This window comes from Myotis yumanensis, unplaced genomic scaffold (assembly GCF_028538775.1).
Source record: "Myotis yumanensis isolate MYYU_CA2020_CCGP unplaced genomic scaffold, mMyoYum1.0.hap1 SCAF_5, whole genome shotgun sequence".
Taxonomy (NCBI): domain Eukaryota; kingdom Metazoa; phylum Chordata; class Mammalia; order Chiroptera; family Vespertilionidae; genus Myotis; species Myotis yumanensis.
In genome coordinates this window covers 76995934-77065726 of record NW_027223756.1, presented here as the reverse complement: position 1 = coordinate 77065726, position 69793 = coordinate 76995934, and the positions used below count along the sequence as shown (strand labels likewise).

The 69793-nt window shown below is 52.5% G+C and overlaps 2 protein-coding genes and 1 non-coding gene across 13 annotated transcripts; all 3 read left to right on the top strand.

The window, feature by feature from the left end:
* Positions 1–17094: 17094 nt before the first annotated feature.
* TCF3 (transcription factor 3) lies at positions 17095–53898 on the top strand. 11 transcript variants are annotated; one of them, XM_070415694.1, is made up of 19 exons: positions 17095–17196; positions 19415–19546; positions 22916–22988; positions 34395–34468; positions 34720–34798; positions 37495–37562; positions 38721–38853; positions 40370–40419; positions 41670–41772; positions 41856–42025; positions 42115–42244; positions 42768–42826; positions 42953–43031; positions 43863–43936; positions 44328–44489; positions 44571–44694; positions 48277–48412; positions 48576–48811; positions 51387–53898. In XM_070415694.1, the coding sequence occupies exons 2-19, from the start codon at positions 19475–19477 to the stop codon at positions 51527–51529; spliced, it is 1965 nt and encodes a 654-aa protein (XP_070271795.1). In that variant the 5' UTR covers positions 17095–17196; positions 19415–19474; the 3' UTR covers positions 51530–53898. The 11 variants fall into 11 exon arrangements, with proteins under 11 accessions (XP_070271795.1, XP_070271804.1, XP_070271796.1 ...); XM_070415703.1 differs by having other exon boundaries at positions 17095–17365; positions 41856–41902; XM_070415695.1 differs by having other exon boundaries at positions 17095–17365; positions 44331–44489.
* Positions 53899–59697: 5799 nt separating this feature from the next.
* UQCR11 (ubiquinol-cytochrome c reductase, complex III subunit XI) lies at positions 59698–62765 on the top strand. Its single transcript, XM_070415692.1, has 3 exons — positions 59698–59839; positions 61845–61989; positions 62602–62765. Exons 1-2 carry the CDS (start codon positions 59790–59792, stop codon positions 61960–61962), a joined length of 168 nt encoding a protein of 55 aa, XP_070271793.1. The 5' UTR covers positions 59698–59789; the 3' UTR covers positions 61963–61989; positions 62602–62765.
* Positions 62766–68933: 6168 nt separating this feature from the next.
* On the top strand, positions 68934–69067 carry LOC139011900 (small nucleolar RNA SNORA8). The gene has a single exon (XR_011471712.1). It is a non-coding gene; the product is annotated as a small nucleolar RNA SNORA8 (small nucleolar RNA).
* The last annotated feature ends 726 nt before the right edge of the window (positions 69068–69793 follow it).

Here is a 69793-nt window from a genome sequence, read left to right as displayed (position 1 = left end):
ACCTCCCTGCCTGGACACGCCCCCCCCCCCCCCCCAAAATCCCTACCCTCCCAGGAACCTGAGGGCCAGGTTTTAAATGGCTCCTTCCTCATCCTTTCCTTACTCTAAAGCAGCGGTTCTCAACCTGTGGGTCGCGACCCCTTTGGGGGTCGAATGACCCTTTCACAGGGGTCGCTTAAGACCATCGGAAAACACATATATAATTACATATTGTTTTTGTGATTAATCACTATGCTTTAATTATGTTCAATTTGTAACAATGAAATCGGGGGTCACCACAACATGAGGAACTGTATTAAAGGGTCACGGCATCGGGAAGGTTGAGAACCACTGCTAAAGCCTCCTGTGGCTCCCGGTGAACTCCAGAAAAAGACCTGAGTCCTCACATGGATCATGAACCCCCTCCCCCCCTGCCCAATGAAGCCTGGCCAGCTTCAGAGCCTCCCGCCTTCCCCCCACATCCTGATTCCTGCCTCAGGGCCTTTGCAGGTTCTGTTCCCTCTGCCAGAAATGCCTTTTCCCCTCTGGGCCCAGGCGTTCCTGCTCACCTCTCGGCCTGCAGCTGAGAAACCAGTGGAGGGGACTTGTAGGGAGAATCTGGGTGAAACCTGGGGAGAATCTAGGGGGGATGCCTGGGGAACTTGGAGAGGAGAGGAGCTATGTGGGGAGGGGGACCAGGAGGGGCCAGAGGAGGGAACCCGGGGAGGACTTGGAGGGAACTACCAGGTGGGGGTGGTCCCGGCCCCAGCCCCTGACCTGAGGAGTCTCCACCACCCCTGGGAGCAGCAAGGGGGACACCCAGGCCTTGAAGCTTTTGCCCTCCTCTGACACCCCTACCCTGTGTCTCAGCTTCCCTAGGACCTGAGGGGAGACCCCTGAGGGCTCCAGCCCCAACGGGGGGTTTGGCAGAAGGCAGGTGAGACCTAAGAGATGAGCAGCTGGTTCATTTATGCTCTTCCTTTCCCCCACCCTGGTGTCCACCCACCACGACTCACGCATCCTGCATGCAAGTCAGGGCTGGGCCAGAGGGAAGGATAGGGCCCTGCATATCCCCTCTCAGGTGCCAAATGACTCAGCCCTTTGGGGGCCCCTGCCCCTACCCCAGCCTGACTGTTTACAGTGCGGTGACATTGTCCAGAGAGGGCAGGGGCCCAGCTGAGCGCACACAACTTGGCGGCTGCAGACCTTGCTCTGGGAGGAGCAGGGGTGTCCATGGAGCTTCTCGACTTTGTGGCCCTGGTGAGCCCCCCACACCCCCAGCCAGGAGGCTCTTCACAGCTGTCCAGCAGGGACACCTGGAGACACCACAGCTAATGGCTGCTGAGAGGGTTGGGGAGGGTTTGAGCAGAGCTGAGAAGTAGGGAGAGATGTGGCTAAGGACAGGGAGAGACAGAGGAGGGGGGAGGGGGAGACAGAGATGGAGAAAAACAGAGATATAGGGATGGAGAGAGAGAGAGACAAAGAGAGAGAGATATTCAGAGGGGACAGAGAGAGACTGAGGGACAGGGAGCGAGGGGAGAGGTTTGAGAGGGGCAGGCAGGCAGGGCCCTCTGGGGATGGATGGGCAGGAGAGGCTCTGACAAGACATGGGGAGGCCCTCCTACCCAGCCTGCCTCTGACCCTGCCCAAGGCCCAGGAGCTCTGGGCTTGGCCCCCACCATTGGGCCAGCTCCCAAGCAGTCCCTCCCCTTGTCATTGTTGAGCCCACACTCTGCCTCTGTTAAGCTCCTGCTATGATGGGTCCTTCTGTCTGGCTGGTCTAGGATCCCTGTGGGAGGCCAGGGACATGCTCCCTCCCTAGACCTCCCTCTACTGAGATCTCCCCCTAACCCTCCCTTCCTCCTCCCCCTCCCCCCTCCCCGCCCCCACTCCGCCCCCCCACCATGGGCAGGTCCCTTCACCATGGGCAGGCCCTGGTGAAGCGGACAAGGTCATACTATGTGGCTGTGGCCCAAACCTGGTTAATCTCCAGCTTTTGCCTGGAACCGCCTCCTGGAAGCTCGGGGAGACCCCCAGGCCCCTCTTTGGCTCTGTGCGTCCGTTTCTTACATTCAGAGCCTCAGAAATACATGCTCAAGGCCCTTTCCTCAAAGGCAAACCCAGGGTCAGACACAGACGCATCTGGGTTTAGAATCTCATCTTCTGGACTCTGAACAAGACCCTCATCCTCCCTGAACTTCGGTTTCCCCCCTTTGAAGACCAGGCCAGTTATGTTTCCCGCCTCACAGGGCTGTTGGGGTGAAGGGGGTACCTGGGACATACAGTTAGCACTCTATAAATGTTGGGGATGATTGAACGATAAAGGTTTGTGGCGACAATGGACTGGGAAGGTTATCAAGAGTAGAAGTCCAGTCTGAGTGGTTACAATTTAATTTACTACCACCACCATTATTGCTAAGTACTATTGTTTAGTCAATTGACAAACTCTAGCTGTGGGAGCATTTGGAATAGGGGCCTCTGAGGGCATATCTGGGGTGAGTGTGGGTGGCCACCTGCACCAGCTCCTAATGTGCCTCTGCTCACCACCTCCTCAGCCCACACTGGAGGCTAAATCTGCCTTCAGCCCTGCCCCCCAAGGCCAAGCACCTCCCAGAGGCCTTTGCGGTACAGAAGGGGGTAGGATGGTTGAAAGAGCTGGGCCCTCCAAAACCAGTCCCTTCCCCCCCTCCTCCCCACAAGTCCTCCCCAGGTTCCCCCTCAGGTCCCCCCTAGTTTTTCCACCAACTCCCCCAGGTCCTATCCAGGTTCCCCAGGCATCCGCCCTAGGTTCTCTCCTAAGTTCTCCCCCAGGTTTCACCCAGGTTCTCCCCACAAGTTCTCTGCACTGGTTTCTCAGCTGCAGGTTAAGGGATGAGCAGGAACGCCTGGGTCCAGAGGGGAAAAGGCATTTCTGGCAGAGGGAGCAGAAGCTGCAAAGGCCCTGAGGCAGGAATCAGGATGTGGGGGGAAGCGGGAGGTCTGAAGCTGGCCATGCTTCTTGGGGAGGGTGGGTGGGGGCTTCATGAGCCATATGAGGGCTCAGGTCTTTTTCTGGAGTTCACTGGGAGCCACAGGCTTTAGAGTAAGAAAGGGATGCGGAAGGAGCCATTTTAAACCACGCCCGCAGGCTCCTGGGAGGGTAGGGATTGGCGGCGGGGGGGGGGGGGGGGGGGTGTCCAGGCAGGGAGGTGAGGAATCTGGGATGAGGCTGAGCCGAGAGCACACACACACCAGGCGGGACTGAACTAGGTCTGAGATGGAGACACGGGAGAGACAGGCCAGATTTGCCTTCCTGCCCACCTCCTGAGACCCAGGGGGGAGCTGGGTGGCCAGGAAGGGGTCCAGGCTCAGGAAGGGGTTTAGGGCAGAGTGTTCTGGCTCAGCCCTCTGGCTGTGGGAGTTCAGGGCCTCAGTTCCCCCACCTGTATAATGGGATCACAGACCATGTGTTGCAGTGACCAGAAACAGACCCCTAAAGAACAACAGGGCCAATCATGAGCCACAATTATTATTTATAACAACAACAGCCCTAGCTGGTTTGGCTCAGTGGATAGAGCGTCGGCCTGCGGATTGAAGTGTCCCAGGTTTGATTCCGGTCAAGGACAGATGCCCGGGTTGCGGGCTCCATCCCCGGTGTGGGGTGTGCAGGGGGCAGCCGATCAATGATTCTCTCTCATCATCGATGTTTCTATCTCTCTCTTCCTCTCTGAAATCAGTAAAAATATTAAAAAATTTAAATAACAACAATAATAATAGTGACTATTGGATTAATGTGCCCCCATATACACCCCACATACGCCTGCCACACGAGGCACTCCACAAATGCAGCTGGATAAATGGGTCTTCCTGGCTATGGCACCCCTCTCGGAGCCTCCGTCTCTAAACCCACAGAATGGGGGCCCCAACGAGGCACCCTCCTCGTCCCGGGAGCACCAGAACAGGGGCACTCAGGGAGCCCCCAAACAAGAGGCCACCCCCTGCCCCATCCCCTCCCTCGGCCCTGTGCCCTAGGGAGCCGTTTACAAGAAGCCTTGTGCTTCTCCCACCGCCCCTGCCTGGCGGCCCTACCCAGCCGGGGTAATCTAATCGTGTTTCCAAGACTTCGATCAATAACCCCCAGGCGGCGCCAAAACGAGGCTCTTAAAGGGCCAGCAGCCCAGCCCTGGCCAGCAGGGAGAGGGAGCCCCATAGTCAGGCCTGGACCCCAGCTCAATGCTGTGGGAAGACAGGCTCCCTGCATCAGCACAGCCCATGGTAGCCCCCACCCCCAGGCTGTGTGGTTCTGAACCAGCCGCCTGGCCTCTCTGAGCTGCCTCCCCGTTAAAAGGGTCCCCAGGAGGCCCACATCTCCATGTGCGCCCATTGCCCGGATGGGGAAACGGAGACTCGGAAAGGGTTTATGCTGTGCATTCTGCTCTCCCTCAAACCGTCACCACCCCCTATCATGCCCACTCAGCACCCCGCCCCGAGGTCCCTCTGCATCCCCTCCCCGTGGGCCCAGGCCCAGGATCCATACAAACATACTTAGTGATCAATGTGTGTGCCGGACCCAGCTCATCGACCTGCAGGTAGGCCCCTGTGGCCCCACCCTTCCATGCTGCCTTCTGAGCCAACAAGGGAGAGAAAGCCTGTTCCTCCTGGGGTGTCTGGGAACCTCCCCCGGCCCCGGCCTCTAAAGGAAAACCCAGAAGGCCCCTGACTGCTTCCCTGGGACCTGGAAGGGTGAGATGCCCAGCGTTCGGATGGTGGGCTCTTCCAGAAGCAGTGGCAGCAGCCAGCTCGGGAGTTAGAATGTGACTTCGGTGTCTGTTGTGTTGTGGATGCCGCCCTGGTTTCCGAGTGCCTGCCCTGACCAGTGCCTGGCTGGGTGGCCTGGTCATGGGCTGTAAACTGTGACGGGATCTAGCCTTCCTCCTGGCGGGCTGAGGAACTGTGCCTCACACATAGTGAGCGCTCCAAAGACGGGCCTGGATTGGATTTGGAGTCTGGACGTGCTCTGGGAGAAACTGAGGCCCAAGAAGTGCATACCATCCCTGTGCGTCCAGGGCTCACTTGACCTCTGACCCTGCTGACACTACCCCCAGGGACCCACTCACCCTCTCTGAGTCTCACCACCTTTGCTCTGGCTGAGGGACCCACATCGAACACCCAGGCCTGACCCCACTTCCTTGTCACCTTCTGGGACCAGAGTCTGGGCTGCAGGGGTGAGAAAAGATTGATGGAGTGGCTGACCCTGTGGCCACCGTTGCCAAGGAGATGGCCCATGAGGGCTGGGCGGAGGAAGTGGCCAGGGCCAGGGGTGACAGGGGGACTGAAGAGGGAAGACAGAGAGGGAGGGGAGATGGACAGAGGGAAGGACAGAGAAACAGCAGAAAGGAGCTACAGCAAAGGGCCACAGTCTTCACATCAAAGCCTCCTCGGGAGCTTGTCAGCTCTATTAACAGCCATGGGTGGGGCCCGGGAACCAGCATTCACCCATCTCTGGAGTCTACCTTTGAGGAACCACTGATGACAGGCTCTTTTTTTTTTTTTAAATATATTTTATTGATTTTTTACAGAGAGGAAGGGAGAGAGATAGAGAGTCAGAAACATCGATGAGAGAGAAACATCGATCAGCCGCCTCCCGCACACCTCCTACTGGGGATGTGCCTGCGACCCAGGTACATGCCCCTGACCGGAATCGAACCTGGGACCTTTCGGTCCGCAGGCCGACTCTCCATCCACTGAGCCAAACCGGTTTCGGCTGATGACAGGCTCTTGTCTGCAGACGTGGCCTGGACCACCTGAGGTCACCCGGCAGAGCTGGGAGCCAGGGGAGCTGGCACCTGCCTGCTCTCTATGGTGGTGTTGCATCTATTCATGCCCAAGAGACTAGGAAAGGTGTCCTAGAAGAAGGGCCAATGGCGCAGGGCCCTGCAGGATGAATAGGAATTTGTGAGTAGAGAGGGACCAGTAAGAAGGAGGGAGGCAGCTCTGCATCCAGCCCTGGGAGTGGAGAGGAGAGGAGGGGGCGCGGATGGGATTACAGAGAGGGTGCCTGCTTTGCTAATGATCTGTAATGCTGGAACCTCTGTTTGGGGCTGGCTGGCGGGCTGTGTCTGTGTTGTTGGAGCTGGGCCTGGATCCCTATTTTCACGGAGAGTGTTGGGCTTCTTGTCCTTCAGCCAGGTGCGCCGCCACGCACATGTCTGAGCCAGACGCACGCATTCTCAGGGGCCCAAGCGCAGCTCTGACAGGCACGTGCGCCGGGCTCAGCGGGCGTCCCCGCATTTCTGGGCGCTGAGCGCCCTCTAATGGACAGTGTCCGCGGCGTGGGCCCCACTGCACGTTCATCCCTGAGAGCGCAATTGAGGGTCCAGCTTGGGGTGGTCCCTTCTCCAACCAGGTCAGGCCCGGAATCGATGTGGGAGTCGAATGGTTACATGAGGGTGAAAAGTCAGGCGGGAGGGTGCCCCGGAATTAGAACGGGGCCCCCATTTCCATCCTCACCATTCAGCCCCTCCTTCCAGCCCGTTGGAGCCCATGTGCCCTGGTCTGGGGGAATCTCTCTGACTTGGTATTCCCCCCACCTGGGGGCTTCTTTTGGGGTCCCGGAGTGCGGGCTGGGCTCCATGGGGCGAGGGCTCCGAGGAAGACCCGCGGCCTCTCCTCAGGGCGCCACCAGGGGACAGCAGTGCCCAGGTGCATGCCTCTGCTAAACATGGAGCGCCCCACCTCGCTGCCCGAGGCCTGTTTCCCAGCTCGCAATGGGGACGTGCGTGGTCCAAGGTGGCACGGAAGGCTTCTGGGAAGAGGTGACCTTGTAGGGAAAAGACCTGCACACAGGCAGGGGAACAGCATGTGCGCAGGCCTAAAGGTAGGCCATCTGAACAGGTGGGAGCTGAAGGGCATCCTGAGGCTGAGCGAGCCAGAGGACAAATGTGGAGGCAGGAGGTTTGGAGAGAGACCACAGCTGGGGCTGTGGAGGGGCCCCCGGTTCTGGTCTGAACTCAGGAGGTTGGGTTGACAGCATCATTCAGGTTCAATGACAGTATCCAAAGGTTTGAGATAGATTTTGATCCTAAATTCTCAACTTTCCCAATATGGGATGCTTAGAATGGAGCCACCTGTAGAAACTTCCAGAATCCTGGTCCCCCTGGCTGATGCCAAGATTGATGCCTGGGGAGAGGGGGGGAGTGGGGTCCCTGTGATCCACGGGACAGGGGTAACACTAAAGGGCAAGGATCTTGGACCCACAGGCAGGGTGAAGAAGGCCTCATCCTCACCCCCTGGGTAGTTCCAGAGTTTCTGTGCCTTTTGTTTGTTTTCAGAGAGGAAGGGAGAAAAAGAGAGAGATAGAAACATCAATGATGAGAGAGAGTCATCTATCGGCTGCCTCCTGCACGCCCCCCACCAAGGACTGAGCCGGCACCCCAGGCATGTGCCCTGACTGGGAATGGAACCATGACTTCCTAGTTCGTAGGTTGATGATCAAACACTCAGCCACTCTGGCTGAGCAGAGTTTCTGTGCCTTTAAGATAATGCAGCGAAATTAGCAACTCTGCCATCATTAATATGCAGAAATGCAAATCAGGGGGTGATTAAGCCACAGCCCCCAGAGGATATTTCTGCAGTGATGGATTCTATTGTCAGTGAGGTTTGGCATATTGATGTGCTAGAGAGGGAAAGGGGGCTGTAGATCTGGGGGCTGAGGGTCCTGGGGGGGTACCCACCCAGTGCCCTACTTGATGCTTGCAAACCCCTCTCACCCTCCTTCCCCAGGGCCTGACCTTGGGACCTGAAAGGGGGAACAGTGGGCAGGTTCTGCCAGGCCAGCTTGCCAGGTGACCTGGGGTTAGGGACTGGAACTTGGCTGAGGGTGGCCCCTGGGCCTCAGGGCCTTTGCACTGCCAGTGTTCCAACCAGGATCACTTCTGGCCTTCATATTCTCCCCCAGGGACCCCCAAGCCACCCAGCTCTGACCCTGCACCAGCTTCAGACGCCTACAGCAGCGCCGTCAGGATTGTTTCCCCCTTATATGCCTCCCTTGCTCCCCCACCCAGGGCACATATCACCAGCCTGTGGTCCCACCAGGTGCCTGTGCCCAGCACTTGTGGGCCCAGAGAGGGTTCCCACAAGCACTCTACAGAGAGACAGAGGAAGAGAGAGACAGACAGAGACAGACTATGATAGAGAGAGACAAAAGCAGACAGAAAGACAATAAAGAGAGAGAGAGAGAGAGAGAGAGAGAGAGAGACAGAAAGACAGAGAGACAGAGAGAGAAAAACAGAAAAAGGCAGAGAGACAGAGAGAGAGACCGAAAGAGAGATACGGAGACACAACCCTTCGACAACCCCTCCCAGCAGAGGCTCAGAGTTGGCCCAGGGCCAGCTGCCAGCTGCTGCCTCCCTTCCTCCCCCCTCTGCCCTCCCTCCTGCACTCCTGGTGGGGGCTGGGGCCCCAGAGGAGCCCCAGCTGCTGCTGCCACACACACAGGCTTGTTTGGTGGCCCTTCCAGCTGCCCTGGGACCCCACAGTCCCTGGGCTGGAGAAAGTGCCCCTAAGCAGGGGCTTCTAGGCACCACTAGCTGTAGGACAGGCCTCTGAGCCTCACCTGTGCCATGAAACCACCCTTCAATTCATCCTCTCCATCCTTTGGTGCCCACCGTGTACCAGGCTTAGGCGGGGTGCTGGGGATGCAGGGGTGGCCTGGCTAGGCCCAGGGGCTGTCCTTGTGAAACTGGAGATTTGGGGGTGGGCACTGAACAAGCCAATCAGATGGTTTGGGATATTGATAGGTACAAGGGGGAAAGGTGACAATGAGGCCTGATAGGCTGGAGAGTGAGGAGAGAGGGTGTTCTTGGGAGAGGGCCCAGCCGTGCAAAGGTCCTGAGGTCAGAATGAGACATCAAGTCCAAGGAGCAGCGAGGAGCAGCCAGTGTGGCTGAAGGAAGGCCAGGCCTGAGAGCACAGGGTATGTGCTTTATGCCCCCAGTTTCCTTCTCGCTCCGGTTTCTTCCTTTTCCTCTGGTCCTGCCCAGACCCCACTCCTGGCTGGGGGTGTCTGCCCAGTTCTAGGGCCCTGCTGGGCCCCTGTGTTGCTAACATAACCAAACCACAGGTGGGGAAGGAATTAGAAACTGGTGGGTGAATTTTCTTCTTCGTGCCCGCTCTGCAACCCTATAAGCAAGGCACAGAGAGGTTAGAGGCTGGTCTGGGATCGAGCTGGGATCCAGCATTCCACTGTGCTCTGCCCTGGGGCTAGCTTGGGGTGGAAGAAAACAGAGAAGCAGAGAGGAGCCAGACTCCCCCCTCCCCCACCAGACAGTGTGGTGATGGGGAGGCCAGGCCCAGGAAACCAGAGCCGAGGGACTCACAAGGATTGGAGGCAGGCCCTCAGGATAAATGGGGAGCTCGGCCAGTGTGGCTCAGTGGTTGAGCGTGGACCTAGGAACCAGGAGGTCACGGTTCGAGTTCCGGTCAGGGCACATGCCCAGGTTGTGGGCTCGATCCCCAGTGTGGGGCGTGCAGGAGGCAGCCGATCCATGATTCCCTCTCATCATGGACGTTTCTATCTCTCTCTCCCTCTCCCTTCCTCTCTGAAATCAATTTAAAAAAAAAAGATAAATGGGGAAACTGAGAGCAGCAACCTTCAGAGAGGAGGATCTATAACCCAGTTCCTCCCAGGCAGTGCTTGGGGCTGTCCCTGCCCTCCAGGAAGGAGCCCCCTCCTTGTTCTTGCAGCTCCAGGAGACCCAGCCTTGACCCTCATGGGTGTTGTCACTAATCGCTTTCAATTTATGAGAACTCCAGCCCTGCGTAGGGGTTAATCACGCTGGGCTCTCTTTGCAGTGCTCCTTGTACCCTGCTCATTCCCAGGATCGCCCTGGGGGGTGGGGGGTGCTTCTCGGGCACCAGCAGTTTCCCCCAGAAGACCCCAGGGCAGCTAGGAGCCTGTCCCTCCCAGGGAATACCCAGTGAGCATTGTCACTGAAGTGGTTGGGGGGCCCTCCCTGTGGAAACCCAACCCCCCTCCCCCGCTCCCTGTTCTGTATCTCTGCAGGGTTACACAGCTTCACATGGAGTTGAAAAACTAAACTTTCTTTTAATTAAAAAAAATAATAACAACTCCCCACGCACAGAGAAAATACAGCCCACCCTCCGTTAATCCCACCTCTTAAATATAAATATAAAGTAAGAACTGAAAGTCCCCCCCCCAACCAGAGTAACCACTGAAACCTTGGGCATTTCCTCCTGCACGTTTTTAATACATGCTTTCTTCCTTTACAAAAAAAAAACAACAAAAAACGCCACCCCCAAATGGTGCCGTGGCCGCTAACTTGTGTTGTATCTGTAGCGTCTGCCTCAGACATCTTCCTCGCTCAGAGCACATGTGCACGCCCCTCTGCTGGGAGGGAGACAGTGCTTGCTCTCAGCCATGTCTTCTTACACATCCCCTTTGCTGGGCATCGGGTTTTTTCCGAATATTTGCTGCCATAAACCACATTCTAATGAACATTCCTGCTGGTGCTACCACTTTTATTAGATTTGTGAGTGTTAGCACTGGACTTGGGAGGGGAATTCAAAGGGATGTAGAGTTTCTTAATCCCAATGAGCACCCCACAATAGTCCCTGCGTCTACCTCCACCATCGCAGGAAGCCACCAATCTTGTACCGTTCTACCAACTATAAGGACAGAAGGTGGTTTCTTGTTTCTGTATCTGCATTTATTTCGTCATGAGTGACTTTCTGCTTTGTTTTCTCTGTCTCTCCATTGGCCATTTGTATTTCTTGTTGTATGAACTAATTGTTCATTTCTTTGCCCAGTTTTTTGTTTGGTTGTGTTGTTTGTTTGTTTGTTTGTTTGGTGTTTTTATTGATTTGTAGGAAGGATACAAATCTTTCTTCTATTATGATGTTGCAAATATTTTCTTCCCAGCTGTCACACCTCTTCTAACCTCATCTGTGGGTCTATTACAATTCAGCAGGGTTTTGTTTTTATGTAGTCAAATTTGAAGATTTTCCTCCTTTTATAGCTCAGGGCTTTGTGTCTTTTTCACCCCCAAGAAGGCAGGGGGGCGAAGGCGAAAGGGGACAAGGCCAGCCTGTGCATATTCCCCTCAATACTAGGAGTATAGGGAGCTCAGTTGAGTCCAGGCCACCTCCTGCCCTCTGACCCTGCCTCATGTACACTCTCCACCGACCATTTGAAAACTGCCACCCACACAACAAGAAGCAGCAGACGCCTGGGGACCCAAATAGATCTGCCTCCTTTCTTGGGCTTCTTGATGACCTATTTGTGCAACTTATTTGTTTTCTCTGCAAACACACAGCCGGGCCATGTCAAGCCCCAGCCAGGAGGGAGCACATGGAGTTGGTTCAACTTCTTTAGGCCTCAGTTTCCTCCTGTGTGACTTGGGGCCAACCACAGGCTGGCAGGAAGATCACAGGAGATACTGGGCATAAAAACTGCATCACAGGGCCAGGCACAAAGCCACCACCTGGGTGACCCCATTGACCTGTTCCTTCTGTAAAACTGGCCTATCGCTTCTCGGCCTCTTGGCTGAGATCAAGTGTAAAACTGGCCTAAACACCCACCCAGGCTCCATGCCCTCTGGTGGTCCCGGGCACAGAACCCTGCCTAGACTTACCGCCCAGCTGTGTGGCTTTAAGTGGCTGCATCCCTTTGTGTGTCAGTTTCCCCATCTACAAGAGGAACAGTTACCACCTCACAGGGCCAGGGGGAGATTCAATGAGATGATACACCAAGATAAACCACACCATGGCCTCTCTTGGGCCCAGCCCCCTGATTTGCACAAGGGGAAACTGAGGCCCAAGAGGAGCAGCCCCTGCTTAGAGTCACACAGCCAAGACAAGGTAGAGCCAGGATTTAAACATGGATCTGTTGGTGAGCCGGGCCAGAGGCTGGGAGCAGGACTCATTCTCCATTTCCTCCCTGGACACCCACCTCTCAGGCCCCAAACCTTTCCATAAAAACCAGGAGGCTTCCTGGAGAAGGCAGCACCCAATCTAAGGGCCAAAATATGCGGAGGAGATAGTCAGGTACAGGAGGAAGGGTGGCCTGGGCGGAGGGCACAGCCAGGACAAAGGCCTGGAAACTCACGGGTGGTTGAAGGACGGTAAGGAGGGGAATCTGGAGGGCTGTTGAGGCTTTGAGGAGGGAGGTGGGCTGAATTGGAGCAAGAAGGGAGGCCAGGGTGGGGTTGGGGTCCAGACAGGGTGGCCAGAACTTGGGTCAGTACCACTAACTGCCGCGGGCTTTCCATGGCCCTCAGCATACCGAGGGGATGGCTGGCCATGCCATCTCCCCGCCTGTACCCAGCTGTGCCCTCTTTCCGATCACCCTCACCAGTCCAGGGACACCTCAGCATTTCAGGCTCAGTTCCCATGCCCCCAGTGAGACCACGTCACCCTGCTGGCTTTTTCCCAGGGCCCTTGAGTAAGACCCACCCACACTCCTTAGCCTTGCAGGTGCTGGCAGTCCGGAATGCCCTTCCCCCATTTCTGGAAGGCAGCAGGGAGCTGGTGAGGAGCTTGGAGGCCAGGTGAATCCAGTGTGGACGCCTGGCCAGCCCCAGGTGGAAGGCCTAAGCCTCAGTTTTCCTATCTGAACAGTAGGTGATTCCTGCTTCCTCTTTTGAGAAGGTCAGGGGATCTGGAGAAATCTCAGGAGAACGGGGGACAGGAGTATCTTCCATTTCACCATGAGCAGAGGTCATCGAGGCTACTCTGTGGGTGGGTGCGTGGGCCGCAGGAATCCGGCCGGGCTCCCTGCAGCCTACCCCTCCCACCACCCCCCTACCACCTCAGGGAACTGGGCCAGACAGTGCCCATGGGGAAGGTGGGGAAGCACCCCATGTTTTCACAGGCTGCCCCGGAATGCAGTGGGACAGGGCCTGGGGCCCCTGACTCAGGAGCTATGGGCCACCTGGGGCACCAGACCAGGAGCGGGGAGGGTCTGCCCTCAGCTGGTGGCTTGGGCCCTGAGGATGGATGTTCACAGGGTAGGTGAGGGGGTCCAGTGGAAAGAAGCAGTGCCATGGTCAGGCTCTGTCTGGGTTTGGGGTTTAGTTCAGATCACTGTTTGGTCATTCATTCATTCATCTACCCATCCATTCATTCACTCACTCACCACCCTCTGCCACACACCTCTCCTGACCACCCCTTTTCATTAACTATCACTGGCCCCAAGACGTCCTTGCTAGGAGAAGGGCATCACTATTAATTCATGCAGGTCCCAGCCCCACACTCCACACTGATTGGTGGCTGTCTCCTCCTCCCCACCCCAAGGGTGACCCTGCAGTTCCCCCTCAAATCTATCCCAAATTTACCTGATTCATCTTGACCAGGGCCAGCCCTTCTCTCCCCCAATGACCATCCCGCCTCCTCCCCACACAGCCACTGGGATCAGGTCCTTTTCAGGCTCAAATCTCCCCCGTGGCTCCCTAATGTCCTCACCATGAAGATCTGACCCCTCCCTGTGGTATCCGAGGCCTTGCCCTTTCACCTTGGTTCCTCTGCCTCCATTCTGGGGGCTCCCGCCTCATCGCTTCCTTAAATACACCCTGTGCAGTCCCACCTCCCTACCTTTGCCCCTGTTCTCCCCTGCCTAGAGTGCTCCTCTCTCTTTGTCCATCAACTTCACTCCTCCTTCTGGTCACACCCAGGGTCAGGGGATCCATCCCAGAGAGTCAGGGTCCTGTAGAAGACATTCAGAGAATCTTCTGGATCTTTATGACACCCGGCAATGGGAGGCATGAGGCTGTGGCTCTGGTCACCCTCACAGCCCCCTGCCCAGCTCTCATGGGCCACCTGCTCCCCAGTACAAGTCCAAGGTAAGGGGCAGGGGCCAAAGCATTGTTGGGTCCCCCTCCCTTCCTTATATTCACACGTGGGAGTGCCAGCGAAGTCAGGCCTGGGGAGCAGCTGGTGGAACTGCTGCTTCACCATCCACTGAACACCCACTACGGCCAGCATCCCCTCCCTCATCTGGAGAGGTTAATAAGCCTCCCATCCCATCTCCAGGGAGACCCCCAACCCCAGGCCCAACCAGCAGGCCCAGAAGGAACTCCCAAGGAGAATGAATAAATGAATGAATGAATGAGCCCTGATCCAGGCCTGGGTGGGGGGATCATGGTGAACATGGACTTGTCAGCACAAGCTGGGATGAGGAAGTGAGGTGTGTGTGAGGGGTCTAGCTTGAGTAATAAGTGTTTCTCCCTCCTGCCACATCCGAAATGCAGAGAGGAGCTGGGTGGGGTGGGAGAGTGAGGGTGTCTAGTCACACTCCAGGAGAAGGTACCCACTTTAGAGACAAATGAAAACAGATGTCAGGAGGGTGGCCCTGAAGTCCCAAGTCCAATTACATTCTCCCCATGAACAATCATGGCCCAAATCCATACCGGCACTGTCTTCTAGCAGGTTCTACCACCATGCCATATCCCCTGACATCCCCACACACGCTCGTGGGAATCTGTCCATAGCATTAATTTTTCCCCCCTAATCCAGAATATATTTTTTTCCATTGATTTTTTAGAAAGTGTGGAAGAAAGGAGGGGGAGAGAGAAAAAAAAACACATGGAAGTGAGAGACACATCAATTGGTTGTTTCTAGCACGAGCCCTGACCAGGGCCCAGGATCAAACCACAACCAAGGTACATGCCCTTGACTGGGAATCTAACCTGAGACCCTTCGGTAATGCGGGTCTGTGCTCTAACCGCTGAGCCACCGGCCAGGACATGGCACTAGTTTTCCAACCAGAAATGGGGTGACCTCTCTCACCACCGGGTCCCCTACTGGGGCAAGCACAGTAGGTGTAACTGGGGTGGAAGGAGGCAGCAGGTGGGGGAGGCAGCTCTCTGGCTCCAGCCCAAGGCATCCAGATAACAAAGGCCAAAGTCAGGTGGATCGGGGTGGGCTGTGGGCCTCCCTAGAGGACCCCTGGCACCAGCCGTTGGCTGCCTGTCCCTGTGCCAGGACCCTGTAGAGTGCACCCGAGGCTTGAGGCTGGGCAGAGGTAGCAGCCTATTGGGAGCCCCCACAGGCTGCTCCACCCAGTGACTCAGCCCCACACCAGGCCTCCCCAGGGAGGACAATGGTGGCTTGTGGGTTCCAGGAAGGCCTCTTGGCAGGTGTGAGCCCTAGGGTGGACTGGCCTGGCCCCCAGGGAGGAGCTCTCTGAGCCTCAGTTTCCTCATCTGGACAATGGGTTTAATCACCCAGGTATGTATGAGGACCTGAGAGTCAAATGTATAGATGGAAAGTGCCACATTTGGAACTAAAGGGGGAGCTCTGATGGCCCAGCTTGCCTTGGAGGACAGGGATTGGACAGATCAAAGGTATCACTGTGCCCTAATGCTAAACACTAAACCTGGCACATAGTCGGTGTTCAGTAATTGCATGGTCCATGAATGGACCATCACCCACTTCTGGGGGTATGTCCAAGGCCACCCCAGGAACACTGGCTAGACTCTCTAGTTTAAAATCATAGCCTTAGGAGTCTGGCCTACCCTCAGCCCCAGCTTGGTCCTCCAGAAACCACTCCCAGGCTGGGGAAGCAGAACAGGCCACAGACCTGTGGGGTCAGGGTTGGGCCACCAGAAAGGGCTGGGGGTTATGGGGCCTTCACTTACGAGTCCCAGGTCCATTAGTGTGAAGAGGCCTAGGGATGCAGGCAGGAGCTGTGGGGGTCTACCCTGTACCCATCACTGCACCCTTCTATTCTCCTCATGGAGAAACTGAGACCCAGGGTGTGGCAAGAATTTGCCCAAGGTCACAGTGAGGTGGGAAGGATGAGGGATTCAAACCCAGACCCCAAGACTCCCCTTCCCAGGCCTGGGGCATGTGGGGGACTCTCTGGGCCAGAAGGAAGACAGTGTCAGGGTGAGAGTCAGCCTCCTTCAGGTGTATTACGAGTGGCTTGTGACCTTTTTAGGAGCCCCTGCCTCTCCCTGGGTCTTCACCCCCTTACTCCCCCTTTTCTTCCTTCCTTTCAGCCCAGCTCCCTGGACTTCCTGAACTAAGGTTGATTCAGGGGCTTCAGGTGTTAGTGGAAGAGCATTGCAGCCAGGGGTTTACAAGGACAAAGGCCCAGAGGTGGGAATGAGCCTGTCAGGTTCCCGAACAGTGAGGAAGCCCTGTGTCCAGGGGCCAGGGGGATGGTGGCCTCTTCCCAGGCCTGGAAGCAGTGTAACTATTTCTCGGGAGGCACAGGGAGCCATGAAAGAGTGTGTTAGTTAATTTATAATAATTATTACTCCTATAGGGTCTGTGGTCTTCAAAAGCTGAGGAGCCCCTGGCTGTGGGGGGAACTCTGGACCTACAAAGAGACAGATCACTGAGAATCAGAAGGCTTGGTCTGGCCTTAGTCCTGTTCAAACTCAGGTCCAAATTCCATATGACAGATGGGGAAACTGAGACCCAGCGAGTCAGAGGCACAGCGCAAGTCCCACGTGGGGCTCTCTGACCCTGAAACAGAGCTGGCCTTAGTTTCTCAGCCCGTGAAATGGGTCTGATTCGTTCGCCCGCTCGCAACACCCAGCACCTGGGCTAGCCCTAGGAACGCAGACTCGACGACGCCCGAGAGGCCGCGCGGGCGCCCACGCAAACCTGAGAATGAAACTGCAAAGCCCACCCCCGCCGTTTCTCGTGGCCTCTCTCTTGGAGAGTCCCGCCTCTTTCTTCGCTGTCCGCAGAGAGAGGGCGTGGCCTCTTCACGAATGGCCGGTGGCACCGCCAATCAGGCTTTTGCGCCCTCCGATTGGCCATTACCGCTCTGTCTTATTTTTCCATCTCACGGTCCTTTCCCGCTGGCGTCATGGACGCTATGCACTCCAACCCACGTGCGCCTCCGCGCTAGAAGATAGTCCCTGTCCGCTCCCCGCACCGTTTGCCGACGGACCCCAGGGGAGCCCCCACTCCCAGACTCCGGGCTTCGCGACGCTGCAGCCGCCTCCTGCGAGCGCAAGGGAGGTAGAACCGGGGGAGGGGGCCCACTCGGTCGGTGGTGGCGGAGGGATTCACGGCGTCCGCGGAGGGATTCACGGTGTCCCCGGACGGGGCGGACCGTAGGCGGGCCCTGGAGTGGGCGTGGCTAGCGCGCGGGCGGGGGACGGAACATGTCTCCCGCCGCAGGAAGATGAGGCAGCGGTGGCGCCCGCGGACGTAGCGGGCCGGACAGAGCCGACCGGACGCGGCAACGGGCACCGCGTACTCTCCGTACGCCTCCTCCTCCAGTGCCCCGACCGCACACGGGCACGCGGGGAGGGTCCCAGGCCACGCGCCGCCAACGCGCGACCCTCGGGGTCGGCGGGCACCCCTTTGTCGGGGCGGGGGGGCCGTACGTGCGCCGCTTCCCGTGAGCTGCGGGCCGGTCGGCGCTGAGCAGGTAACCGCACCGGGACCCGGGGCCGCGCGGCGTCGGGAGCCCCGCATCTTTGTGCAAAGTTGTTTCGGGCCTCCCCACGGCACGGGAGCCGGGAAGTTGGGGCGGGAGGGACGCTCTGGGATGCGTCCCCCCCCCCCCCCCGCCCCCGCCCGGCCCCTGTGGGCCGGCTGCTGGGCGGCGGCCCGGAGTCATTGTTCTCTAACTTTGCGCGCCGGGAGGTTGGGGCGGACGACGTGGAGGGTCCGGCGCACGCGAGGCCCGCGCGCACCCCGTCCTCGGCCGGGCCGGCCACTTCTGGAAACTTTGCAGACCCGAGGGAGGGGGCGCGGGGGGCGCCCGAGAGGCCGCCCAACTTTGCGGCGAGGGCCCCGCCGCGACACGAGGGCTTGGGGGCGCCCCCTCCCCTGGGAGGGGCAAGCCGGGGCGCTGAAGTTTAGAGGGAGCGGCGGGAGGGAGGGAGAGTCCTTTTGTCTGCGCGGGGAAGGTGCGGCCGCGCGAACGGAGGCTCAGGTTGAGGGCTGGGGGCCCAGGGGGGGTGCGGAGGGAACATCTGCTCCGCGTTACTGCGGGGAGCGGCGGCGGCGGCGGCTCGGTGTTGCGAGCCGAGGGGCGGTGGCGCCCCAGCTTCAAAGGGCTCCTGGGCCGCGCCGCCGGCACCGGCTGTGGGGGGGTGGGCGACTGGCTTCCCGGGCCTCCCCCTCAAAGGAAGACGTTCCGATCCCCTTCTCTCCAAGTGGTTCCAGATACTTTCCGAGTCCCCAAAAGTCCTTGTGACGCCCCAAAGTCTTAGCTCCCTATAAAAGCCCGTTTCGGCCCCCCCCCCCCCCCCAGTCTGCCTTAAAATCAGTTTCACCGATCCTACAAAAAAATTGCGGTTTCGTACTCAAAAAGTCAGTTTCGCATGGCCTCCCCAAAAGAAAAAAGTTAGCGGGGGAGGGGGTGCCCGGGGGCAGCCGTTTCACACCTCGTCTCTAGTTGACAAACAAAGCGGGGAGTTCTCCGCCACTGAAGTTGGGTCTCCCTCGGGCTCAGAACCCCCTCTTCCCGCAGCTTCCGCGGTGTCTCCGCGGCCACCCCCGCCCACATCTGGGGACCCGGGGAGGAAGCCAGAGGGGTGTCTTGTCCGTCTACGGGACAACGGAGACCTGCTGCGCGCCCTTCTCGTGGGGTGGGGTGAGGTGGAGGGGGGGGATGGGTTCTGGCAGGTGGACCCCCCCACCCCCGGTTCTAGAAGGGAACCCCTGGGACCAGATCCTGGTCTAGGAACCCGCTTTCCCCAGGGGTGGGAGGCAGGAGATGTTTTCAAAGTTGCTTAAAAATAATTCCCGGATACATCAGGGTTGTTACAAGCTAGGGTTGTTTTTTGTGGGGGGAAGAGGTGGAGGGGAGCTTTGAGGATAGGTCCCCGTTCTGCTCCCCCACCCCCACCCCCCATTCAGTCATGAAGAGGGCAGAGGGCCTCGCCTTGAGGATTTCTTTTTCTTTGAATTTGGGGGTGACCGAGGCTTCAACGTGCTGTGACAGCTGCTTGGGAGGGGGTCAGCAAATTTCCTCGGGGCGGGGTCTGAGTCGCCCCTCCCCCTTCCCAGAGGCGGGGCCAGGGTTAACTTGGGGGTGGTTGGAATGGGAGATGTGGCGGGAGAGGGGCCCAGTAAGTGGAGAAGGGACTACTCCCGCTCTGCTGCCAGTTTAAAAATTTGCGGCTTGAGTCCCTGGTGGTCGCAGAGGGAATTAGGAAATCTACATTTGCTTACTCCCCCTCTCCCTCATTGTTCAAACTCAGAGGGCTCTGGGCAGGGGTCTCTCCAGGGGCTGGAGTTCTGGCTGCCCTGTGCCACCCCCCAGGCTCAGGAAGGGACTCAGTCAAGGAGGACCCAGACCCTCAGGGGCTTAGAGGGGCTTTTAAAACAGCTCCCCCATTCCCCATCTGTCTACTTAGGCCACAGTCTCAAAATTTTTTTCCTCCTGTCCATTTCTCCTTATGTGTCTGTCCCTGCCCCTCCCTGCTTTCACCACCACCACCATCCACCACCATGGGCTACCAAGCAGGGCCATCTCTAGGACTGAGGTACCCACCTTGGCCCCTGAGCCCACCATTGCAGCTGGAGAATGAACCAGCCGCAGAGGATGGCACCGGTGGGCACCGACAAAGAGCTCAGTGACCTCCTGGACTTCAGCATGGTAAGCCAGGCTCCGCCCATCTCTCCTACACCCTCCGCACCCGCAGGATTCCTGGGAAAGAAGCACCAACTGAAACAGCCCCAACAGCCAGACCTCACACTTGTTTGGGTGGAGGGGCACCTAGGTAGAGCTGGGGGAGTTGGGGTGTCCCTCTGGGGGCAGGCTGACACCCCATTGCAGTGTACATAATTGGGGCCCTTGTCAGCTTCCAAAGGCACCTGTCACCCAGGCATTTGTTGGGGCATAGAGTGGGTCCAGACTACCACTCTACAGGTGATAGAGTGGGTCCAGACTACCACTCTACAGGTGGGGAAACTGAGGCCCAGAGAGTGGGAGGGACTGCCCAGAGCCTCCATTGTCTCCAAGGGGAGGCTCAGCCTTGATCTGTAAAATGGGTGTGATCAGGGTTATTTGCTACATTATGGATTTTTTTTAAAAAGGCGGGCCGGGGCGGTGTCCATGGTGTTAGCAGTCAGGTGACAGGAGGAGACCTCATGAACAGTGTGGGAATTTGTGGGCAGCGCTCAGCCACCATTACTATCACTGCCATTGTTACTGTTGGGGAGCAGCAGGCCCCATGGGGGAAGGTGAGAATCCTTATACTTTGGGCGGTTTGATCCACCCTGAACTGCCCATTTCCCTACCAGGTAGGTGGAGGTTCAGAGAGGGTACTGGCTTCTGTAGGTCACACAGCTCAAACAGGCCCAGTGAGACCAGAAACCAGAGCAGAGCTCCCTTGGGTGCTGGGAGCTGGAGTGTACCTTGGACCAGGGTCCTTGGCTTGCTCATCTGTGCAGTGGGCCACCTGTGGCGGGTGTTGGGGTGATCCACACGAACCCAGGAACCCAGGGTGGACAGCTCCCTAAGTCTCCCCCCTCCCCCCACCCAAGCACCATTTTTGGTTTGAAATAGGTTGGGGGAGGACACTTTCGGTCTGAATTTAACCCTCCACTAGTATGAGGCTCAGGCCACTGAGGTCTGTCAAAAACAAGTCCCCAAACTGAAATATCAACCATCCTGCAGAAAAACAGCCCTTGAGACAGGGGGCCTCGGCTCAGGAAGGGCCAGGCTCATATTTTTAAGCCGTTTTATTTTTGCCTCCCTGGCTGAGTAACCACGGGTACAGCTCACTTTTTTTTTTGTTAAACTGACAAGTCACAGACTACTGGGCCAGAACAGACCCGCTTGGGGATGGGGGAGCACAGGTTTAGAGCTGACCCCTTTGCCTCCTCTGTCTGAGAACGCTGAACCACTTGTCAGCTCCCTTTTCTGTCTAAAGGGTCTGAATGTTTCCCCTTCCCCAGCTGAAAAGCAGCAACTCGTTTCACAGATGAAGAAACAGGCTGAGAGGGTGAGGTGCCTGGTGTCTCCTCGCAGAGAAACTCAGAGCTTGATTTTTCATTGTCCCTCCTTGTTATAAGAGAGTGGCCTGGCCAAGTGGGCACAGAGGCAGCCACCTATTTTAGCTCAGGTCCCTTCTTCTGTTCCTCCATAGCGCCCCCTCTCACCTGCCCCACAGAAACTGAGTTAATTTGTTTCTTTGAACCACTTTGTTTTTAGACTGAAACAAAGAAACCTAAAGGGAAGCAGCTCTTTTTGGGGGGGTTAGTTTCTCAAAAGTAGAAAAGGCAACAGTCAAAATTAAATACAAAGGAACAAAGGAAACCCAATTTAAATTGTTCCTGAGTTTCCTGAGTTAGAAAAGGAAGGTGTTGAGGTGATGATCCCTGAGTGGGCTAGAGATGGTCCTTCTGCCTGATGAGGGGCTGGGGAGACCAGGGGGTCTGGCAGCCCTTGCCCTGGACTGACTGGGTTCCCCTCTGAGCTTGGCATGTATACTGAGGCCCCCAAGTGCCCAAGACACCCATGTGCTTTGGGGTTTCACAACATCCCATGTGGTCAGAGCCCCAAGTCCATTTCACAGAAGAGAATACCAAGGTTCAGGGGTATGGGGCCTATCTGGGCTGATGACAAGGCCCACAGCGCCCAAAGGACACAGCCCACTGCCCCCTGTGGCAAGTGCCACGTCAGCCCCTGGTACTCTAGGGGACAAAACAAAGACAAGCCCCAGGGGTTAGCTGCTGATTTCCAGGCATCGGGCCCTGTTGGTTCTTGTCCTGGCTTAGGCCAGCCCTTCCCCCATTGTGGGCCTCAGTTTCACCAGTGGGAGAGGGTCCATCTTGGAGAATAGGGCCCTGGAGAGGCCGGCCCAGTTGAGGGAGCACAGCCACACAAACACATTTCCCAAGAGGGGTGCAGACCCCAGGAGGCTATGCTCTTAATTCCTGCCAGGGTCAGTTGAGGATGTGGGCTTAGTTTCTCCTCATAGGACGGGGCATGGGAGACAGGACCCCACTTCCTGGGCCCCTCCCAACTCTCACGGCACCCACATAAGAGTCATACCATCAGGTGAGAGATGCACCCTCATATTCTGGCTGGCCTAGAAAGGTTTGGGGGAGCCTTCAGCCACTCCCCAACGGGCCACTGGCCTCGATTCCAGCTACTTTAATCACTTGAGCCCCAAACGAAATCTGTAAAACCCAGATCTGTGGGACATGGCAAAGATTTGTTTTGGGTTTTTTTTGTGGTAACAGGTTTGTTGTTGTTGGGTTTTCCCATTAGTACTACTAAGTTGTTTAATCTATTGGGACTTAACACCCAGGGTTTGGGCATGGAGGATGGTACCTAGGGAATCACTCAGCCACGGCGGGTATAGCCCTTCCTAGTCCCTTCAGCTTCCCACCTCTGTGAGCCTCAGTTTCCTCTTCTGAAGGGCAGGCAGGCATCAGCAGTCAGGGTATGGTGAGGGCTGCCCAGGCAGCTGCTGAGCACAGAGCCCAGCACGTGGGAGACACTCCATCTAGGTCATGCTGTCTGCCCCAGCAGTGGGGCCTGACTGTCTTCCCTATATTGCTGCCACTCAAGTCAGGGATGTTCACATGGTGATCTGTGGGACTGGAGGGGCTAGGCAGGGTCTACCTACTAGGTGTAAATGGTTTCACTTTTTTTAAGCTGAAACTTAAAGAATACTGTGTATCACATCTAATAGAAGATAAGTTGTATCAATTACCTAAATAATTAGTCCATCCAAAAAAATGCAAACCTGGAAAAATATAAAACTTATGTAAACAACAGGTTTTTACTTCCACTGGACAGTTGTTGTCAGTGGTGGGCTGTGTTGTCAAGGGGCCTTGGTTAAGGGCTTCTCCAGGAGAGCCTTTCTCTGCTCAGGCAGTGTGTAGTGAGCCTGGCTGCCTTTCCCTGCCTGGGCCCTCTGATGGGATAGGACCCCTAGGTAGAGCTGCATCCCTGGATGTGCACCCCCCTAACCCCCTGCCACCTCATTTACCTCTCTTTGCCTCCCCACAGATGTTTCCGCTGCCAGTGGCCAATGGGAAAGGCCGGCCCACCTCCCTGGCTGGCACCCAGTTTGGAGGCTCAGGTAGGATCCCGCTGCCTCGGGACTGCGAGTTTGCATAAAAAGATGAGCTTGTGTAGAGGGTGGGCTGGAGCAGAGCAGGAACAGGGTACAGCACCGGACCTGGAATGTGGAGTGGGGCTGAGGCTGGCTGCAGCCTCGTGGACAGGGTGCCAGAGGAGGAGCTGTAGGGGAGGTGGGGGGTGGCCCTCAGGTCCAGCAACTGGAGTCGGGGCTGGAGAACAAGTTTCTGTCACGGTCTCACAACCTGTGTTGAATATAGCGAAGGGAGCCTGGAGGTCAGCATATCATCCTTTGTCCAGCACCTGGAACCTAGGCCCCTGTACTGGGGATGGGAAGCATTTGTGTCACTCACAAGGGGATCCTGTGTGAATCAGGGACTTGAGCCTCTGAGGTCCTCTTGGTCCCAGTGGGGTCCTGGGTCTCCATTCCATCCCCAAAGGGGAAACGGGTCTAGAAGGGGCATGATGTAAAACTTTAGCCCTTGACAAATCTTGCCCATCCTGCAAGCCCTGGGAGAGGCCCAGCTCCTGGCCCTTACTGTATACAGGAGGATTCAGAGGGTTACTGGGACTTAGAGCATTCAAATTGGGTATATCTAGCCAAACCTGTATGAATTGGTCACTCTACCTGGCACTGAGTGCCCCTGACATGCCTGTAGGAGGATGGGCAGTATGGCCTAAAGGAACCTACAACAGGTCAGGAAGCAGAGAAGCAGGGAGGGAGCTTCCACAAAACCAGGCCAGTTGTGGATGATCTCCAAGGAGAAGTTTGAGCAGAGACAGGGTGAAGGAGTTCAAGGCAGGGGGCATAGCACATGCAAAGGCCCTGGGGCAGGACCTTGCTTGGCATCTACTGTGCTGGAGAAACAGGGAGGAGGCTTGTGTGGCTGGAGCAGAGTGAACCGGGGAGAGGGAGGAGATGAGGGAATGGAGGGGCTGGGGGCAGGTCATGCAGGGACTTGTGTGCTATGGTGAGGATTTGGGCTTTCATCCCAAAGGAGATGGGAGCCTGGAGGACTGTGAGCAGAGAGTTGCCATGTGCATGTTGGGGAGTCTACTCTGGCTTTTGGGAGGATTTGGGGGAAGCCTTTGGGGAGGCTGGCTGTTTCAGTTTCCAGCACCTCCGGCACTCTGTGTGGACTTTGGCATCTTTCTGGGATCCCAGGATTGGCGCCATGTCATCCTGCATCTCTGAGATCTTGGAGTCATTTCTGAATCCCACTGGGATATCCAGTGAGGTCTGGCTGGAGGAGGGGGTGTGTTGAGGGGGTGGTTTATGTTCATGCACCACCCCAAAGGGAGAAATATTGTGTTGCCGCCCCATTGCCTTGCACTGGCCTTCCTCTCTGCCTGAGGAAGTGGCAGCAGGGACAGCCAGAGTCCTCCTTGAGGTATGGAAATCCCCACATCTCTCCCCCCTGAAATAGCCCCCAGGAGCTAGGGTGCTTCCACTTCCCTGCCTCAGGCAGAGGATCAGACCCTGGGGGGCTTCCTAGAGGAGGTGCCTTTATCTTCCTCTTGGTCTCTGCCCTGAGCTATCTTCCCTAATTTGGTGTCCACTCACAAGGCCAGCAGCCCTTAGTAGCCAAAGCCATGGCCCAGGATATAAGGGTCCCCTCTAGGAACTCCTATAAATATTTGAAGATTGATTTTCCATGGTTTCTGCAGCCCCTGCCCTCCCTCTGGACAGGGAGGGTCTTGTTCACACATACATACACACCCTTTTCATCAGTAAGTGGGTCACCCTTCTTCCAGACAGACTATGTCAGTTTAAGGGGGACACCACTATCAAGAGTTTTCACCCTAGCTGGTTTGGCTCAGTGGATAGAGCATTGGCCTGTGGACTGAAGGGTCCCAGGTTCGATTCCGGTCAAGGGCACATGCCCGGGTTGCCGGCTCGATCCCAGTAGGGGGCGTGCAGGAGGCAGCCAATCAATGATTCTCTCTTATCACTGATGTTTCTATCTCTCTTCCTCTTCCTTCCTCTCTGAAATCAATAAAGAAATATATATATATATGTATATATATATATATATATATATATATATATATATATATTTTTTTTTTTTTTTTAAGAGTTTTCAAATGTGCCCAATGGTGTGGTTCATTGGTTGAGCGTTGACCCATGAACCAGAAGGTCAGGGTACCATTCCTGGTCAAGGCACATGCCGGGGTTGCTGGCTCAGACTCCAGTAGGGGCTGTGCAGGAGGCAGCCAATCAATTATTCTCATCATTGATGTTTCTATCTCTCCCTACCTCTCTCTGAAATCAATTAAAAACACATTTTTTTTTTTTTAAAGTTTCCAAATGCTAATAGGTCCTCCAGCCACAATCTCCTCACACCTCCTTGTAAGTCCCGGTCTGGCATTTTCCTGGTGTTGACTTTAAGTTAACTTGCTTCTGTTAAGTTTATTTCAAAAGGTCATTTCCTATCAGAAAATCAGCAGCCTGGTCCTAAGTAGGAGGTGTCTCTGAAAGTAACTGAAATAGTAGCTGAGTGGCATGTTGAGAGTCTGTGGGCAGCCTTGCCCCATGGCTGCCTGGGCCATCTCTGCTTTGAAAAAAATGGTGTCAGAAAGGCACTGGCGACCAACCAATGCCAGGCCGAGGCTTTCTAGTTATTCTCTGGATTGGAAGACATTTAAAACAAGAATAATTTTTCCAGTCATTCCCTTTTGGGAAACCCTGAGGCACAGATCTCTACGTGACAGTGCATTCTCTGCCAAAGACTACAGGGTTCAAGGCCACATGAGACATCAGGGAGTGCTCATTGTCAGACTAAAGGAAGTGTCTCTATTTTTAATTTCTCCACAGTTTTCTTGGTTTGTGTAAAGCTAACATGCTTTGGTCAACATCTAACACTTAGGAGAGGTGGCTTTCACATTGGGTCTTTGTAAGGACCCTGCAACGTATGTGTGTGATTGTCCTCTGGGAAGTCACTAGGCTGACTGTGGCCGTGTATTCACTGTGAAATGTCCTCACCCCTAAACCAACACTGGGTCTTTTGAAATCATCATGGATTCACAGGACATTGCAAAGAAATGTACAGGAAGGCCCCGTGTTCTCCCCCGGCCCCCCAGACATATAGCATGTCTGTAACATAATATGGGATTGGGAAGATGACCTTGGTACAGTGCAATTTATTCAGGGCTCACCAGTGCATGTGTGAGCATGTATGTGTGTATGTATAGTTCTGTGCAATTTGTCCTACATTTAGCGCCATTAAGCCACCACCACAATCGAGACACAGAGCTGTTCCATCATCCCACTCTCCCTTTGCCCCTTCACAGTCACTTGCACCCACGACCACTAATTTAGTGTTCTCCATCTCTGCATTTTGTCCTGTTGAGAATGTTAGATACACAGACCCATACCACTTGTCACCTTCTAAAGTTGGCTTTGTCCACTCAGCATAATTTACTGGAGATCTATCCCAGTTGTTGGTTCCTTTTTTGCTGCTTTATAAACTTTTTAGCAAAAGGAATCGGAACACTTGTTAGCAGTGACTTATGTCACCATTTCTTGAGCACTGTATGCCAGGTACCCAAACTGGGTCATTGATTGTGAGTCTTCTGTCCTCATAGGTCAGTGAAATAGGTGTTACTATCATTCCCATTTTACTTATGGAAAAGCTAAAACTAGTTTAGTAATGATCCCAGTTAACCACTCAATGCTACCTCCCCATAGTGTCTCGTTGCCCCACCCTAGACTGATGTTTTTTATTTGCAAGAATTTTTATATAAGAAGGATGCTTATCTTTTATTTTTAAAATATTTTTATTGATTTCAGAGAGGAAGGGAGAAAGAGAAACATCATTGATGAGAGAGAATCATTGATTGGCTGCCTCCTACATGTCCCCAAATGGGGATCGAGGCCACACCGGGAATCAGACCATGACCTGGTTCATAGTTCAATACTCAACCACTGAGCCACCTGGCTGGGCAGGATGCTTACTCATCTTTTGTGATCTATATTGCAGCTGTTTTTTCCCAACTTACAAACTATTGTTAATAATGGAGGTTTTTCATTTGTCTCAGGGGATTATTTATTTATTTATTTTTATCCTCACCTGAGGATATGTTTTTATTTATTTTGGAGAGAGGAAGGGAAAGAGAGAAAAAAACATCAATCTATTCCTCCCATATGTCCTGACCCACATCTAGGTATGTGCCCTGACTGGGAATTTAACTGCAACCTTTTTGGTGTACAGAACAAAGCTTCAACCAACTAAGCCACCCAACCAGGGCTGGTTTAATTTTTATTATGTCAAGTCTTTTTCATTTATGATGTGTTTTAGACTTGGTGCCATTTCTGAGAAATCCTTAAGAACTGGGTGATAGTCCATTCGGCAGTTCAGATGTGTCAGCCATGAATGTGTCTGGTCCTTGTTACATCCAGTTGAGGAATATACGGGAAAGATGCTGGAGGGTAGGAAAGCTGCTGTCACCGTCCTTGTCAGAGCAGACATACTAGTAAAAATTTACTAGGGGACAGCAACCTTAACAGTGATTGCGGCTGAGCTACTAAACATCTCCGGCCAAGTGCACACACCGGCTCACTCATGGGACTGCTCAGAACACACATCCCTATGTCCTGGACTCAGTGTCCCCAATGACAAATTGTGTGGCCTCCAGCAGGGACAGCCCCCAAACCTGGAGGGCAGGAGAGGCATGTGGTCTGTGGGGTCTTCACTCCATCTCACAACTCACCGAGGATGGAAGACCTGGCGGCACCTTCCGGACTTTCTTGGGCTGCGTATCTGTTAGGAGTAAAAGGAGTGAGCCACCCCCATTCAGCCTGGCTCCTGCCCCACCCAGCCAGAGTCCTTCAAGGCCCAGGGACACGCCTATCACTGGGGGTATCAGGAGACAGCCTACCCCTGCACCTTGGAGAGGAGACCCTTGAGCTTCCCCTTGTTGTTTTGTTTGTTTGTTTGTTTTGTGTTGTTTTTGTTGATCCTCACAAGAGGATATTTTTCCATTGATTTTTAGAGGGAGTGGGAGGGAGGGGGAGAGACAGAGAAACACTGATGTGAGAGAGACACGTTGACTGGTTGCCCCCCTGCATGCACCCCAACATGGGCTAGGGATCAAACCTGCAACTGAGGTAGGTGCCCTTGACCGGAATTGAACTCGAGACCCTTCAGTCCACGGGCCAATGCTCTAACAACTGAGAAAAACTGTCTAGGCTTTTCCATCTTTTTACCTTTTTATCTGTTACTATGTTACTACCGCAGTACTACCCAGTATTAATACTGTAGTTTCAGGATGTTCTTATAGTCCTACCTCAGTTGTTCTTTTTTAGGTTTTTTTCTCCCATATTTTCAGAGATGCTGATTCTTTTCCATGGTCTTTTTTTTTTTTTTACAGTTTTTATTATTTTTAATTATTATTATGATTCTTTATTGCTGAAAGTATTACATATGTCTTTTCCATGATCTTCAGAATAATTATGTCATGTCTCCTTTCCCCACTCCTCCCACCCCAAAAAAACCTGTTGTGATTTTGAAATGTTAAATACATAGATAAGTTTGGGAAGAACCATTTGTCTTCCCATTGTAAGAAACTGGTATCTTCTCCATTTATTTAAGTTTTCTTTTTTGATCCTTAGTAATGTTAAGGTAAACTCTGAAGATTGAAGTATAAAGCACTTAGTCATTTTATATAATTTTTAAAGATCTGGTCATGTACTTTTCAAGTGAGGGTTATTGCTAGGTATTCTAATAATTTCTGTGCTGTGGTTTGGGATCTTTTTCATCATGTTTTCCACCTGCTCACCTCCTGCCACCCATTAATTATTTGCATTTGCCCCTTGGTTCGGTTTTCCAGGTCACCCATCCTAAGACACCTAGCCTCCCCGTCCCATGTCCCTTTTTGCATTGGCTGGTGTTTCTAGAACCATACAACACATGCTGTTTGCTTGTTATAAGCAGGACCAAACCTGACACTGGCTATTGATTAGATATTGATCTTTCTGTCTGTTTATCTTGTTAAGGGTGTTTCCTTCCTGTCCAGTATGACCACGCACAAAAAAATGTCTGAGAATGGCCCCCAGTTTTCCTCCTTTACTGGGTCGTGACGTCTGCTAATGAATGGTTGTAACCCCCAGACGCTCCTTGACTTTTGTGCATGGCCTATGTTCTTCGTTATCTAGGTCTATTTTACATTTTGCCTGTTTCTAAGTGGTGTTGGCCTGTATCTTTAGGCACTGCTGTGTATCAGCCAGTCTCCAACAAGTGGTACCTTGTTCCTCTGCACATGGGAAAATGGCCCTGCCCTGTTTAACCCCCATTGCTTATCAGCCTGTGGAGATTTTGTTCACTCCTCTTGTCCATTTTACCATTTTCTTAGGTAAAAGATAATTCATTTCAGGCACGTTTAAAAATGGTGAACGTTGCATTCTTTCATCACATATAAAGTCACCTGTCCTTGTATCAGGAGGTAGCAACTGTGTCTGTCCTAAATCTATGTGTTTTTCTGTTCTTTTGTCCTTGATTCCGCTTCCTTATCCTTTATCTGTTATTGATCTTTCTTCCAATCTGCTTCATTGCTGAATCAGTATTTATCAATTGACTTTTTTTCCTCTGCCCTCTTCTTCCTTGATGCCTCCTCTTTTTAAAGTATTTATTTTTATTTTATTTTTATTTTTAAGTCAGAGACCACATTTGTTTGCTTCTGTTCTCTCTGGTTTAGTAATCAGAGCCCAGGATTATACACTTCCCTCTGAGGACCACTTCAGTCGTATCCTGTTGATTTCAATAATGGGTATTTTACTTAGGTTTTAGAGATACTTGATCATTTAAATTTTTTTTCTCTTTGAGTCTTTATTTTGGAGATTTCTGATTTCCGGTTGGAAGTGGATTATCTGTCCCTGGATTGATGAATTTCAATTATAGGTCATCAATGCAGCCTGAGCTGCTGCAATTGTCCAAACAGTATAGAGTGTTCCTGTTCTTGCTGAAATGGATCCACTTTGTTATTCTTCACAAGTACTTGAGGGACATTTGGGTGTGGAGCCGTGAGGTCTTTGTTCCCACCTGACCACATTTAGGGTTTTAATTTGTTTGACATCGAGAGAGCAGTTCACCTCCCTTCTGTGTTTGTTGTTCTCTGAGTGTTCCCCGGGCTCCTGCTTATTTGTTTGTACACTGGGCTGTCAGCACATGAAACTTGGGTCAGTGGGGCTTTGTGAGTCAAGCCCATCCCCTACAAAAAGCCATCACCTCTATTCCAGTGAGCAGTTGCCTCTAAAAAGTCAGACTTTTAGCCTTGGCTGGCGTTTCTCAGTAGTTAGAGCACTGACCTGCACACCAAAGGGTTGTGGGTTTGATTCCTGATCAAGGGCACATACCTACATTGCTGGTTCCATCCCTGTCCCCTGTTGGGGCGCATTCAGGAGGCAACCAATCAATGTGTCTCTCTCACATTAGTGTTTTCCTCCCTCCCTCCCCTTCCTTTCCTTCCTTCCACTCTTTCTAAAAATCAATGGAAAAAAATGTTCTTGGGTGATGATTTAAAAAAAAACAGCCAGACTTTTAGATGAATATTACAACTCCACCTTTTGGTTTCATGCTTTGGTCCATCTTTGTGCAGCTGATTCTCTTTCGTCTTTGGATCTGCTTGTTCCAGAATGTCTTCTGTAGGTGCTGTGGCTTTAGTTTTCAAGAAATTAATTGTGAGGCTTACATTTTCAGCCCTTCCTCATACTTTCAGGTTTGGTTTTCCTGTCTTTCTACCTCCTTCTGTAATTGCATATATATGTCTGGCATGTGTTTTCTAGAATTGGTTTTGAAAGGTCTGTGCTGGTTTGCAGCTCACTGGTAGTCATTTTCATGGCTTTAAAGAACATGTTGAAACCTCCCATTTCTGGCTTTTCACCCATAGAAGTGAAGTCACATGTCCCTCCTGAAGGAAAGTGGAGGAATGAGCCTCTGCATCTTCTCCCCACACTGGTGTCCCGTATAGCAGCAGTTGCCAACCGGTGGTCTGCGGACCACTGGTGGTCCGTGAGGTCCAAAAAGTTGGCGACCACTGCTATATAATAAAAGCTTATATGCTAAGTGCCCAACCTACCGTTCGACCTGTTGCTATGATGCACACTGACCACCAGGGGACAGACGCTCCAACCAGTATGTTAGCTTGCTGCTGGGGTCCGGCTGATCAGGACTGGGCAAGATGGGCCAGACATGCCCTGGAGCCCTCCTGCGGTCCCTCCCTGGCCCCAGTTGTGCTGGTGGGGTCCCTTGCTCTGGCCTGCGCCCTTTCACAATCCAGGGCCCCTCAGGGGATGGATGTCAGAGAGCCGGTTTCAGCCCGATCCCAGCAGTCTAGGCCGAGGACTCCAATGGTGCACAAATCCATGCACCGGGTCTCTAGTTTAGTATAAATAAATCAACACATTTTTAAAAAATATATTTTATTGATTTTTTACAGAGAGGAAGGGAGAGGGATAGAGAGTTAGAAACATCCATGAGAGAGAAACATCGATTAGCTGCCTCCTGCACACTCCCTACTGGGGATGTGCCCGCAACCAAGGTACATGCCCTTGACCGGAATCGAACCTGGGATCCTTGAGTCCGAAGACTGACGCTCTATCCACTGAGCCAAACCGGTTAGGGCAAATCAACACTTTTTAAAAACATTGTTTTCTCTTCATTAATGAGTTATATATATTTGTATCCTGCTCAGAAACACATGTCCTTGTATCGACTCTGCTGCTTATTATGAGACCTTAAGCAAATGACTAATCTTCTTTGTGCCTCAGTTTCTAATCTGTCAAATTGGGATATTAGCAGCCACTGCAAGGATCCTGTGGGATAAACCATGAGAACTGTCCAGAGCAGTGTGGCACCTGAAGGCCCCTGGTCCAGTCTTGTTGTTGATTCGATGATGTCTTCACTTCAGGGCTAATGGGATGGGATTGCCTTCCCCAGCCCCACTCATCACATCCTCCTGATTCCCACGTTCGTGTTTGGCCTCTCCCAGTCTGGAGTGTGTCTTAAGGGATGATTTCCAGCAAAGGAACATGGTGATGTTTGCCTTGCACAGGACAGTTGGGAGTAGAATTCTTCAGCCACCTGCCTTCCCACCTCCACCTCCTCCTGTATCTTTGTCTGCCCGTGACATTCAGTGAATGCACATGTTCATCTTAACCTGTGCTTTTTCATTCATTTTGGGGGGTTGCCAGTGAGCCCTTGTGGTCTCCAGCTTAGAAATGCTTGGCCAACTATGTCTTTCACTCTAGTTTTGGGGTGATATGCATGTTATAGAAAGAATTTCCTGATTAGAGGAAGGGAGAAATCCAATGTCTCATGTGAACCAATCAGGTGCAAACCTCTCAGTAACACACTTGGAAGTAGTAGTATACTTCTGCAGGAATAATTCAGTTTGTGTTTTTAATATATATTTTTATTGATTTCAGAGAGGAAGGGAGAGGGAGAGGAAGATAGAAACATCAATGATGAGAGAGAATCATTGATCGGCTGCCTCCTGCACGCCCCCTACTGGGGGTCAAGCCCACAACCGAGGCATGTGCCCTGACCAGGAATCGAACGCTGACCTGGCTCATAGGTCAGTGCTCAACCACTGAGCTACACTGGCCGGGCTAGTATGTTTTAGTTAGAATACAAATAAGGGATGGGTTATTAAAATGCATAATCGGGGGTGGGGGGCTAATAACTATTAATGGAAGTAGTGAGGGTGGGAGGGTCTGTCCCTATTTTTGTCATTTATAGAAGGGGATATGGGGACTGGGACTTTTTCCAGAAAGGGCAGAGCAGCACCCTGTTGTCTCTGCCAGGCACTTGTGGGGCCCATGTCTTCACCACTGCCAGGCCTTCAGGAGTGGGAGCTGCTCCACAGGGTGAGGGGCCAACAGGCAAGTGTACATAGAGGGAAACTGAGGCTCCAGGGTTGCTGGCACTTTACCCAAGGTCACCCCTACCTCACTGGCTGCTCTGCTCTCCTTCCCGGAGGCCAAGTGGGAGTCTAGGACCTTTTGGTACAGATACCTCAAACCTGGCAGACCACAGAATGGATTCCTGGAGACCACAGGAGCCCCTTACTAGTCCCCCACCTGCTGAGGCAGCCCCTCAGCCCCCGGCCCCACCCGCACCGTAATCATGTTGGAAATTTTTTATTAGGAAACAAAATCTAAATGGGATGTATGAATATTCATTAGGATGGGAGATTGATATGCATAATCATGAAAATTAGACAACAATTAAACACCAGTTCTCTGGGGGAAGTGATTAACACAATGCCACCGAAATAGAAGGATACAATTTGAAGGAAGCAGGGGAGGGCAGGAGGTGGGATGCAGGATTTGGAATGGAGTGCATGGGAAACTCCAACATGTGGGATTGGAGGTAGATTGGGAGTGGGGTTGTGCTGGTACAGCTGACTCCCTCCTCCTGTGTCCCCCTCCCCCCTTCCCTAATTCTGCCAAGTGGACTTATTCATTATACCATTTACAGAGGAGGGGAACTGAGGCACAGAGAGGGAGGGGCCTGGGACTGCTCCCCTTCTACTTGTCCAGAACATATGTCCTGATCCCTGAGGGATGGGGAAGGATACAGGCCTAGGCTTCTCGCCCCGTGGGGAAGATTCTGGGTCCTGGGTGGGTGCCTAGTGCCTAGGAGAGTGTCCGGGAAGATAAGGGCCCCACCCTGCCCTGCCCCTTGAGGCCAAGGTCCTCTCCCCACTCTCGTTAACCCGGGCTATACCTTGGACCTCTGGCCTCCCAGCCTGGCAGGCAAGTGGCAGGAGCCTCGGTGGTTTGTCCCTAACGGGGATTGGGTTCTACTCCAGAAGGGCTGCCAGTCTGCTTAGTGGGTAGTCAGTGACAGCTGCTGCTATTTCAACAAAGGGATGGCCCACCTCCTGAATTAGCAGGGATGGGCAAGGGGAGATGCACACTTTCCCAAGATCCAAGCTGATTACTCATGATGCATTTGCTTATGCCTTTGTGAGCCTTTCTCACATGGTCAAGAGAGACTGAGCCTGACACAGAGGCCCCAGCCAGTGTGATCAGGGCTGGGGGAAGGACACTCAGTGTGAGTGAGGGCTCTGCCCAGGGTAGGCATGGTATATAGAGTTTTGATGAATGGGTAGGAGTTTACCAGCAGTGACAGCTGGTGGAATTGTTTATTGAGCTGCAGACCTGGGAATATGCCAAGTGCCAGGGTGTCTTGGGCACTTTACCACTGACAGTGGTTTCAGTACAGGCAGAACTAGAGTTGGGTGAGGTTGGATAGGCTACAGGGCTAGTCTGGATTGGGATGGGCCCAGAAGGCAGGCCAAATCAAATGAGGGCTCCTCTCCCCTGAGGTGATGAGGAAGAGAGCTAGAACTGACTTTAGAGTGGGCCAGGAGTAAGGGTGACCCTCTCTCTCTTCCTGTCCTGCAGGTCTGGAGGACCGGCCCAGCTCAGGCTCTTGGGGCACTGGCGACCAGAACAGCTCCTCCTTCGACCCCAGCCGGGTGAGGAGCTACTGCCGGGCCTGAGACCCTCAGTTTCCCTTTTCCAGGAGAGAGGGACATATGAGGAAACTGAGGCTTAGAGGGGGAAGTTGGACACCAACCTAGTCTGCAGGGACTTTGGGCTTAGATATGTGGGTTAAAGTCATGACTCAGCTACTTAAAAGCATGCCTGCCTCCCAGCTGTACGCCTGTTTCTCCAGCTGTAAAACGTTGTGCCCCAACACCCCTCATCCCCACCTGTCTCTCTGCAGACCTACGGCGAAAGCGCCCACTTCAGTGAGTCCCATGGCAGCCTCTCTTCATCTACATTCCTGGGAGCGGGACTTGGAGGTGAGTGTCTTTGGAGCACAGCCCTTCCCCCACACCCACGTGGGGTCCCTGGGGTGTGGTCAGTGCACTCAGTAGCAACACTTCTGGGACGTTCACCTGGAGCAGAGGGTGCAGGTGGACGTGGCCTAGACAGAGAGCTTTCCCCCTGGGCCAGTGGGCCTGACCAAGTGCCCACCAGGAAGTGGACTAGGGCATCCTGGTGACTCAGGAGATCGGAGCCTGCTCTTACTGACCATGAGAATCGGCTCAGCAGGCCTGTGCTCAAGTTCCACTCACTAGGCCTGGTTGAGGCTGTCTCCTCTTTAGACTCGGCTTCCCCACCCATAGGATCGGGATGTTCACAGAACCTTTCTCGTAGTGGATTATGAGGCTTTGCCCAACATTCCAGGTCCCATGGGCACACACACACACACCCGCCTCCTTATCTTGCAGATAAGCAAACAGGACTAGCAAGAAGGGACCTGTCCAGGGTCTGTGGCTGGTCATGGCTGGCAAGGATTCTGTCCACTGGGACTGTTGGCCTGGACTGTTGTCCTCTGTGCCATCCTTCCCACCAGGGGACCATCCAGGTGCCTTGCTGAGCCCTGGCACCCCCTTTCCTGTTCTGAGGAAGCCTTGGGATGACTATAAAGCTGGCTTCTCTGGGAGGGTTGGGTGCTGTTGCCCTGGGTCAGCTCCCCACTCAGCCTGGGCTATAAGTGGGGTTTTGGTTCACTGCCTAAGAGGTCCTAAGACAGCATCTTTCACACAAAAGTTGGGTGGGATCTGCTCATCTCGGCGCCACTGTTAGCAGTTTATAGTCTAAGGTGGCGCTGGGGGAGTAAATGTGTGGACTGTGGAAGCTTTGATGTGACTGACCATTTGGTGGGGAAACTGAACCCAGAGGCACTTGTACGAACCCTGAGAGGACAGCACTTGCCAGACCCCAAAGGTCCGTGTCCCTTACTGAGCCTGAGAGGGTGCACAGTAAGGTTGGACAGGCGAGTGTGGCCTGAGAAGAATCGTGGCAGGGGGCAGCATCCTTGCACCCTCTTTGCACAGCAAGAGTCTGCACCCATTTCCCAGACCAGGAAGTAAGGCCCAGCCCACGTGGCCCAGGGTAGCCTCTGCACCTGCAGCTGTTCCCCTCTGGTGTTCCTTCCGCCTCTTCCTGGCCCAGGCAGTTCCCACGCTGAGCCTGGTCAGCAGAACCCAGAGGCAGCTGTGTCCCAGGTCCACCACATGTCCTGTGTTCAGTGAATGCAGCATAAAGCTCAGGCCGAGCCCAGTGGGGAGGTGGGTGCAGCCTTGGCATCCCTGGGCCTGTTTCTCACCCCTGGACTAGGCTGGATGGGGATAGTGTGGCTCACAGGCCTGGTGACAGCCATTGTGGGTGGTGAGGGCCCTGCTCCTGCTCCCCAAGGGGTGGGTTTAGTCTGTTCTTACATGGCCTCCAGTCTGGCCCCTGATGAGACCGTGGTGGTTTTATTCTCTGCTGTTTGTCCTTTTCCTACCCTTATGCCCTGATATGCAGGTCCAGCACATAGATTAGGTGCCTGATGTATGCCCATGGGTCTTCTCCCAGAGCCTCAGCTTCTCTTTGCCTCTGTCACCCCACCTCTTTGGAAACCTACGTTTGGCACCTGCTCTGTGCAGAGCCTAAACAGTGGCAGCCCCAACTAGCAGGGAAAGTCAAAGGTCTGGGAGGTGAAGCTGCTTCCCCAGGCAGAGCCCAAAACCCTGACTGGGCCTGCCAGCTTTGCTCCCACACCCACCCTGAGAGGAAGGAAGCAATAATGTGCCCCCTCACCCCTGCATTGAGTGTGGGCCTCCTCTAATCTCCAGGTCTTGGTTTGCTTATCCCTAAGATGACCCAAGGTCACCTGCCCTGAGGGGTCACTGGATGTGTGGTGGAAGCATGACCTCCCCCCCCCCCCCCCCCCCCCCCCGCCAGAGCATCCTTTGCTCTAGTCAAAATTCTACTTTTAAAATAAAGAAAATGAGATTTTTTTTTTCCCTACTAGGGGAGAATAATTGAAATTAGCTAGCTGAGCATTCTAATTCCTCACTCATGCTGAGTTTGGCACCCAGATTAAGCCAAAAACAAATTTAATGTCTCAGCTATTGATTGATTCAGGTACCTGCTTCAGGCAAGGATGGATCCAAGCCTCTGTGCAGTGGCAAGAGTTTGTCCACACTGGTGGCTATCAGGCAGAGTGTCCCCACAGCCCAAGGCGTCACTTGCCTACAAAGGGAAGGGCTCCTTCTCACCAAATTACTTCAATCAACGTTCCCAGGACATCATGAACTAACCCCTGGCAGGGCCTGGGCACTAAACCTCACAGACTCAAAGCACTACTACCACCACCCCCAACCCAGCCTGCCCCTGGGACCCCAGCACCCTGGGGAGTTATTCTCAATACCTTGAACAAAGGAAATAAGATTCAGAGGTCAGGGGGTTCTGACCTCGGCACTGACCCACCTCAGAGACTTGGTGTGTGTGGTGGACTTGCATGAGCCCCTCTGGGTCATCAGGAAAGGAATGGTGTGTATCCAGATCCCTGCTTGTCTGCCAAGCCATGGGAAGACCAGAATCCCACCTGGTTCTCTCAGTGATGTGCACTTGTGGAACCACTGCTATGTGCAGGCATGTGCGGGTGCTTGGGACGTGACCTCCCTGGGGTTGGCTCTGAGTAACCCTTTTTCCTCCCCTCCAGGCAAGGGTGGCGAGCGGAGCACATATACTGCCTTCGGGAGAGATGCAAGTGTTGGGGGCTTGACTCAGGTGAGGTCGTGTCTGTAGGGTGGGGGCTGCTGGAGCCCATTGGCACTCAGCTGTCTGCAGAACCCAGAGAATTGGATGGGTGGGACCCCAATTTTCAGACTGAAGTGGTATTGTAGATGGGCAGGGACTGCCAGAGAGGGAGGGAAGCTAGTGGAGGCTACAGTCACCGCTTCACCCACCCCTTTCCCACCCATCTTTTAAAATTTTAAACAGATTGGTAGCAATTTCCTCCCCTGATCTGCAGAAGGGTCCCTGGCTGAACCAACTACTGGTCATTTTTTCAGCAGCTAAAATAGGAGTGGGCCCTGGGGCCGGCTGAGCTGGCCAGAGTGGATGAATGGAGGGGGAGGCAGAGGAGCCCACAGCCCTATGGCTCCCCAAAGGCACCAGGCCAGCCCAGCAGCCTTGGGGTATTGCCCTTTATTCCTCCCAGGGAGCCAACCCCACAAGCCCCCAGCCCTGGGCAAAACTCATGCCCACCCCAGCTGTGAGGCTGACAGCACTGGCTGGCCACAGTGGTCCCTTGTGGCTTTCTGTCCAGGTCACCCCACACACACCTGAGGGTTTCATTCCTGTCCCCTCCTGTGCCTTCTGAATCACAGGGTGCAGCCATGCCTTATCCCAGGTGGCAACTCTTGTGTGCACGCCAAGCCTGTTCCAAGGTGGCAGCAACCCTGGCTTTTGAGCACCAACTGGGTACCAGGCCCTGTGCCAAGGGCAGAGCTCATAAGCCCCCCATTGATCTCCACGACTCCCCCTGAGCCAATATGCCCATTTTACAGATGGGAAATACCAGACATAGAGCAGCCACTCAGATGGAGCCTCAAATCCCAGTCACTCATACTCCCAAGGGAAGAAAACTCATTTTAAACTAATCATGCAAAGTTAAACTGTCTACCTTTAAAAAAAAAAAAAAGACATGCATAAACTAAATCAGCCAGATTTCACTGATGCCCAGACGCACGTCTGCACATTCTGCATCCCAGAATGCAGTTTCTTTTCAGACTTGCTGGCAATTGTTTTTCTTAAAAGTAATGAATGCTGAGGTGTCAGGAGAGAAATGTCTCAAGCAGGGGTCATTGTCACCCCCTGGACAGCCAGGCTGGGTGCTGGATGCCAGCCTAACCCCTGGTGATGACCTCCACCCCCCCTTCCCAGGCTGGCTTCCTGCCCAGTGAGCTGGCCCTCAGCAGCCCCGGGCCACTGTCCCCCTCAGGCGTCAAGAGTGGATCCCAATATTACTCTTCCTACCCCAGCCATGCTCGGCGGAGAGCTGCGGACAGCAGCCTTGGTGAGTGGGGCTGCTGGTAGGGCTGGTAGAGCCAGGGGTGGGGGCAGGGAGGGGATCTGTCCCCACTGTGGGCCTCCCAGACTAGGAGATCAGACGGGTAGAAGGATGGATAGTGACCCAAGAAAGAAACAGTGGATTCTTGTTATTTACAGAGGTTCTGTCTTACCGAGTCACCGTGAACACTGATTCCCTGTTTCTGGGGAAATGCGAGGATATGTTCCTGTCAGTCTCTGGTCAACAGATCAACACATAGCCTTGTGCCACGTGTATTTTTAGCTAAAGGCACCTTATTTCACATAAATCATTGATTCATTAACACGAAACTGGCCAGTGGTGCTGTAACTCAAGCTTGAATGTAGCTGATCTAACACATATTTTTCTTTTAAACATTTTTATTGATTTCAGAGAGGAAGGGAGAGGGAGGGAGAGATAGAAACATTACTGACGAGAGAGAATCATTGCTAGGCTACCCCCTACACGCCCCACACTGGGGCTCGAGCCCACAACCCAGGTATATGCCCTGACCGGGAATCAAACCATGGCCTCCTGGTTCATAGGTCAGTGCTCAACCATTGGCTGGCTAACACATTTTTCATGTCCCAGTTCTTGCGCTCAGAGACACTAGCCAGCACCAGGACACCACACATGCATGGGGAGTGTTTTAAGCAGCAAAACCACCCACAAAAAGCATGTAAGTCAGGGCTCTCAATAGCCTAAGAGAGGGACCCTGGTTTGTAGTCTGAGGTAGAACTGGAAGACAGAACACCACCTAATTCCCCCTCATTGGGTACATGCCAGGTAGCTACCCATATTTCCCCACTCTGTGCATGGCTGTGAGTGACCCCTAACACACTGTGTGTATGATTTGAGGAAACCAACTTCAGCAGATTTGCATTTCTTGGATCTGTGAATAAAGAGGATCGACTATGGGAGTTGGAATGGGGGTGAAATGGGGGGCCTTGGAGCAAGGCCCTGGCTCAAGTACCCATTGACTCCCCACGTCTTAGACTCCCTGCTGCAGACCCCTCCCACCCATGATTCTTACATATTAGTCCCTTGCGTGTAGACCCAAGCCCTTATTTAAATTAAAAGGGAAGCTCAAGCCCTGGCTGGTTTGACTCAGTGGTTAGAGCATTGGCATGTGGACTGAAGGGTCTCAGATTTTATTCCAGTCAAGGGCATGTACCTCGGTTGCAGGCTCACTCCTCGGCCCATGTTGGGGTGCGTGTGGGAAACAACCAGTCAATGTGTCTCACGTCGATGTTTCTGTCTCTCTTTCCCTCTCTCTTCCACTTTCTCTAAAAGTCAATGGAAAAATATCCTCAGGTGAGGATTAACAACAAAAACAAAACAAAACATGGGAATCTCAAGGGTCTCCTCTCCAAGGTGCAGGGGTAGGCTGTCTACTGACACTCCCAATGATAGGCGCACGTGTCCCTGGGCCTTGAAGGACTCTGGCTGGGTGGGACAGGAGCCAGGCTGAATGGGGGTGGCTCACTCCTTTTATTCCTAACAGATACGCAGCCCAAGAAAGTCCGGAAGGTGCCGCCAGGTCTTCCATCCTCGGTGAGTTGTGAGATGGAGTGAAGACCCCACAGACCACATGCCTCCTGCCCTTCAGATTTGGGGGCTGTCCCTGCTGGAGGCCACACAATTTGTCATTGGGGGCACTGGGCTGTGCATGCTACTGCAGCCGGGAACATATAGACTCACATGGCCTCCTGAGTATAGGCATGTGGGTTCTGGGGCAAAACCTCCAGCTATACTGGTCAGTCAGCTAGGCTCTTGCCCCCAAGGACTCAGCTCTGACCAGAGACTACTTCCCAGGGGTTTGGGAAGTTCTTCCTGAGGTTTAGTCTTGATCCTCTTTAAGAAATCATGTCCTGTGATGTCTTAGAAAGGGTATGGATGGGGTCCTGGGAGGGGGAGCAGGTGGGGGCACCTGACAGCCAGTTAGGAGGTCTCCTCCTCCTCCCTGTCAACCCAGGTTTGAGCCACCCTGTATCCCCACCTCATTGCCTGGAGGTTGGCAGGGTGCCAGGCTCAACAGATGGTACTGGGCCATTCGAGATTTAATCATGGGAAGAAAAAGCAATTTGTCTGTTTCCTCAGTTTGGCTCTGCATCAGCCTTCAGGAGCCCCTAGGCCCAGGGGTCAGGCAGAACCCCCACAAGCTGACCTAGGCCATAGGCTTGGGTGTTAGTTGACATTCGACGGCCAGGAGGTACAGTCAGGCTCAGTCTTAAGACTTGATTCCTGGTATCATTTATAATGTCATTGACTCCCCATTTTCCTCACCTAAATCCCCACTCCAATTTCCTGGAGCTGAGAGCTCCCTGGGGCCCACCTCATCCTGCCAGTACTCTGTACCCCTTTTTCTAAACTCCATTGTTGGGGCAGACATTACCTGTTGATCCCAGCACTTTCTCCTGGGCCCTGCCTTAGTTTTAGGCAGTACCCAGTGACCAGAGTTGGCACTGATCCTAGAAGACCTTTGCTATCTCTCTGCTCTGGTTACCCTGGGTGGAATGTTAGTCCAGGACCCTGTCTCTGAGGCTTCTGGGTCTTGCATGTTTAGGGCTGAGGCCAAGGGAGGTTCCAGCACTGGGGGCATCACAGCTGGGCTTTGATCAAAGGCGTTTGCTGGATTAAGGAGGGGAAAGGAATTCTGTGCAGGAAGTCAGCTCAGGGAAATGGGGTGGTGGGGTAGACTGCTGTCAAGTGGAGGACAGGACTGGAGAAGGGGCCAGCCAAGGGGTGGAGGGTAAGTTAGTCCTACCCCTTCTATCTGACCATGTCCACCTACCTTCCCACAGGTGTACCCACCCAGCTCAGGTGATGACTACGGCAGGGATACCACCCCCTACCCATCTGCCAAGACCCCCAGCAGCACCTACCCGGCACCCTTCTACATGGCAGGTATATGGGGGCTCAACCAAGATGGCTGGGACAGGGCCCAGGCCCCTCTGTCTGCTCATTTTACTATCTCCCCCTTTTTGCAGATGGCAGCCTGCACCCCTCAGCCGAGCTCTGGAGCCCCCCAGGGCAGGCAGGTTTCGGGCCCATGCTGGGTGGGAGCTCATCTCCCCTGCCCCTCCCACCAGGTGGCAGCAGCTCTGTGGGCAGTGGTAGTGGCGGTGGGTTTGGCGGCCTGCACCAGCACGAGCGCATGGTAGGCTCCTGGATATGGGGTGGGGGTGTGCATTTGGGTAGAACCCTATCTGACCCCATCTCATCCCCTCTGACCTCATCCCACCACAGGGCTACCAACTGCACAGTGCGGAGGTGAATGGTGGGCTCCCAGCTGTGTCCACTTTCTCAGCCCCCACAGCCACCTATGGCAGCGTTGCCAGCCACACGCCCCCTGTCAGTGGGGCCGAAAGTCTCATGGGTATGACCCCCTCACTCCACCCTGATGTGGCCCTTGTTATTAACAACGCCCTCCCTCTCCTGGGATCAGCTCTGGCTCCTAGCCCCATGGTCCCATCTCTGATATTTGAAAATGGCTTGTTACCTTGAAACACTTCCCATTTAATTCCCCCTCCTGCCTTTTGTGCTATTGTTACTGTTTTTAATGATACTTATATTTTAAACTACACACACACACAAAGAAAATGGATGTTTGAGGAGTGCATTCCCCCACTTTACATTTGGGAAAACTGTAGCTCAGATTACATTTGGGAAAACTCCAGGGCCCACAGTCTTCCTGTCCCCAGAGCCTCCATGGAGGCAGGTGACGAGACATCAGGCAGAAACCAGATCAAAATCAGGGGCTGCCCAGTCCTGGGCTTGGGCATCCATGCCTAGCAGCTGAGTTTAGAAGGGAACTCCCTGTCAGTTGGGGGATCCAAGCTAAGCCCAGGTACTGGGGCACCAAGTCCCTGAGGTTGGGTCTCACCTCTGTGCACCCACAGGCTCCCGAGGGACCACAGCTGGCAGTTCTGGGGACGCCCTTGGGAAGGCGCTGGCCTCGGTGAGGCTCAGGGCAGGGGGTGGGGTGGGGTGGGTGGGGGTAGCAAGGGTGGCTGGGCCGTGACTGTGAGAGGCCAGCCCCTGACTGGCTGCCTGGTGGCCCTATCTCTCTTCATCCCCATTGCAGATCTACTCTCCGGATCACTCAAGCAATAACTTCTCGTCTAGCCCTTCAACCCCCGTGGGTTCCCCACAGGGCCTGGCAGGTCTGTACAGGGGGAGGGGAAGGAAGGAGGGGGCTGTGTCTGCTGCCTCCAATCTGGAGCAGGTGGGAAGGGGTCGTCAGGCTGCATACATGAGTTAGGGAGCTAGACACACCACCTGCCTTGGAGTGTATGCTCCTATAGGCATCCAGGGAGGCTTCCAGGAGGAAACGTCCAAGCCAGGATTCTTAGGTCACGGCACAGGCAAAGGCCAGGAGGCAATACCCAGCGATTTGTGTTGGTGAGCGTAAGGGGCACATGAGACACAGTTGGGCCAGGTCAGGGGTGCCCAGAATTAGAGCAGCCGACCTGAGACTCTCACCTGGGTGTTTGTCCACCCAACAGATATTAGTTGGGCACCAACTGTATGCCCCATGCTTCCTCTGCCAAAGGGGTCAGGTCTTCTTGTTCCCCATTCCCTGCAAGGATGTACCTAAGGAGCATCGGAGATGGAGGAGGGGGGCGAGGAGTGAGAGCAGATTTCTGAAAGACCTGTGTGGCATGGCAGGACTGGGAGGAGCTGGCCTCTCGGGCACCTACTGTGTGCCTCTGAGCCAGCATCCTTCCCTGTGCGGGAGGAGGGGTTGTTGATTCTGCATATGGGGAAACTGAGGCTGGGAGATGTGAATCTGGCTGGACTTATGGCCCAGAACAGCTCTGTAGAAGTGGGCGCCCCCGTGTGGCCAGCCTGAGTATCACAGATCTCTCAGTTTTCCCATCCCTGCCTCCCAAATTCCTTCTTCCCTCCCTCCCTCCCTCTCTGGGTCAGGCTACACCAACATCCTGCTTCAAGTCCCCCCCAACCCCCATTCATGTGTCTCCTAACCTTTCCAGGGACGTCGCAGTGGCCCCGAGCAGGAGCCCCCGGTGCCTTATCTCCCAACTATGATGGAGGTCTCCATAGCCTGGTGAGCTTCCTGCTTGTCTGGGGGGAGGATGTGCCTTTGTGGGAACACCCTGGGGAGGGGATGGAGGTGTTTGTGGACAAACACAGGATGCATGTGGAGAGCCTATTCCCGGAGCAGGGGAGGCAGCCCATGGGGGGCAGCTCAGCATGTCTGCTGTGGCCATGTTTCATGTGACTTTGAGTTCCCTAAGAGCCATTGGGTCTTATGTGACCAGCAGAACTTACATTAGGACCTAGATGTCCTTTTGACAGCAGTGAACTTTGTAGTTAGTATCTTGGGAATAAGGTCCAGCATTATCTCCATGGCCAGCCCAGGCTCATGTTTCAGGCCAGACCACACAGGGCTGGGTGGGGGTACTGGCAGCCAGGTCACTCACCCCCCACCCTCACAGCAGAACAAGATGGAAGACCACCTGGATGAGGCCATCCACGTGCTCCGTAGCCACGCCGTGGGTACCTCGGGTGACGTGCACGGGTTACTGCCCAGCCATGGAACACTGGCCTCAGGCTTTGCCGGCCCTATCATGCCACTGGGTGGGCGGCACAGCAGCTTGGTAAGTGCTGGACAGGGAGGGGCGAGGTGGGCAGTTGGTGGGAGCCTGGCCAGCCCTGACTCACCCACTCCTGGTCTACAGGTCGGAGGCAGCCATTCCGAGGATGGCCTCTCGGGCAGTGGCAGCCTCATGCACAACCATGTGGCCCTCCCCAACCAGCCCAGCGCCCTCCCCGACCTCTCTCGGCCACCTGACTCCTACAGTGGTAAGTCCCAGCATCGTGCCTGGGCAGGGCAGCCAGCACCTCAGAGTCATCTGTGCTCTGGCTCCTTCTGTGATGCTCAGTCACTGGGCATCACTTCCTCTGGAAAACGGGGGTGGCAGAGAGGGTTGTGACAGACTGCAACAGCCAGGCTGGGCTGAGTGTTTATTCTCTGCTGGGCTTGGGACTATCCCACCTCCATTTCCAGTTGAGGAAACTGAGGCACAGTGGGAACTGGGAAAGTTTTATGAGTGGAGGCCAGGCAGGTGTGGTTACTGTCAGGCACCTGGAGTCCTAGAAAGGGGGGCAAAGTCACCGCCCATCTTCCAGAAGCAAAGTGGAGCCCAGTAGTCTTGGCATTGGCACGGGCGATGCTGTAGCCACCAGGGCCCCTGCCTTTTTATTGACTCACAGTGTAGTGAACTGAGCTCACCCAACAGGCACATATTCAGTGCCAAGTGTCTGGTGTTTCTCTAGGCTCTGGGGAATAAAACAGCAAATCCAACAGAGAAAGCCACCCCCCACACACACAACCCTGGGGGGAGGACACAGATGAGTATGAGAAAATGGGGAGGGTATGCAGGTGGGTTGTAGGTTTTTTAATTTTGTTTTAATATTTTTTATTGATTTTTAGAGAGGGAGAGAGAGACACATTGACATGAGAGCCAATCATTGATCGGCTGCCCCCTGCATGCCCACTACCAGGGATTGAGCCCGAAACCTGGGCATGTGCTCTTGACGTGGAATTGAACCAGCTATCTTTTGGTGCGTGGGACGATGCCAAACCAACTGAGCCACACCAGTCAGGGCTGGATTGTAGTTTTAAAGATAATGGGGGTAGCAGGGTTGTGACATGTGAGCAGAATCAGGGAGGAGCAAAAGCAGGGGAGGCCTAGAGCAGAGAGGGGACAGGGGAAGGTCATGTGGGACCTTAGGCCACACAGAAGTGTTGGGCTTTTATTCTGAGGGAGATTGGATCCCTGGAGGGCTCTGAGCAGAGGAGGGACAGGACCAGACTGGGATACCCTTTGGTGGCTTCTGGGAGGACAGGCTGGGGAAAGGCTAAGGCAGGATCTCATTCAGGTGCTCACTGGTGCCCTTTGGTGGCTGCTGCTGGGAGGACAGACTACAGACAGGAACAACATTGGGAGCCAGGGACCAGGGAGGAGAGTTGTGATGGTCCAGGAGGAATAGTGGGGGCAGGAGCTGGGCCTGGCCAGGGCGAACTGGATGGATTTTGGGTATTCTGAAGGCAGAGTCCACAGGACTTGCTGATGTGGAGGTGATGATGGGAGTTGGGTCTGGAGTTTAGAGTGAGGCCTGGGTGTCATCGCATATGATGGAGTTCAAAGGCAAGAGCCTAGATGGGGCGATAGGCAATGTGTAGACAGAGCAGAGCCCGGCCTGAGCGTCAGGCCAGATGGAGAAGTGAAGGAGGGTAGACTGTGTCAGACACCAGAGTGAGGACTCAGGCTACACTAACTAGGGGTCAGTGACCTGGGCAGGGGCAGCACCAGTGGAATGCTGGGGCGTCACTGTCCAGGGACAGGAGTGGGAGGGGGCGAGGTCTAGAGGGTTTCTTTCAAGACTGAATAGGTAATGTGTTTAAAGGTACTGGGGCCAGTAAGGGGAGGCCCTTGGTAAGCAGGACAGGTGTCCATTTGGTAGGAGGTCTTCACAGAAGAGGAGGGAGGAATGTGACAGGACTCAGAAGCACCCACCAGAGGTCAGGGGCCTGGGTCTCATTATGGCCAGTTCCAGGATCAGTCGATGCTGGTGCTGCTGTAGCGGGAGAGATCGAGGCCCAGTGAAGGTCCAGGGATCCCCCACCAGGCAGTGGCCAATCCCTGATTTCCACCTACCCCACCCTTATATCAACCTAATGAAAAATATACATCATGTGACACTAGTGTGATGTTGGTATGTGACAAGACTGCCTAACATACCAAGCACCCTGGGAACCACCATGCAACCCAAATTATAAAAAGCAGGGTCTCTCATGCCTGCCTGGGGACCCTCCCCATCCTGTCCCACCCCAAAGCCAGCCTGGCTTTTAGAGAAAAAGTCAATGCTTTCATGTTTAACTTTGTCACTCCATACCCAGAGTTTCACCCAGGAGGCACCTGGCAGTGTTGGAACATCTGTGGTTCTCACGACTGGGGGTGCTCCCTTGCATTGAGTGGATGGGGGCCAAGGATACTGCTCACCACCCCACAATGCCCAGGACTGCCCCACAGAGAATGACCCAGCCTCAGTGTCCACAGTGCTGAGGGGAACCCTAAGCTTTTATGCGCAGATTCTTTCCCCTTCCCCTTGGCTCATCCATTGAAGAACTCTGAGCTATTTCCTATGGTCGGCATTTTGCCATTTGCACCTCAGTGTAGTTAAGTTTAGTGTAACTGTTTCCCCAGAAACCATATATTTTGTTTACATGGTTTTCGAACTTTCAAAAATCAGCATCCTGCAAATGTTCCTTTGCATCTGCTTGCTTGCTCATGCTGTCTGTGAGGTCTGCCACCCTGCAAGTGGCTAAGGATGGGCCCAGGCCGACCTAGGACGATAGGTCACTTCCCACTCTGCTTCCATCAGGTGCTTTCTGGAACATGTCTCCTGGTGCACATGTGCAAGAACTTCTCAGGTGTGGTTCCAAGTGTGGAATTTCTGGGTATGCACATGTCTGTCCACCTATTCCAGACAATGCCCAATTGTTTTCCAAAGTGGCTGTACCAATATGCTGTCAGAAGCAGTACTTAGAATTGTCAGGTCTGTGATATGTAGCTCATAGTCCTCAAAATTTTTTTTTATTATTGATGTTCTGGGGGTGGGGTGAGGAGATGGAAAAATATTGATTTGTTGTTCCACTTATAAATTCATTAATTGGTTGGTTTTTGTATGTTCCCTGACTGGGGATTGAACCCAAAAGCCTTGGCATATCAGGACAACATTCTAACCAACTGAACTACCCAACCAGGGCCTCATTCGAAATTTCTTAACTTCTTGATGTGATAATGCAGGTTCTATATAGCCACATCCATTTCTGTGTCTATGAAACACCTGCTCCATGCTTTGCCTGTTTCCCTGTTGAGGAATCTGTTTTTCCTATTGATTTGTAGGAGTCCGTTATATATTGTGGAGATCTAGCCTTTGCTGATTTATACGTGACAAGTATTTTTATCAAGATATCATAAAATATCTCATTTTCTTATATATCCTAGTGATCTGAAATTCTCAATTATAGTACAACAGTCAAATTTATTGATTTCTTTTGGAAACAGTTCTCCAGTGCAGCGGTCGCCAACCTTTCGGACCTCATGGACCACCAGTGGTCCGTGGACCACCACTTGGCGACCGCTGCTTTAGTGTTTACAAATTCTTTCTCTGCCCCTAGACCACATTAAAACTCCCATGCACTTCCTTCTCAAGGTTTCCTTTCATTTTGTCTGTAATTAGGTGCCTGTAGTGGTGTAAGGTAGATGGTTTGTCCCCCACTTTGCAATTGAAGGCCAGGAGAGCTCTCACCCCTCATAAGAGGACTTGCCAAGTGGCCCTGGAGGTAGCAGTACCCTAACCCTCAGCCTCTTGCAGGACTTGGTCACAGGGGCACCGCCTCAGGTACCAGTGAGATCAAGCGGGAGGAGAAGGAAGATGAGGAGAATGTGTCGGTGGCTGACAACTCAGAGGAGGAGAAGAAGGAGCTGAAGGCCCCCAGGATCCGGACCAGGTGCCAGCCCCTCCTCGGTCCCTACCCCACCTATCAGGACTCAAGCATACGCACACAGTGCTCACACCAGTGGCGTTCACACCGCGAGGCATCCGGCGGGCCCTGCGCCTGTTCCCCGTCTCACTGTCTCCCTCTGGCCCCCCGGCCTCCCCCACCCCCGTAGCCCGGAGGAGGACGAGGACGACCTTCTCCCCCCAGAGCAGAAGGCTGAGCGGGAGAAGGAGCGCCGGGTGGCCAATAACGCACGAGAGCGGCTGCGGGTCCGAGACATCAATGAGGCCTTTAAGGAGCTGGGGCGCATGTGCCAGCTGCACCTCAACAGTGAGAAGCCCCAGACCAAACTGCTCATCCTGCACCAGGCCGTGTCGGTCATCCTGAATCTGGAGCAGCAGGTGCGAGGTCAGTGGGGGCACCGCTCCCCTCCCGTCGCCTCTGCCCGCGCTCTCTCCTTCCCCCTCCTAGAGCCCGCCTCTCCTGCAGTGACTGCCCCCTGCAGTGATCATCCTCTTCCAAGTCACTGTCTCACACCCCCCCACGCCCCAGTGACCGTCCTCCTACCCTGAACCAGCTGCCTTCTGCCTGGCCTGGCCCCAGTGTCCCCTCTGGAATGGGAGGATGAGACTCTGGACCCCTAATCCTACGGACCTTGGCACTTTGGCTCTAGGGACCCCTGCCCTTCCACCTCAGGAAAGCCCCAGAGCCTGGCCAGCAATGGCCTGTGGTCCCCTTGGGCCCAGAGGCTGTCACTGTCACTCTGAGCAGACACCTCGTAGGATCCCATCAAACCCCATCTGCAGGTGGGGTTTAATCCCCTTTCCCAGGGCTGGGTGAGGATCTGGAAATCGCCCTGTCCCATCCCCCCTCCCACCCCACCCCAGGTGAATCCCTACTCCCACCAGCTGCTTCCTTAACTCCTCCCCGTCCTGCGCACCCATTAACCCTTTTTCTCCTGCAGCACTGTCGCTTGTACTGGAGCTGGGGCTCTGGCCCACCCTGCACTGTCCCCTCAGCTCTCAGGTTTCCGCATCTGCACTTGGTGTGGGCATCATGCCGTGTGTGTCCCCTGCATCCTCTTCTCTGCTCTGACTTCTGCGCTCTTCCCCCACCCAGCCTGTCCGTCTCTGCTTCCACCGGCAGCCCCTCCTTACCTCGCACTTGCTGCCCAAGCACCGGATGGCTAGTACCAACCTCAGGCCCTTTCTTCCCTCAAAGCCACCTGTGGAGACTTGAGGGATGAAAGGGGACCGAGGAGCACCAGCCTCTGGGCCTGGCTGTCAGTTTGGTCTGCGCGCTTGTCCTGGGCTCCGGGGCCAGCAGGCAGGGTGAGGGCAACAGCCCCCCCAGCACAGGATCAGGACAGGGCACTGGGGGTCCAGGTTCCTGCACCTCGGGTACACACCATGTGCCGGGCCTTCATTTGTTTTCAGCTGAGTGTGGCAGGTGTCCTGATTTCAGTCCTACCCAGAAAGAAACAGGCACAGAGTGAGGCCACTTAGCCAAAGCCACATGGCCACCAGCTCCTCGGGCCTGGGCTGAGTGTAGACCACTGGGTGGGCAGGTGTCTCTGCTCCCATTCTAGATTCTTATGTGGGCAATGGGCTCAACTCGGTGCCTGGCACACACAGTGCTCCATAAATTGGAGCCACCACTGAGGCCCTAAGAACGGAGGCCCCAGGCCCAGGGAGCTAACTCTCCCACCCAGAGTCGGACCTATGGGCAGGGTTCACGGTGGGCACTCCAGGGCCAGCTGTCAGGGCAGCCAGAGTCTAGTGTGGGGGTCTTGGGAGGGTGTGAACTGGTTGGCTCCTTGTGGGACTGAGTATCCTGAACCATTCCCCAGCCCTAGAGGTCTCCCCAGGCCTTTGCCTACTGTAGCAGTCTCCTGATTCCCTCCCACCCGGTTTGTCAAGCCAGGCAGAACCAGCCCTCCCTCACCCAGGAGGTGACTGCTCTGAACGGGGAAGGTCGTCATCCCAGGAGGGGCACCTGGCCTATCCTGGGGTATGTGGGATGGGCAAGCGATAGAAAGAAATCAAGGCCCACCTCCATTCCCATGGAGCCTCCTGGGGACAGTTGGGCTTTGGCCATGTCTCTTGAACATGACCACACACACATAGCCTTGCCTGGAACTGGTCACAGGCACACTGCTCATGGTTTCCAGTCCAGGAACACATTTTCATGGACATTAGCATGCACACACCAGGCACACCCACTTATCCTATGGTGTCCACCCACAACACAAGCCACAGACCTGCCCCTGCACTGCTGTGTACACCCCCCCACACACACACAAACACAGAGCCAATGGGTGCCCTCTCCACAACCTGGCCCTGCTCACCCACCCGCCCACTGTTCAGCCAACCCCTGCCCCCGCACATAACTAACAGAGGCCCTGGTGCTGTGACCCAGCAGTACGGAGGAGGTGCTGTCCCTGGAAGAGAAAGACCTGAGGGACCGGGAGAGGCGTATGGCCAATAACGCGCGGGAGCGGGTGCGTGTGCGGGACATTAACGAGGCCTTCCGGGAGCTGGGGCGCATGTGCCAGATGCACCTCAAGTCGGACAAGGCGCAGACCAAACTGCTCATCCTGCAGCAGGCCGTGCAGGTCATCCTGGGCCTGGAGCAGCAGGTGCGAGGTAGGCGCCCAGGCTAGGAGTCCCCACCCTACCCCCTTCCCACCTGCATGCCAATGGTGCTTCACTGGAGACAGGTGTGCACTAGCTCCTGGGCTCCGTCCACATCTCAGGCTCTGATGCCCCCCAGGACACCCAACCTGTTCTTTATCATTTACAACGCCCCAGCCCTGTACGGCCTTCTCAGGGAATGGGAGGACAAGTCAAGAAATGGAGGCAGCCACACATGTGAGGGCCTTTGCCTCTCCCTCTGGCGCTCTGCCATGCTCCCCACACCCCTGCCACCTCATGTTCTCCCTCTCTGGGGATCATCTCCCACAGTGCTCTCCCTCTACCACCAGAACGTAACCTCAACCCCAAAGCAGCGTGCTTGAAGCGACGAGAAGAGGAGAAGGTGTCAGGCGTGGTTGGAGACCCCCAGATGGTGCTTTCAGCAGCCCACCCGGGCCTGAGTGAGGCCCACAACCCTGCTGGGCACATGTGAAAGGTACGCCTCCGTGGGATAAGTGACCTGACCTCAGTCTAACCTGGAATGGTCACACAGCGTGTCGGGTCCATCCTCAACGTGGGCTGGCCAGTCCACACCTCACATACACCTGTGGTCAGCGTTGAGCCAACACCAGCCTAAGGAGGCTTCAAGTGATGGGGGCCCTAGAGGTGACAGTGGGGTCCAGGAGCCTCCTGGGGACCCTGCTGCCCCCACCCCCAGGCCTCAGCTACCCCCACATGCTGGGACTTGCCTGATGGATCCTGAAATTGCATCTCAGCCTTGCTACACAAGCCCTGGCTGGAAGGAGCTTTCTTTTTTTCTTTTTTGGTAAAAACTGGAACACAAACAAGAAATATACACTTCATCAGAAAAAAAAATGCCTTAAGTATAAAACATGGAAAAGTTAAAACATATCACTTGTTGGAGAGAGACGCTGTGAAAAACTGGCTTGTTCTTCAGAAGCCACCAGCAAATTGTGCCTATGCCTGATTTTTTTTTTTTTAAGGAAAATAAAAACGCTAGTTATGAAATTTTTTTTTAATGTAGAAGAAAATTAGCAAGGAGGATGCCTTTGTTTTTTTTTGCATATGTTTTGTAAGCAACAAATGTTTTGTATAAAAGTTTCGTGTCTCTTGTATTTCTGCTGCTGTTTCTAGAACTGAGCATTACATTTCACGATCAACCAGATTAAAAGTTATATTTAAAAGACCCCACTGTAAACCTAAGATCCCCCTCCCCTGTCCCGGGAGCCCAGCCAGGGGCCACAGGGAGAGCAGGTATAGGTGGGTCTCATTTCTTTAGATGTTTGGGTTTTGCTTTCTTGCTTTGGAATAAAGTGGGCCTTTCCCCGATGGGGGCCTCCACACCCCATCCTTTCTCCTTCCAGGAGAGAGACACTGGTCTCCCGGGAGGGGCAGAGGCACAACTGAGGCGCTACCCTCCCAAGTGAAAATGCCAAAGGTCCTCCTTCAAGTGTCACTCTGGACCCCAGGCACCTCCCCACATCTTCCCTGGAGCCCACAGTCCTCCAAAGTGGGGAGCTTTGTTACCCACATTCCAGGGCAGGAGGACTGCACTGTTGGAGCATAATGCTGTGGGTCTTCCCAGACTCCATGTCCTTCATTCCTTTGACCTGGGGACCCAAGCCCATCTCTGCACTCTGGCAGTGGGGCAGTAGCTCGAGGCCAGCCTAGAAAACTCACACCCCCTGCCCACCCCACCAAGTGGCTGTCCTAGTGTGGAGGGGCCAAAGATAGGCATGGACAGAGCAGGGAGCAGGTACAGGGTCCTTATGCCCAGAAAAACCCCAAGGCTATGCACCTGCCGAAATTACTGTCCAGCTGCAAAACCAGGGGGGCCCCTCAGGCTTGTGTGCCCGGTGTCCCAGGTCTCCCCAAGTGCCCTCTGGTCTTCCATGTCACGAGGAGGACTATGTCATCCCACGCTGCCCAGGACTGTCCCATGTTTACATTGACCATCTGCATCCCTGGACCCCCTGCAGTTACCAGGGAAACTGGAATGGTTGGTCACCCTACATGTCACCCAGGTATAGGCTCAGGCCTACTGGGGTCTTGGTTTCCTTACCTTTATCCCCCTCCTCCAAAAAAAGAAGCCTTAAGGACCCCCAGACTGGCTGCATTCACCCCACCAATATCAGTCTCTCCCCAAGACTCCACCCCTCACTCCCCAACTTCCAGGGCCACCTGACTCCCACCCCCACAACTATAACACCCCGAGGCTGGGAGCAAAGTGCCCTGCGGGAAGCTCCAGGGAGTCCCATGGCCAGCACCAGGCAGGACATCGGGCTTGAGGCTGGGGCCACCTCCTGACCCCTGACATCACCTAGGTCCTCCCCTGGGGTCTTCCTTCCAAAGCCCATCAGGACAGCAAAGAGCCATCAGCGTGCAGGGTGGAGGTGGACTCTGCCTGGTGACTCCCCTGGTCTATTGGTTCCTGTCTCTTGGGGAACCTGCCTCGGTTTCCCTCTTATTCTGCTTTTGGTCTTGCCCCTTGATCCAGTCAGGCAGGAGCTGAGGGCCCTAGTCCCCTGGAGGTCTGCAGACTTTTGAGCTGCGGCTCACATGTAGAATTTAAATTATGTAAAATGAGATGAACCCAGTAGGGGAAGAAGTAGCACTGGGGGAGGGGAAAACCACAGTTAGGGGGGATTGTGCTCTGAGTGCCTCAAAATAACTGTTTTGTTTTTGTTTAAATTTTTTTTTTTTTAAAGAAAAATAATTTTATACAAGTGTCCACACAGCTGGCTGGATTCTTTGGAAGTTTTAAATGACCCCCTTTAAAGTCAATATGGAGACCTGTCCTGTACATAACAGCACTGTAGCAATAAATGTGACATGACAATGCTCAGCTGTCTCCCAATTTCTCAGCAGCTGTGTGCTTAAGCAGTGAAGGTGGGGCTGGCAGGAAAGTGGGAACCTGCAACCAAGGTATGTGCTCTTGTCCAGGAATCTAACCCTCAACCCTTTGGTCTGCAGGCTGGCACTCTAACCACTGAGCAAAACCGGCCAGGGTACTCACTGCCTATCGATTTTTTAAATAAATAATGCAATACACCCAAACCCATGGAATTGTGTGCATTAAATGGGTGAATGGCACGGTATGTGAATTATATTTCAACAGAGGTGTTTAAAAATACATCTTAGCCCAGCTGGTGTGGCTCAATGATTGGGTGTCAACCCATGAACCAGGAGGTCGGTACCATTTCTGGTCAGGGCACACGCCTCGGTTGTGGGCTCCGTCCCCAGTAGGGGGCATGCAGGAGGCAGCTGATAGATGATTCTCATTGATGTTTCTATCTTCCTCTCCCTTCCTCTCTCTGAAATCAATAAAAACATTTTTTTTAAAAATACATCTTAAAGGTGCCTAAATCCTCACCAAGTGAGGCGTTCCTTCTCAGTCCCAGCAAAGGTTGGCTCCATGAAAATTTCTGGAAGGAGAGTCTGCTTAGCTCAGAGAAATCCTGTGGGCAGGGGATGGGGTACAGGGAAACAGAAGGATGGGTATGTCCATGTCTCGACAGTAGTGATGTCAGTGTGTGTTCACTAGATGCCTGTTGCACACCTTCATCTGGCAGCCCTTCCAGTTCTCAGGAGGCAGCCACGCAGGGCCAGGCCTCATGAGAACCCGCTGAGTCTGGCCGCCTGGAGCAGCCCTGTCACTCGGGCCAGGAGGAAAGGGACGTGCCAGACTAACCCTTTGAGTGCCAACCAGTATCCTAGGAACTGTGCTAAAATTGCCAAGACATTTTTGCTGATTTTACAGCAGTTTAGGGAAAAAATTATGAATCGCAAGTAAATGAAGTTACATATTCAAAAACTTAAGGAAACCTTTTGAGCTCGGCATGTCAGCATTTTGAAAAACCCTAACTTAACTCTGGTGCCGTGTCACATAGAAATTTTTTGATATTTGCAACCATAGTAAAACAAAGACATAGTTTTGATATTTATTTTATATATTTAAATGCCATTTAACAAAGAAAAATCAACCAAAAAAATGAGTTCGCGTGTCACCTCTGACAGGCGTGTCATAAGTTCGCCATCACTGCTTTACTACATTGACATATTTAGCAATATCATCATCACTAATAAAAGCAGACTTAGAACTGGACGTCACTTCGAAGCTTTGATAGCGCTCCCTGATAGCGCTCCCCGCACTTTTGGCGAAAGACAGGAGTGCGATCGCGCTCCCCGGCACTCTAGGGGCTAAGATAGGGAGACCCATCCCACTCGATGGTGGGTGTCCTCAGAGGTCATACTGTGCTGCAGCAGCTGATGGTAGCACATGAGCAGGGCCTTACAGGCAGACCTTGGAAATATGGTGGGTTCAGCTCCAGACCACCGCAAGGAAGCAAGCTATAACCATTTTGCTGGTGGAGGGTCTTGCCTTCAATTTGTAAAAAATGCCCAGTCTGGTGGCTGCATGCCCTTCTGAGATGCAGAAGCCTCTGAAGCCCCGCAGAGCCTGCCCAGAGATCAAGACATGAGATGATGTGAGCACCACTGAGAAAGGAAGAGTCCTGTGGACACCTAATGAACGTCCATCAGGAATGCACAGAACTCTGGGGTTTCAGATAGGAAATGCTGGTATGCTCTGAATGAATGATTCCTGGAAAATGGAGATGATTTCCCAGAGGAAATGAGGAAATTAAAACTTATAACCCAGGAGTAAATTCAACATAAAATAAATGCGAAGAAAAGAAGAAGATGCCCTGACCGGTGTGGCTCAGTGGATGGAGCGTCGGGCTGCAGACTGAAGGGTCCCAGGTTCGATTCCGGACAAGGGCATGTACCTCAGTTGCAGGCACATCCCCAGTAGGTGGTGTGCAGGAGGCAGCTGATCAATGCTTCTCTCTCATCGATGTTTCTGACTCTCTGTCCCTCTCCCTTCCTCTCTGTAAAAAATCAATAAAATATATTAAAAAATAAAAATAAATTTTAAAAAAAGAAAATAAGAAAAAAAGAATGATTAATAATTTGGGAAATTCCCTGGTCAAACAAAATACACAACATCTGTGAAGTGCAATCAAGTGAGGACTTAGTGCATTTGAAAACAGGCTTTGCATATGTAATCAAGGAAAGGATCTGAGATGAGGTCAGATCCTTTCTATTATCAGGGTGAGTCCCAAATCAATGACTATCCCTATAAGAGACAGAACAGGAGACACACAGACACAAGAGCGAGAGAGAGAAGCCACAGAACCAAGGAAACAGAGACTGCAGTGATGTGGCCACAAGCCAGAGACACTGTAATCCCCAGTAGCTGGGACAGGCAAAAAGAACCCTCCTCGGGGGGCCTCCAGAGGGAGCATGGCACAGCCCTGTGACACCTTGATCTCGGACTTCTGGCCCCAGAACTGGGAGAGGTTAAATCCTGTTGTTTCAAGCCAGCTGGTGAGTGGAGTGGTCAGTTGTTACGGCAGCCATGGGAAACGAATATAGTGTGTCCTTTTTAAAATGGTAAAACAGCCTGACTGGTGTGGTTTAGCTGGTTGAGCGTCGTCCCATGCACCAGGAGGTTACCCCTTCAATTCCTGGTCAGTGCACGTGCCCAGGTTTTGGGCTTGATCCCCAGTAGGGGGTGTGCAGGAGGCAGCTGGTTGGTGTTTCTCTCTCTCTGAAATGAATTAAAAATAATTTTTAAATAATTTTTTTAATAAAACGGTAAAACATGCAAATACCACAGGACTCTCATGTGATTGGTGGATGGCTATAGCTACTCTAGAAAACAGTGGTGGCACACCTGAAGCTAGTGTAATGTCATTTATCAATTATATAACAATTTTTTAGAGTTTGGCAGTTTCTTTAACAGTTACATATAAGCTTCCCTGTGAGCCAGTCCTTCCACTCCCAGGCATCCACCCAAAAGAAACCAAGACACATGTTCTACTTGGACACGATCGTCCATTGAAGCTTCATTTGCAATAGAAAAAAACCTGGAAACAACCAGCATGTCCTTCACCAGGTGAGTGAAAACACAGATCTACGCACAGCACAGAATACAACTCAGCAACAGAAGGAACAAACCACTGACAGATGCAACAACTGGGTGACTCTCAGAATACTTGTTCCGTGGAAGCGGCCAGACACCAAAGAGAACATACTATATGACTCCCTTTATAAAAAAGTCTAGAAAACGCAGACTAATTAATAGCAGAAAGCAGACGAATAGTGGCTGATGCTGGGAAAGGGGCAGGGAAGGTGTTCATCATATCAGCGGTGGTGATGGTTTCACAGATACATACATGTCCAAATACCAACCTGTATGTTTTAAATATGTGCATTTTTGTATGTCAAACATATGTCAATAAAGTTGTAGAAATTTAAAAAGAATCCACAGATGCATGGACAAACACAATGTGTCTATTCAGACACTAGAACATTACTCAGCCATGAAAAGGACTGAAGCACTTGTAATAGCTATGTATGGTGTCAGTTGATGAGGACTAGACTTATGGGGGGGGGGGGAATCACTTTGTAAATTATATGAAAGTCTAACCCTATACTGTCCACCTGAAATATAAAATTGTATTGAATGTCAACTATAATTGTAAAAAGGAGTGAAGCACTGACACTTGCTACAACGTGAAAACATGATGTTCAGTGAGAGAAGCCAGATAAACAAAGCCATACAGTGTGATTCCATTTATGTGAAATGTCCAGAACAGGCGAATCCACAGACAAAGTGGATTCATAGTTGTCAGGAGCTGGGGAGGGATGGGGAGTGACTGCTAATGGGGATGGGGCTTCTTTTAGGAAAGATGGAAATGTTTTGGAACTAGATAGGGGTGGTAGTTGCACAACCTTGTGAATGCCCTGAATGCCACTGCGCTGTACACTTTAATGGTTAATAGAAGGTTATGTGAATTTTGCATCAGTAAACACACGAAAGGAGTTCTGTTTACCCCCTTGAGGGGCAGATAGAACCCCACAGGGAATCCAGGAGGCCTGGGCAGAGGGTCAGCAGGGTGAGAGGGAGGTCAGCAATCCCTGCTACCCACCATCTCCTCTGGTCACAGAATCCTGGCTATTCTCTTGGGGATCCTCTTCTTCCCATTTCAGCCCATGTCCTCATATGAGAAAGGTTGGCTCTGCCCTGTTTCCATAGCAGGCTAACAAGAACCAGCTTTGGGACATTTTCTGCAACTTTTGGGAAAGAGGTCCCATCTTCTTGCAAGGGCTACTGAAATATGAACCCAGAGTTTGCAGGCGATGCTGCCCAGAAAGAGTTTGCCAGAGAATGAGGGTGACACAGAGAGGGGAAAAGAGAGATTCATAATGATATTGCTAGACTCCTGAATCCAGCCATGTCTGAAGCTACACAACATGCCATAAAACTTTTCTCTTACACTGGTTTTTTGCTTTTCTTATCACCTATTGTGAGCTGGAATACATTATGCAGGAGCAATAGAGGTGGATCAAGACCTGTAGCCCCAGACATCCATGCCTATCTATGTATGCTAATGCTAGTCTTTGCAGACAGCTTTATTCTGTCTTTCTCCTCCTCGCTCTCAACAATCATGACGGCCCCTATTTCCTACTTTTAAAAAAATATATTTTATTGATTTTTTACAGAGAGGAAGGGAGAGGGATAGAGAGTTAGAAACATCGATCAGCCGCCTCCTGCACACCTCCCACTGAGGATGTGCCCGCAACCAAGGTACATGCCCTTGACCGGAATCGAACCCAGGACCCTTCAGTCCGCAGGCCGGCGCTCTATCCACTGAGCCAAACCAATTAGGGCTATTTCCTACTTTTTAAGTTTCCAGCAAGGACAGAGACTTTTTCAGGTTCTCTCTCATACTAAACTCAAAACCCTCAGGCAACTGAAAAGAATGAGAAACCAGACCATAGTCACTACATACTATTGCCCGTTCCCAGTCTCAGGCCGGGAGTCAGGGTCAGGTCAGAACCTGCAGCCCTGCGGGTGGAGAATCGAGGCCACGGCAGGGTTTGGACACACACCCACGGCATCCGGGGTTTACCTCCAGAACTGCAGCCTCCACGCTGGGCAAGAGCGCCTGGCGGCTGTCAACCATGAAGGGGAGGCCCTGGCCCGGCGGCGGCGGTGCATCTATTGGGACTCGGGTATCCTGGGCGCCTGGATCTCGCTGCCCTCCGCCGCCGGGGGATTGGGGTAGGGGTGTGGGGGTGTGGGTGGGGGAGAGTTGTGGCGGGGAAGGGAGCACCGCACTCAAAAACGAAACGTGCAGGAAATTTCCAACAGACAATCGCGAAGAGCAAACAGATTTGGTGAAGCTCTGCCTTTTGGCCAAGGCCCCATTGACAGCGGGTCAGTAACAGCCCGGATTCTCTAGTAACAGCCCTGCCCCTTTGGGCAACTCTGGGCAAGTCCCCTCCTAGCTTGGCCTCAGTTCCGTTCATTGTAAATAAAGCCTGGCACGGAGTGAAAACACGAAGCTACCAGCCAAACGTCGCGGGGCGTCCTTGGTTGCCTCAGGCCGTGCAGCCGGGGGCCGCTGGGACAGCGGGCGGGAAGGAAGACCAGAGCTCCTGCGTCACGTGTTCATAAGCCCGCCCACTCTCGCCCGCGTCTAAACGTCATCCGCCCCACCCCGGAAGTAACTGTTTATGTGTTCCGGGTCTGCGCGCGCAGCGGCCAGGGGTTCCGGATGTCGCGTGGTCTGTTGACCCGGGGCGGGGCGTCTCTGTCGGCCTAGGTCGTGCGTCCCGGCCTGGAGCCACTGGGGTCACCCTGAGCTGCGGACCTCGACGCGATGCTGAGCAAGTTCCTGGGCCCGCGCTACCTCCAACTGGCCAAGAACTGGTGAGGTCTTCACCTCTACCCTTCGTACCCCGCGCCCGTCCTTCCCGGTCCGCCCCGCCGCTGTGCGGCCCCAATCAGTGCGCGCACCGCCGCCCCCAAACCCATAATTGTGCGGGGCCACAGATGGGAAAACTGAGGCACAGAGAGGCGGAGCGGTCTGGCCCAGCCACACACTAGTACGTGGTGGGCTCCGGGCGCGAGGCCAAACCGCTCTGATCCTGTTTTCCCACCTGAGGGCCACGACCTTTCCCACCCGGGAGGCGCGCCCCCTGTCCCGCCCAGCATCCTCGGCTCAGCTGTATGTTCCCGACTTTGCTTTTGACGTTTTAAATGACCTTGTACTGGGAGCATGAAGCCCACGGCTGCATCTGCCTCTGCACCCTTGTGGGAAGTAGATGGGATTGGGGTGGCTGCCTAAGGAGCTAAGAAAGAGGGGCCTACACTTGGCAGGCGAGCCCCCCAGCTCAGGCAGGAGTGGGAGCGGCCGCTGGACAGTGGCTCTGGCAGAGACACTGATGTCGATGATAGACAGCTGGGGTGACCCGGGCCCAGGACGGTTGAAGGGGTGAAGGCTGTCCCTGGTGCACCTGGTGAGAAGCACCAGCACCGCCGATGCAGTCCCTCCGCATGTTGGCTCTGACTTCCTGAACTCAGCTCAGTTGGTTCATTCTCATCTGGACTTGGTCAGAGCAGCGACAAACTCATCCAGGCTTTCAGTTAGTAAGCACTTTTTTTTTTCCAAGGGTGTTGTACTTTTTTTTTTTAAGTATATTTTACTGATTTTTTACAAAGAGGAAGGGAGAGGGATAGAGAGTTAGAAACATCGACCAGCTGCCTCCTGCACACCCCCTACTGGGGATGTGCCCGCAGCCAAGGTACATGCCCTTGACCGGAATCGAACCTGGGACCCTTGAGTCCGGCCGGCGCTCTATCCACTGAGCCAAACCGGTTAGGGCAGTAAGCACTTATTGAGCACCCACTATGTGCTAGCACATAGCACTGTTGGGTGCCAGAGACACAGCAATAAATGGAACCTTTGTGGCTGATGTTCTAGTCAGTGGACAAGAGAAAGTAAACGAGATCTATGATATAAGATTGTCCTCAAGGGAGTAACTCACCCACTCTGTGCCTGTTTTCGTCTGTAAAACAGAGACCCTGATATTCATGCCTCCTTCAGTTCTAGGCTGTTGCAGGAGATAGCCATTCACTGCAAACTGTATATATGGTGCTTGCATGCACATATTAGCTGTCGCAGTGGTGGTTACAACTTGTTTGTGTGTGTGTGTGTGTGTTTTTAAATTGATTTCAAAGGAAGGGAGATGGAGAGAGAGAGAAACATCAATGAGAGAGAATCATTGATCGGCTGCCTCCTGCACACACACGCGCACCCTTGGGGATGGAGCCCACAACCAGGACATGTGCCCTGACCAGAAATCGAACCTTGACCTCCTGGTTCATAAGTCAGTGCTCAACCACTGAGCCATGCTGGCTGGGCAGGTTTGGTTGTTTGTTTGTTTTTTGGTCTATTTTAAAATATATTTTATTGATTTTTTTACAGAGAGGAAGAGAGAGGGATAGAGAGAAACATCAATGAAAGAGAAACATCGATCAGCTGCCTCCTGCACACCCCTACTGGGGATGTGCCTGCAGCCAAGGCACATGCCCTTGACTGGACTCGAACCTGGGACCCTTCAGTCCGCAGGCTGATGCTCCATCCATTGAGCCAAACCAGTCAGGGCAGGTTTGGGTTTTTTTAGTAGCAAATTCCTCAAATAAAATCTTAGGCAGATCCCAATTTGAAAGCAGATAAGAGTGGAGTCACTTCAGAGTCCTCTGTTTGTGCCCACCCTGCAGGATCATCAGCAGGATGTGTTCACACACTGGACAGGAGTCAGTGCATGGTGGATACTTGATATTACAGTAGCTGGGGATGGGGGAGGGACCCACATGTGCTACCAGGAGGATGAGACCCCAGCAAGGCCTGACCCCCACTGTCCTCTCACAGGATCCCCACGGCGGGCATGTGGGGCACCGTGGGCGCCGTGGGGCTAGTGTGGGCCACCGACTGGCGACTGATTCTGGACTGGGTGCCCTACATCAATGGCAAGTTTAAGAAGGACTAGTTAAACCGACCTCCTCAGACCCCTCTGGTAAGTTTAGCAGCTGTCAGCAGGTGAATCCCATGATTCCCTCATGGCAGAGGAGTGGCCTTCCACAAGGTGGGTTCCCCATTTCCAGGCCTGGGGCAGCAAGGTTGGTAGGCTGGACTGTTCACCCTGGAGAATCCTGCCTAAGGGTGGAGCTCTCGGGTAGGCTCTTCAGGTACCTCCTACCTATTGGCACAGAGCTGCCAGCCTCAGTTTATGGGACAAGGGAATGAGCACTGTTCACTGCTCAATCTGGGAGAATGACCATCACCCTACTTGCCATCTCAATCTGCCCAGCCCTGGGTAGGACAGAAGGATGCCCATTTTACAGATGGGGCAGTGGAGTTGGTGGGCCACAGTAATGACCCTTCACACTTGTCCATTAGTCCCCGCGTGACCATCATCACTGTGCTATGTTACTAGCTTGCTCCCCACATGAGTGTGCATGGCTTTACCCCATGTCACAGATGAGGACCTGCAGCCCTTAGATGGCACAGCTAGATCTGGTTTTGGAAGGTGGCTGCAGCATCTGTGTTCCTCCTCACAGCTCAATGCCTCTTTCCCCATAAGATCTGGAGCCAGGAGACTTCTGCTCACCCTCTTGTGCCCCTCTAGGTGACTGGTGGTGCCAGCAGCTTCCTTCTCAGCGCCTGTTGCATCTGGAACAGCCCCAGCCTTCAGCATGGATCGAGAGGAAATCTACAGTGTGACTTAGGACTTTCTATGTTTCTGAAAATAACTTTGATGTGTGAATGCATTAAACCTTGCTCTGAAACCTGCCCTGCCTGGACATGGTGATGCTGGAGACTTGGTAACCTGGTGGCTCGGGAGACCCAGGGGTCCTTTCAGCTCCAAAATTTTGCAAATCTCTGAGTTTCCTAATGGCTGGCAGAAATTGGTTATTTAGGTATTTAATGGGTAATACCTATAAAGTGTATTTACCTGTTGTTACTTTAAGAAATTACCCCATAATGCCCGGCAAGTATGGCTTAGTTCAGCGGTTCTCAACCTGTGGGTCTCGACCCCTTTGGGGGTCGAACGACCCTTTCACAGGGTTGCCTAAGACCATCGGAAAAAACATATATAATTACATATTGTTTACAGTAGCAAAATTACAGTTATGAAGTAGCAACGAAAATAATTTTATGGTTTGGGGTCACCACAACATGAGGAACTGTTTTAAAGGGTCACGGCATTAGGAAGGTTGAGAACCACTAGCTTAGTTGATTGAGCATCGTCCCATGCACCAAGAGGTTGCTGGTTTGATTCCAGGTCAGGGCACATGTCCAGGTTGTGGGCTCGATTCCCCCAGCGGGGGGCCTGCAAGATCCGGCAGATCGATGTTTTTTGGTTTTATTATTTTAGAGAGAGAGGGAGGGACGGAGGGAGAAAAAAACATTGATCAGATGCCTCCCACATGCCCCCCTTCTGGATATCAAGCCTGAAACCCAGGCATGTGCCCTGACCAACTGAGCTACACTGGCTGAGCAATAAAAGTATATCTTTAGAAAAAAAGAAAGAAATTACTCTATGACAAACATTCATTATTTTCAGTTTCTGTGGGCCAAGAATTTGGGAGTAACTTATTGGTTGTCCTGGTTCAGGGTCTCATGAGGCTGCAATCAAGGGGCCACCTCATCTGAAGGCAAGACTGCGGATGGAGGAGCCAGTATGTCTCCCTCATGTGGCTGTTGGCACAGCAAGGCCTCAGCTCCTCTCCAGGTGGCTTGCCCACAGTGCTGCTTGGGCATCTTCACAATGTGGCTGCTAACTCTCCCGCACCACCCCCTGCAACCCCCCAGTGAGTGGTTTCACAGTGAGCAAGCAGAAGCCACATGTCTTTTATGAGCTGCCCTCGAAAGTCTCACTCCATCCTCTATTCTATTCTCACTGCACATTCCATTCATTAGGGCCACATCCCTGTGTCCAGCCCACACGCAAGGGGAGAAGAATTAGACTCTGTTTTCAAAGGAGGAATATCAGAACTTATAGATGTATTAAACCATCACATGAAGGATATAAAAACAGGTAGGTCCATACGGATAAGGCATGGTCAATTCCCTCTGGTGCCCCTGCCCAGTTCTAATTCTTGCCAAGTTCTTGAAAATTGTAGAAAGATTCTATACAGACAGTATATTTTTGAAAATAGCTGTTATATAAGTCTGCATGGACTATTATAACAAAACACCACAAATTGGGTGGCTTAACAGAATTTGTCTTATTTTTAACAGAATTTAGATAATGAAAGTAGTTTCAATTTTCTCACAGTTCTGGAGGCTGGAAGTCTAAGATCAAGGTTCCAACAGGGTTAGCTTTTGTGAGGACCTGACTCCTGGCTTGCAGACAGCTGCCTTCTCACTTGATGCCTGAGTAGAGGGAGGAAGAGAGAGCAAGTGGGCTCTGGTGTCTCCTAGAACCATACTCATCCCAGGGGCCAGGACCCACCTTTGTGATCTCATTTAACCTCTTTATATCCTTAGAGGCCCCAATCCAGACAGCCACACGGGCTCAGAACTTCAACACGGGAATTTGGGGGGCAGGAAGCACATAAGCAGTCCATAACAGCTATATATTTTTAACACAAGTAGTGGCATTTACTACACACCTTTCCACATGTACTTTGTTCATCTAAGGCTTATTTCCTGGATGTATGAATGCATTAAACCTTTCTCTGAAGCCTGCCCTGCCTGGAGGTGGTGATGCTGGAGACTTGGTAACCTGGTGGCTCGGGGGACCACTTAAGCAGTATCCTCAGTTTTGTCTTTTGGTGTGTGTTGTTGTTCTTGTAGTTAGATTGATATTTCTCAATGAAATGCTTATTACGGAAGTAATAAAGCTAGAACGTTTTGGGGAGGCATGCATTTCATTTCCAGTTTAGAGAACTTTAGACAATAAGTCATGTCCAAACTACACATTAAAATGTTTATAAAACTGAAGCAGCTTTAACATTTATATCTAGCTTTCCACATCTGTGCAGGCAAGGAATAAGATTGCACATAAGTGTAAGCAGTGCAAAAATGTGTGAGTGGAGCCATGTGCTAGAAATTGAATACAGATTATAAGAAAGCAATGGAAAAATCAAAGTAGAAAAAAGGAAAACTATATGGTCAGAATTAGGAACGGTGAAGAATAATACCCTTGTTACTATATAAGTTAAATTAATGAGCCCTAGCCGGTTTGGCTCAGTGGATGGAGCGTCAGCCTGCGTCAGGGTCTCGAGTTCAATTCTGGTCAAGGACACATGCCCAGGTTGTGGGCTCAATCCCCAGCAGGAGGCAGACAATGATTCTCATCACTGTTTCTATTTCTCCCTCTCCCCTTCTCTCTGAAATCAATAAAAATATATTTTTAAAAAGTTAAATTAGTGACACACATAGCACTTATGTAATTTATTTTTAATCCGAGAGTTTTCACTGGTTCTAGAGAAAGGAACAGAGAGAGAGACATTATCAGTTGCCTCCTGTACATGCCCCGCCCGGAGATCCAACCCAAAACCTGGATATGTACCCTGACTAGGAATCAAACCCAAGACCCTCAGTGCATGGGCCAGCACTCCACAAACTACTGAGCAACACTGGCCAGGGCAGCAGCCTCAGTTTTTAAAACTGCCAGGTACTAACACTTATTAACTAGTCAGTTAGCCAGGGATGTTCATTTCTTGTCACTTGCCATTTATAATACTTGAGATGTTCTTTCAGACATATAAAAACATATCTGTCACTTAAATACATGGTGAATTGTGAGATAAATGAGTATTCATAAATTTTTGTTAACAGTATTTAACACATGAAGCGTGGACAGGCTATGCAAAAGGAAACATGCCCCAATTCCCATATTTTTAGCCACTTTTGTAATGGTTAATAGTTAAATTAACTATATAAGTTAAGAAAAACGTATCTAGGAGTGACATCAACATCATAGCAGAGTGAGAAGACCCCTTTATCTCTCCCCTTAAAGTCAGACAACTGTAATTCAACAAAGGAACCTGCTCAGCACCCAGATATGCCTGAGAGATTGTGCGTGGGGACATCTGAAGGTGACGCATCAGAATGAGCAGGGGATGCAGGATGAGGAAGGACAGAAACGGTGCCACAAGATGCAGGTCGTTGTTCATCACAGCTCTGCCGACACGGTAGGTAGTTGTGGAGTCAGGTTGTAGCCCCCGCATGGCAGCTGGGGGTAGGAGGCGCAGAATTCTGGCCTGAATAGCCAGCACCTAGTACAGCCAAACCCGGTGAAGGGCAGGTCTGCGGCACAGTTGGTGTGGCAGCTGTGGACTAGGAGCCGCCATTACTAGCAAAACAGCAAAGCTGAAGATGAGAACAAACTTGCACTACAGCACCTCCTATTGGAAAAGAAAAGACCTGTACTTATCAACCTGCTGAACTGCTAAAAGCAAAACAGTTTCTAAACAAGAGCTCACTGCCTCAAATGCAGGGAGAAACAATCCGTCAGGTACCATGAATAACCAAGGGCATCATGTTCCCTGACTCGGTCACAATAATTAAACAGTACGGTACTGGCAGAAAAACACACACACAGACCAGTGTGACAGAACTGAGAGTCCAGAAAGAAATTCACACATTGGGCGACTAATTTTCGACAAAAGAGCCAAAAACACAACATGGAGAAAGCCTCTTCAATAAATGGCTTTGAGAAAACGGGAAAGCCACATGCAAAAGAATGAAACTAGACTGCTGGCACCATAATAAAAATTAACTTAGCGCTAGCTGGTTTGGCCCAGTGGATAGAGCGTCCGCCTGAGGACTGAAGGGTTCCAGGTTCAATTCCGGTTAAGGGCACATGCCCGGGTTGTGGGCCCAATCCCCAGTAGGGGGCGTGCAGGAGATAGATTCTCTCTCATCGTTGATGTTTCTCTCTCCCTCTCCTCTGAAATCAATAAAAAATATTTTAAAATTAACTTAAAGTGGATTAAAGTCTTAAATGTAAGACCTAAAACAATAAAACATAGAAGGAAACATAGATACTAAATTTATGGACCTTGGTCTCATACGGCTTTTTGTAAACTTGATCCGAAAAGCAAAATAAGTAAAACAAAAAATAAACAAATGGGACTACATTGAACTAAAAAGCCCAGCCAGTGTGGCACAGTTTCTCTCTCTCTCTCTCCCTCTCCTTTCCTCTCTGAAATTAATAAAAATACATTAAGAAAAAGAAAAGCTTCTGCATAGCCCAAAAAACTATCAAAAAACAAAAAGAAAACCAATGGAAGAAGATATTTGCAAATGATACCTCTGATAAGGTTAATAACCAAAATACAAAAGGAACTCATATAACTCAACAACAAGCATAATCCAATTAAAAAATGGGCAGAGGGCCTAAACAGACACTTCTCCAAAGAGGACATACAGATGGCCAATAGGCATATGAAAAGATGCTTTATTATCACTAATCACCAGAGAAATGCAAGTTAAAACCACAATGAAATATCACCTCACACCTGTTAGAATGGCTATCATCAATAAATCAACCCTCATGCACTGTTGGTGGGAATGCAGATTGGCGTGGCCACTATGGGAAACAGTATGCAGGTTCCTCAAAAAATTTAGAATGGGCACCCCTACGGACATGGTGCTCTGAGTGGCCTGCAGCCTCCCTGCTGCCTCACCCACCACTCCCTGCCCACCACAACCCTGGGGCCTAAGGGTGGGTGCCCTCCAGACACTGTGCACCAGCCCCAATCTGCTATCGGTGTGTAAATTCAGAGAAACATGAATGGGTAACAACAGAAAACGGTATTGGAACAGCGGGAATCAGCAATTTTGTACAGGAAGCTTTGGGAGATTTTGTGTGGGTGCGCAGGAGACAGTCAATCAATGATTCTCTCTCATCATTGATGTTTCTACCTCCCTCTCCCTTCCTCTCTGAAATCAGTAAAAATATATATATTTTTAAAAAAGAGGTAAAATACAAGGTGACAGAAGGACACTAGTCTTCAGGTAGTGAGCATATAATGGAGTACACAACACGGATGCTGTATTATATGCCTGACATTTATATACTGTTGCTAACCAATGTTACCTCAAGAAATTTAATTTTTTAAAAATCTAGAGGCGGAAAAGAAAAAAAAATCTAGAGGTAGAGACAACTGTTTAAAAATATACTGTCCACACCCTGGCCGGTGTGTTCAGTGGTTAGAGCGTTGGCCCACCCACCAAAGGGTCTGAGGTTAGATTCCTAGACAAGGGCATGAACCTGGGTTGCAGTCCTGGTTGGGGTGCAAGAAAAGCAACCAATCGATGTGTCCCTCTCATATCGATGTTTCTCTTCCTCTCTCTCTCTCTGTCTCTCTCCCCTTTCCTCTCTCCCACTCTCTCTAAAAATCAATGGAAAAATATCCTTGGGTGAAGATTAACAACAACAACAACAATATATATATGAGTTTGCTTCTGTGAGAGACAGAAAAGTGAAATTCTAATAAATTCAGGTATGGGTACAAATAGAATATCTAAGTTCAAAGTATACCGAGTTTTAATACAATTTCTTCTCAATATCTTAATACTTTTTTCTTTTTTAAAAAAAAATATTTTTTTATTGATTTCAGAGAGGAAGGGAGAGGGAGAGATAGAAACATCAATGATGAGAGAGAATCATTGATCGGCTGCCTCCTGCACACCCCCTACTGGGGATCGGGCCCGCCCGCAACCCAGGCATATGCCCTTGAGTGGAACTGAACCCTCAGTCCTCAGGCCAAAGCTCTATCCTGAGCCAAACCAGCTAGGGCAATACTTTTTCAATGACTTTAATGATCTGGGGGAAAAACTTAATCGTTAAAAAAAAAACTACATAAAAATTAAATAAATACGTAAAAAATAATTTTAAAACGACATAAAAGGGGCATCTCTCATTTTGTCTTGGTCTCCAAAATGGCTTGACACAGCACTGTTTGCTCAATTCTGTATTTACTTAAAATTTTAACATTCTGATACACTGCATGGTATCTGCATTCAGCAGTCTATTCCCGCTGGGTGTTCAAAGGACAGTGCGATATAAATTCAGTATCTGGCATCGTTGGTTTTCTGGGCTTCAAGCATGTTAAACCTGGTAATTTGGCGCGGCGCGCGCGCGCGCGCGCGCACACACACACACACACACCCTCTCTAAATTTGGGCCCCAGGAGAGTTGCCTCCCTAGCCTCATATTAGCTTGCAGGGACATTGGCAGTGTCTGGGGACATCTGTGGTTGTCACACATCTCAGGGTTCTCCTGGCATCCAGTAGGTGGAGGGCAGGGACACTGCTCAACATCTCACAATGCCCAGGAAGCACCCCTGTGCCCCTATACGCAGAGAATAACTGGACTCCTGATGTAAACAGTGCTGAGGGGGAGACCCTGCCATAGGAAGTCTTCTAAAGGTTCTTCATATGGCACCTTCGGGTTTAATTTCTATTTTCCCTTGTGGAGGTGGGCAGGGGAGGGTGTTCATGGGAATATGAAATGGGGCAGCTGCTGTGGAAAACAGGATGGCAGTCCTCAAAGAATTAAACGTAGAATTACCATCTGACTCAGCAATTTCACTTCTGGAATTCCATTTCTGTGTATACCCCAAGAACTGAAAGCAGGACAGGGGATAATCCTCGGGACCCATGACACGGGGGTGGGAGTGTTGTTAATACTTTTTCCTTTATATGTGTCCAAATGGCTTCCCTAATTACAATTAATGTGTTGTCTCTATAATTGTATTTCTTTTTTTAAAATATATTTTTTATTGATTTCAGAGAGGAACGAGGAGGGAGAGAGAGATAGAAACATCAATGATGAGAGAGAATCATTGATCTGCTGCCTC

Bases quoted from the DNA above. Each gene is read 5' to 3' on its own strand.
- TCF3 (XM_070415694.1), top strand. From the start codon at position 19,475: ATGAACCAGCCGCAGAGGATGGCACCGGTGGGCACCGACAAAGAGCTC. The intron at 38,854-40,369 runs GTGAGTGGGGCT...TATTCCTAACAG, and splicing joins AGCTGCGGACAGCAGCCTTG to ATACGCAGCCCAAGAAAGTC. The intron at 40,420-41,669 runs GTGAGTTGTGAG...ACCTTCCCACAG, and splicing joins CGCCAGGTCTTCCATCCTCG to GTGTACCCACCCAGCTCAGG.
- UQCR11 (XM_070415692.1), top strand. From the start codon at position 59,790: ATGCTGAGCAAGTTCCTGGGCCCGCGCTACCTCCAACTGGCCAAGAAC. The intron at 59,840-61,844 runs GTGAGGTCTTCA...GTCCTCTCACAG, and splicing joins CTCCAACTGGCCAAGAACTG to GATCCCCACGGCGGGCATGT.